The following is a 60,948-nucleotide window of genomic DNA, read 5'->3' as shown; positions in this document are numbered from 1 at the left end:
AATCACTCATAATCATTCCTTCTCCTGCATGTTTTGCACCATTTATAGAACAGGCAAAAAAATTCCACAAGTTCCAAAGTGCTAATAACTTGTGTCATCAAATAGGATATGGGTATTGTTTTAAAGAAACATTTCAGTTAACCAAATATTCCATCACAAACTTGTTCACCATCATGCACAAGTTTAAAAAACTATTTTATCTCCTCCCACTACTGAAATTAAAATTTTATGAAAAGTATCAATATATTGATTTAGTATAACAATTGACTCATTGTTAACTAATTCTAGTCCCTCCTCTAACCAGATTTCACTGTATGGACATCATGGGGAAATGTTAATTCAATTTTCCAATACATTTGATCATATCAGTATTATAGATTTTGTTAAAATCAAATTAATCCTACCAGTTACACAAGTATTAAACAAAATAACAGGCACATTATCATTAACTGATTGGCTCCCTTTCTAGCAGCAATTACTTCTCACTATTAAATTAATTTTCACTCGGATTCTTCATTTAATATAACCCAGGGTTCTCCTCATCTTTTGGTCATTCAATAACCCTTTTGCAGTCTGCATTGCCAGTCCATTGACTACTGCCCAAGCCTCAGAAAAGCCATACCATATCACGATAGCAATAATCTAGTTCTTCTGGTGCTACAAGGAACACCGCTCTTAACCCACTGAGTGGATTTATAGTTTCCTCTTCAATTAATCAGCCTTTACACAGCTGCTTTCCAGACTGAGTGATGGCTCTCCAAACTCAAGCCATCATCTATAAACCATACTGTTTATTAGGCATCCTCCAAAAATTGATCATAAGGAAGGACCCATTTAGCAATGAAGTTAGGTAACTCCTCAGAAGGAGCTAATGTAGAGCTCAAAGGTAACGTAGCCACTTGTTCATGTATTCAGTAGGTTCCCCCTTTTGCAAGTCCTCTATTTACATTTCAATTTAATAAAAGAAATATTCTGTTCATTTCTCTACCTACTAGAATGATTATCTAATATAATCTGGGACTTATGGATATTTCAGATCTCAAAATAATGTTATATCCTTCCATAAAAATCAAGGCAGTTTCAAATAAAGTCCAATAACAAGCAAGCAATCACCTTGTAAACAGTGTGCACTCTTTGGCTGTTTAAGGCAATTTTCCAGTTCACATGCCCACTGATGCACCTCTAGGTGGCAATTCCAGCATCCTTTACAGAAGGCATTCTTCAGAGAAGAGAAATTTTTCTCATGATTCTCTTTTTAGGAACAGAGAAGCAACACCCAGAAAAAGTTCCATAGTTTCTATCTTGTTGCATTGGCCAGAATTGTGTCACATGCCCACCTTTAAACTGATCATTGGAAAAGAGGAGAAAATCACCTTAATTGCCTTAGACTAATCCAGATCCACAACTCTGGCCTGGGAATGGACCACGCTTTACCCCAAACACCTGGCCACCTAAACCAGAAGAAATGGAGTTTTGTTACAAAGAAAGAAGCTGCAAAATAGCCACTCTGTGGTGCCTCCGCTGCACACTCCTCATATCTGTAATCAAACTCTCTGCCCCTCCCCCACCCTTCTCTCTTAGCTCTACCCTACTGGCATTTACACATGATCAAGTTTCTCCTATGCTGAAAAATATTCACCCTCAATCTCATATCCCATTCACTGACTAATTTAATTCTGATAACAACTCCATGAAATAATATTCTCTATTTTGCAGAAAAAGAAACTAAGCCATGGAGAAGATGAATAACTTAGCCAAGATCACACAGCTTGGCTATTATTTATTCAATAAATAATAGCCAACAGTATCACAGTTGTATAAAATGCAAACATTTCTCTCAATTTATTTCAGAAAAATATTTTCCAAGTATTTTCTATGCATAACACACTCATTGGACGATATTATATTCAGTCTCTCAGTGTTCTTCCCAACAAACCAAATCTATTTAAGGCTATTTTAGAGGTTCTACTAAGTGAAGTAACATCTACAGAATCTTGTAAATAGAAGAACCAAGTATCACACCCAGGCTTATGGCTTTGGTGCATTATTTCTCTAGGACCCTACCACATCTCATTCATGTAGAGGATGTCCTTGGTCCTAACATCTGCTCGGTCATCCTTCTATTCTACAGGCATCAGAAAATTCCCAGAAACAAAACTTCCAAGATAATGTCTAGGCATATCTCCCATATTGGAGCCAAAAGCAGGAAAGGAAGATTAAAAATGTTTTTCTCTCTGTGGCTGTCCTCCTGTCACTGCTACACGTGGGATCTGTCTGAGGAATGTGTCCTGCCAGCCACTGGTGGTAGAACCAGGGCCTCTAAATAACCCACCAGGGTCTAGATCAGCACCCCCACACCCATCATTCCTAGTACATGAGATACATCACAGAATCAGTGTCTAACTGCTACAACAGCATAATTGCTACAGTTCAGGCTTAGAATTAGATCCTTGTATTTAAATACAAGCTGTACTAAAAAAAAAAAAAAGTGGGAAATATCAGAAAGGGAGACAGAACATGGAAGACTCCTAACTCTGGGAAATGAACTAGGGGTGGTAGAAGGGGAGGAGAGCAGGAGGTGGGGGTGACTGGGTGGCGGGCACTTAAGTGGGCTTGATGGGATAAGCACTGGGTGTTATTCTGTATGTTGGCAAATTGAACACCAATAAAAAATAAATTTATTATAATAAAAAAATAAATAAATAAATAAATAAATAAAAGCTCTACCAAAGATTAGCTTTTCTGATATTGACCAAATAATGCTCACGTGAGCATCAACTTCTTCACGCATAAAATATAATTACTAATATCTTCTTTATGGGGTTTATGTGAGAATTATATGAAATACCATACTTGGCATAAATTTATTATTTGTCAGTTCTCATTGTGTCCACATTTCCTTTATTCCTACAACCTTTTCAAGGACTCCCAAATTCCCTGTCAGATTTTTAGTGATGACAAGGTCAAATATTCGTAGCAAGATTTTGGAATTATACTGACTTATGAATCAGTATTTGAAACTTTAAAACTTTCTTCTCTCCTTTCTGTATGTACCCAGATTCTAGCAACCATAAGAGTAAGAAGATAAGTTATATCTATATAGCTTGTTAAAATAGAAAAATTAGGGATTTTCTGCAAGCGCCATACTATATACTATTTTATATTATATATTATATTATATTATTATATTATATTATATTATATTATATTATTATATTATATTAGTTGGGGCAATTCTTGCCAGAGACCCAAACTGGTCATACCATGAGCTTTAATGTTCTGCACAGAAAATGGCAGGCAGCAGTGTGCCTTTGCTCAATGCCAGGCACAATTCCAGCACTTCACATGCATTATCTCGTAAAACCCCACAACAGTCCTATGATGGGTACCATTATCACCCACTTTTTTATAGATGTGGGAACTTGGGTAAAAAGAGGCTGAAGAACAAAGTCACACAGTTAGCAAATAGAAAATACAGCAAAACATTTTCTCTTCAGCATGATTCAGATTTTTATTAAGAGCACTTTCTCTAGCCTACATGTGTCCATCCTTGGGGCATTAGCAATAGAATAGCAGTTTTTCACTGGTTTAGATACTATCATGTGTTATCTTGCTCAATCCCCACCCCACTTCCAGACCTCTGTGAGATAGGTAGTATTAAGGCTATTTTATAGACTCTGACTGACTCATGCATCCATACCCTCATGACTAGAATATTCTGTGCCATGTGTCCCATACTCTAAGATCATTTTCTAGACACAGTCATAGAGGGGCTGCTAACCCAACCCAACTGGTTCTCTCCTATCCCTTTGGTCACAGATGCCATAGCAACAAGAGAGAAATCATGAATTGGTGTGGCTACCATCTTGATTGAAGTTGCTAATTCTAATCCTTTGGGAGCTGAGAGGACAGAGCCTCCTTAACTCCTTGCACTTGAGTAATACCTATTTAAATACTTCCCTGAAACCACACAGGAAAATATTGATAAAGATAGACCCAGCTGACCACATAAAAATAACCAGCCACACATCACAGAAGCTGTTTTGTTCTGAGTTTCCAATACAGTTGGATCCAGATTTCCAAGACCAAAGGAGGTATCTCTGACTGAGCACAGTCTTACTAAGAAAAAGGCTTAAAGAGCTAACTTCAGCTAACTTGCCTGCTACTCCAAGGCATCTTTCATTTGTTGCTGATAGTATGGTGCTTGCAATCCCTAATTTTTCTGTTTTAACAAAGTTTATTATCAAGGCTTTAGATCAAGTGGCTTTTATAATATTCCTCATCTAGTCACCAAAAAAATACTGGCAAATAGGCAGTAAGCTGGCTTGGAAAGAGATGTCCCCCCAATGGTTAGATTTTTTTTCCCCTCTATTTGGTATGAAGTCTAACACTTTGGAAGCTAGGTAAAGAAATTTATGATCTGAGCTGGGATGCTCATGCGTCACATTCAGAGGAAGGTATGACCCAAGGAAGCAAACCTAAACCTAGCCAATGAACTCAGAATTATTTAGGAAGTTTCTCTCTGCAATCATTTTCAAGTCACAAAGTGAATAAGAGAAATATTATACCTAACATAAAAATGAATGAACTTGCAAAGAAGCCATTAGGAATGGGTCAGTGATTGCTACCTCCATATCAAGTGTGCTCCAAATTAAGATACCTGTTCTGGAATGAATCTGTTACTTTTTTCTCAAATGCATTCACTCAGGTAGGTACAACCTGTAATTTTTTAATTAATATTCTGTTCTCCAGGTGATACTAGGGTCCTCCATTTTAAGGTGAGTTAGATTTAAATATCAGTATCTACTGTCACATATAAGGTCTATTAAGAAAAGCAGTCACTCAGGATATTACGAACCCAAAAAGAGACTAAGAAAATATTTCGTTTAGTAACTTGTTCCGCTGATTATAAAAGTAATCTATTCTCCTTGTAGAAAATTTAGATTAAAAAAAATTTAAAGAATATAAAAATTGCCTTTAACTTATAATTCAAGTAAGCACTATTAATCTTTGCAAGGTACTTTTTTCAGATACTTTTCTATGTATATATGTCATTTGGAACAATTTAGATCATAATATATAAACTGTTTCATATCTTGTAGTTTCCACTCAATATGATTTTGGAAGGATCTTTCCACACTATTAACTCTTCTTGTAAATAACTTCAATGTCCACCTGATATTTCATCACTATAATTGCTCAGTTATTCATCTCTATGCAGACATTTGGATTATGTTTAATTATTATTTAAAAAATACGAAATAAAAAAAAATAAAAAAAATATGAAATACTACCTGTATGCATAATTTTTGTCCATATTTTTTATCTAGAATAGATTCCCAAGCGTAAGGAGTTCTGGACATTACCATTTATAAAGCCCTTATTACATAGAGTCAAGTTTCTTTCCCGAATATTTTATATCAACACACAGCTGCCAGCACTGAGTAATATAACTGTCATAAATTTTTGCCAACTTGCCAGTTAAAAGCATCTCACTGTTTTTATATGGTACTTCTTTGATGACTTGTGAAATAGAGAATTTTTTAGGTGTCTATTGCTTTAACCTGAGATTGATATTTTTATTAGCTTTGCCCTTGTTTTCATAATGGTATAAGTAGACCTTTTTTGTAAAAAAAAAAAAAAAATTCTATAATAATGGTTACTTGTTATACTTGTTGTAAGTATTTTTCCAGTTGCTCTAGATCTTTATGTAACTGAATCCATTGTCCTGTATCTCATACCAGTACATTTTGCTTAACATACTCTTCCCCATTCAGAGATTATATATTTATTTCTTTGTGTTCTGTTTTTGAATGAATCTATATTTTATTTGAACGTTTAATACACCCTATTCTTTTTGTTCTCTCTTTTACCTCCGTTTTTTGGTGATGTCATGAAGATTTATTCTATTTTGAAAAATACCTATCCAGATGTTGAAAAATGTTTTATGAACTACACATAATATCCTTTTAAATATTCTTTAAAAATAAGGTCCTTTTGTAATATGATCACACTTGCTTCTTATTAAGCTTATTTAATCATCAGCTGTATTTGTGCATAGTTATTTGTACTTTTGAAATATTAAAAAAACTTTTGAATGGATTTATCAAATCTAGTATTTTTCTGATATACTGATTTCTGCATTCAATCTTTTTTCTGGATATAACTGGCTGTTTTCTAACTTCTTCAATACTTCATTTATTTTATCTTCATGTATGTTCTCCCTTAATATTATGCCAATCAAATATTTCAAGGATAAGAATAGTTATATGTGAAGTCTTTTCATTTTTATTTTTCTTTCAAGAATTTGGAGTGTGTAAGAAAGCTATGCTTTACCCTTGGGATAAAACTTTAGTCTATGTAGGAATGATTCTTCAATCCCCCTGTGCTATTTGTTACTTTTCCTATTTTATATGTGAGAAAGTTTAGACGCAGTAAGACTAAGTTCTGAACATATCATTGCATGACTGCTAAGCAGTGAAAACAGAATAAAGAAGCAGTCTGTCTGACTGTAAAGAACATCCAACAAATTATAATGCTCTTGCTTCCTTGTCTTTAAAGAATGTGTTTTCTAAATACATCCAGAGTTTCTCCTAGCCTTCCTTAAACTGAGTTTTTATATGCCAAATACCCTTGAAAACTACATAAAACAAATTCTCCCAACAGGGAATTCTAAAGTTTCTAATAAATCTGGAGAATTTTGCATTGAATCATGTTCTTTCATCCTCTTCAGGATATTCTCCCTTTTTCTTGTTTGATGATGTTCTTAGATAATTCTGTTTAAATGTGGTGTAAGCTCAGAGATCTAACTGCCAGATAATCTTAGTGGAGCCTCAAACATACACTCAGTTTTTTCTTAAATGTGACTCATTATTCTTAATTTCAAATTGGAGTTGCCTGATATTTTATAGTCACCCTGAAACAAGTCACAAGCAACAAGAATAACAAATTGCTGCTTAGCCTCAGCAGCACAGGTGACAAGAGAAAAGAAAAAAGCTTCTCATGAATTCAAGCCTCTGCTCCTCCTTACAGGTCCTCCTTTCATTCCAGTTTTCATATGGGAGAAAATACAATCTCAGTTGTTCAGAGAATATCCACCAGTGCGCAATTACAGGAAGGAGCGTACAATTGTAAAACTGTATTTGTGTCTATGGATGAGTGTATGTGAATGTGTGTGTGCATATGTCTACATGCCTGTATCTGTCAGAGGCTAAAGAGTCTATGTGTTCATTATATGACCAGTAATAAGGCCCAACTTTATTTATGTATGAATTTATCTGCTTGGGGTTTCCATAAGTTTCACAAAAAACAATCCTGACAGAAATCATTTGCTGGATCAAAATGTGCCTGCAACAATTGCAATCCCTGTGCTGTTTGCAGATAAATCAATTATCCAGATGCCAAAGTGGGTTCACAGAAAAAATGAACAACGTGACGGAATTCATCCTGCTTGGCCTGACACAGAACCCAGATGTGCAGAAACTCTTGTTTGCTGTGTTTATAGTCATCTACTTTCTCACTGTGGCAGGCAACTTACTCATTGTCGTGACAATCAGCACCAGCAGAGCCCTGGGCTCCCCCATGTATTTTTTTCTGTCTTTCCTGTCCTTCATAGATAGCTGCTGCTCTTCAACTATGGCTCCCAAAATGATATTTGACTTACTTGCTAAAAAGAAAACTATCTCCTTCAGTGGGTGCATGACTCAGCTCTTTGCAGAACATTTCTTTGGGGGAGTTGAGATTATCCTGCTCACAGTGATGGCCTATGACCGCTACGTGGCTATCTGCAAGCCCCTACACTACATGATCACAATGAACAGGCAAATGTGTGCCAACTTGGTGGCCATGGCCTGGGCTGGGGGATTTCTTCATGCTCTGATTCAAATTCTTTTTATAGTCTGGTTGCCCTTCTGTGGCCCCAATGTCATTGACCATTTCATCTGTGATCTTTTTCCTCTGCTAAAACTCTCCTGCACTGATACTCACATCTTTGGACTTTTTGTCGCCGCCAACAGTGGGCTGATGTGTCTGCTCATTTTTTCTATTCTTGTCACCTCCTATGTCCTCATCCTCTACTCTCTAAGAACTCACAGTACGGAAGGACAGCGTAAGGCTCTCTCTACCTGTGCCTCCCATGTTACGGTAGTTGTCCTATTCTTTGTACCCTGTATATTCGTGTACCTTAGGCCCATGGTCACCTTCCCCATCGACAAAGCAGTGGCTGTGTTTTATACTATGATAACACCCATGTTAAATCCTTTAATCTATACCCTCAGAAACTCAGAAGTGAAAAATGCCATGAGGAAGCTCTGGAGCCACAAAGTAATCTTGGGTAATAACAATTCATGTGACTAGAAAAGAAAAAAAAAAACACGTCATTCATATTTTAAGAACAAGTATGACTAACAGAAATATCAATGGTCTTCAGGTCAAAATATGTGAGTTTAAGTATATTTTGCTCCCCTTGCTTTCTGTAATCTTTTTTTATTTGAATTCAATTAGCCAACATATGGCACATTATTAGTTTCAGATGTAGAGTTCAATAATTCATCAGTTGTGTATAACGCCCATTGCTCATCATATCACATGCCCTCCTTAATGCCCATCCCCCAATTACCATATCCCCATCCACCTCCCCTTCATCGACCCTCACTTTATTTCCTATACTTAAGAGTCTCTCATTGTTTTTCTCCCTCTCTGATGACTTCCCATTCAGTTTTCCCTCCCTTCCCCTATAATCCTGTGCACTATTTCTTATATTCCACATATGAGTGAGACTATATGATAATTGTCTTTCTCTGATTGACTTATTTCACTCAGCATAGTACCCTCTAGTTCCAGCCACATCAATGTAAATGGTAGGTATTCATTTTTTCTGAGGGCTGAATAATATTACATCATCTTTATCCATCCATATGTCAAAGGACATCTTGGCTCCTTCCATAGTTTGGCTATTATGGACATTGCTGCTATGAACACTGGGATGCAGGTGTCCCATTATTTCACTACATCTGTATATTTGGGAAAAATACCCTTGTGTAATTGGTGGGTCCTAGGTAGCTTTATTCTTAACTTCTTGGAGAACCTCCATCCAGTTTTCCAGAGTGGCTGCACCAGCTTGCATTCCTACCAACAATGTAAGAGGGTTCCCTTTATCCATATCTTCATTAACATTTGCTGTTATTTTAGCCATTCTAACTACTGTAAAGTGGTATCCCATTGTGGGTTTGATTTGTATTCCCCTGATGACACATGATGTTGACCATTTCTGTAATCTTTGATGGTTCGTCTTTCATACCAGTAATTGATTAAATAATCATTTAAGAGACTAAAGTCTCTTCAAATTAGAAACCCCTCTGTATTTACAAATTGTTGCTCAAAAGGCATTGCTTATCAGCATAAAATATCACAATATATAGAAAATCTCTCAGCTTAAGAAACAATTCTCTGTAAAGCTTTGGGTATAGATTATATAACCAATAGGACAATTAAAATATTTAAGATAAAGACATAATGGTGGGACACCTGGGTGTCTCAGTGATTGAGCATCTGCCTTTGGCTCAGGTTGTGATTCCAGGGTCCTGGGATCAAGTCCCGCATCGGGCTCCCCACGGGAAGCCTGCCTTTGCCTATGTCTCTGCCTCTCTCTCTGTCTCTTATGAATAAATAAATAAAATCTTTTTTTTAAAAAAAAGCATAATTATTATGTGTTTTACTGAAAATTCATAGCTTTAATCCCAACTATGTAGTCAAAGTAGATTTATTATGCTGAGAAATAAAGATCAAACAAAAATGAATTTGTTTTGAAAAATGAGAGAGGATTCATCCCAAAATAAATGCTGCCTTGTTGCATGATTACAGGGGCACCATTTACAAGGTAATCTGGGCTCTTCCTAGAATAAATTATTTTCTCTGCTTAAAGACAAAATAATGATATGAAATTCTTCTAGATATAGCTATAGAACAATCTCACACATGATTCCCCAGAAAGATAATTTTCAGTCAAAGACACACTTCATCTTGATGAAGTCCCAGTGATTCATTTTTGCTGTTGTTTCTCTGGCCTTCATGGATGTTATCTTGCAAGAAGTTGCTGTGGCCAAGTTCAAACAGGGTGCTTCCGCACAGCAAAAGAAACACTCAACAAAACTAAAAGATAACCCACAGAATGGGAGAAGATATTTGTAAAAGACCCATCAGATAAAGGGCCAGTGTCCAAGATCTCTAAAGAACTTACTCAACTCTACAACAAAGAATCCAACAATACAATCATGAAATGGGCAAAAGACATGAACAGAAATGTCACAGAGGAAGACATAGACATGGCCAACAAGCACATGAGACAATGCTCCACATCACTGGCCATCAGGGAAACACAACTCAAAAGCACAATGAGATACCATCTCACACCAGTGAGAATGGTGAACATTAAGACAGGAAACAACAAATGTTGGAGACGATGTGGAGAAAGGGGAACCCTCCTGCACTGTTGGTGGGAATGTGAACTGGTGCAGCCACTCTGGAAAACTATGTGGAGCTTCCTCAAAGAGTTCAAAATAGAGCTGCCGTGCGACCCAGCAATTCCACTGCTGGGGATTTACCCCAAAGATACAGATGCAGTGAAACGCCGGGACACCTGCACCCCAATGATTATAGCAGCAATGTCCACAATAGCCACACTGTGGAAGGAGCCTTGGTGCCCATCAACAGATGAATGGATAAACAAGATGTGTTCTACCTATGTAATGGAGTGTTACTCAGCCAATAGAAATGACAAATACCCACTATTTGCTTCAACGTGGAGGGACCTAGAGGGTATTATGTTGAGTGAAATAAGTCAATGGAAGAAGGACAAACATTATTTGGGGAATATAAAAGTTAGTGAAAGGAAATAAAGGGAAAGGAGAGAAAATGAGTGAAAATATCAGTGAGGGTGACAAAACATGAGAGACACCTAACTCTGGGAAATGAACAAGGGGTAGTGGAAGAGGAAGTGGGTGGGGGGTTGGGGTGACTGGGTGACTGGAACTGAGGGGGGCACTTAGTGGGATGAGCACTGGGTGTTATGCTATATGACAGCAAACTGAATTCCAATAAAAAAAATCTTTAAAAAAAAAGACACACTTCACCTCTGAAATAGCTGTTATATACATTTCTGCTTCAACTAATAGGAACAAAAGTATCTGGTACAAAAGAGAGGGTTAATGATAATTGAGCAATCAAAACAAAAAGTATACAAATTTAAATTCGAATGCCAACCTTTAGACCAATTACAGACCAATGCAATGGGAAATAATCTGAGTTACAGACACAGTGCCATTCTAAGAGAAAGAACCCATATAAAAGGAGATCCAGATTTGACTGAGAACAAAAGTTCTACAAAACAAATAGAAAAAATCATGAAAGCATATCAGTACTAAACAATCAACAAAATACAAAAGAAGGCAGTAAGAAAGGAAAGTAAGGGACGGAAGAACTACAAGACACACAGAAAACAAAATAGCAAGAGTAAGTCCTTAAGTATGAATAATTACTTTATATGTAAATGAGTTAACTCCTCAATCAAAAGACACAGAATGACTAAATGGATTTTTTTTTAATATGACTATATGCTGTTTACAAGAGACTCACTTAAGATTTAAGGGCACACATTGTCTTCAAGTGAAGTGATGAAAAAAAGATATTTCATGCAGTGGCAACTGAAAGAGGGCAAGGACTATACTTAGGTCAGACAAAATAGACTCTAAAACAAAAACTGTCATAAATAAGGACTTTATATAACTATAAAAGTGTCAGTTTACCAGGAAGATGCATTATAAATATTTATGCACCCAGCATCAGAATACCTAAATATATCAAGCAAATATTAAAGGATCTAATGAGAGAAATAGACAACAACACAATAATAGTAAGAGATTTAAATACTCCACTTTCAATGATGGTTATAACATATACACAGAAAATCAGTAAGAACACAATGGACTTGAACAACAGTGTTGACCAAATGGACCTAACAGACATATATAGAACAGTCCACCCAATAGCAGTGGAATATATATTTGTCTCAAGTGCACATGGAAGATTATGCAAGATAGATCATATGCTAGGTCACAAAACAAGTCTTGAAAAACTTAAGATTAAAATCATGCAAAGTATCTTTTCTGAACACGATGAAGAGAAACTAGAAATCAAAAACAGAAGGAAAACTGAAAAATTCACAAATACATGGAAATTAAATAACACATTATTGTACTATCTATGGATCAAAGAAGAACCAAAAGGGGAATTAGAAACATTTCAAAATAGGGGATCCCTGGGTGGCTCAGCAGTTTGGTGCCCGCCTTGTCCCAGGGCATGATCCTGGAGTCCTGGGATCTAGTCCCACATCAGGCTTCCTGCATGGAGCCTGCTTCTCCCTCTGCCTGTGTTTCTGCCTTTCTCTCTGTGTGTGTCTCTTATGAATAAATAAATAAAATATTTTTAAAAAAGAAACATTTCAAGACAAACAAAAATTTTAAACTGTACACCAAAACCTATGGGATGCAATACTAGAAGAGAAATTTATAACAATTAATACCTACATTTAAAAAGGAGATCTCAAGTAACCTAAGAGTATACCTTAAGAAATCAGAAAAGAACTAACAAAAAAGAAAAAGAAAAGAACTAACTCCAAAGTTGCAGAGGAAGGAGTGAATGAGATTACAGCAGAAATAAATGAAATAGAGACTAGAAAAACAATATAAAAAATCAATGAAACTAAGAGTTTTTTTTTTAAAGTAAACAAAACTGACAAACTTTAGCTAGACTGAGAAAATATCAGAAATGAAAGACTCATGCCACAGAAATAAAAGGATTATAAGAAATTATTACAATTATATGGTAATAAATTGCATAACCTGGAAGAAATATATAAATATACAATTTACCAAATCTGAAGCATGAAGAAATAGAAAATCTGAAAAAACCAATAATGAGCAAGAAAATGGAATCCATACTGAGAAACCTCCCAAGAAAGAAAAAACCCACACCAGAGGCTTCACGGGTGAAAACTAAAAACAACATTTAAAGAATAAATGCCAATTCTCAAATACTTCTAAAAATCTGAAAAGGAAAAAACACTTCTAAACTTGCTTTATAAGGCCAGAATTACTGCTACCAAAAAAAGAATTAAAAAATTTAGAAATAAAATGAAATAAAAAGTTTAAAGATTTGTAAACTGAAAATGATAAAACATTTATGAAAGAAAGTAAAAACAAACAAGCAAAAAGGCCAAAAAATGGAAAGACATCCTGTGTTCATGAATTGTAAGAGTAAATGCTGTCAAAATACTCATACTATCCAAAGTGATCTAGAGTCAGTACAATCCCAATGAAAATCTGAATGGAATTTTTCACAGAAATGAAAAAACAATCCTGGGGCACCTGGGTGGCTCAGAAGTTGAGCATCCAACTCTTGGTTCCAGCTTATATCATGATCTCAGGATCATGAGATCAAACCCCAAGCCAGAGTCTGATCTCAATAGGGAGTCTGCTTGAGATCTGCTCTCCTTCTGCCCCTCCCTCCATTCACTCATGCCCTCACTCTTTCTAAAATAAATAATCTTAAAAAAGAAAAAAACAACCTTAAATTCATATGGAACTACAAATTACCCCAAATGGTCAAAGCAATCTTAAGAAAGAACAAAGCTAGAAGCATCACACTTTCTGATTTCAAACTATATTACAAAGCTATAGTAATTAAAACAGTATGGTACCAGCATAAAGATAGACATATAGACCAATGCAACAGAATAGAGAACCCACAAAAAAAACCATGCATATGCATATGGTCATCTATGTGTGACAAGAGTGGCAGGAATACACAATGGGAAAAGAATAATTTTTTCAACAAATGGTGCTGGGGAAAACTGGATATACACATGCAAAAGAACGAAATTGAACCCTTATCTTATACCTTCACAAAAATCAACTCAAAATGGACTTAAAATGTAAGGTCTGAAACTATAAAACTCTTAGAAGAAAACATAGCATAAAATCTTCATCACATGGGAATGGACTACAATTTCATGGATATGACACCAAAAGGACAGACAACAAAAGCAAAAACAGACAAACAGGACTACATCATAATGAAAATCTGTACAACAAAGGAATAATTAACAGAGTGAAAAGAAAACATATAAATGGGAAAAATATTTGCAAACATATATTTAATATGGGGTTAGCATCCAAAATGTACAAAGAACTCATACAACTCAATAGCAAATATAGTCCAATTTAAAAATAAGCAAAAGAGGGAAACTTGGGTGGCTCGGTGGTTGAGTGTCTGCCTTTGGCTCAGGTCATGATCCGAGTATCCTGGGGATTGAATCCCATATCAAGCGTTCACAAGGAGCCTGCTTCTCCCTCTGCCTATGTCTCTGCATGTCTCTCATGAATAAACAAAAATAAAATCTTTAAAAAAATAGACAAAAGATTCGAATAGGCATTAGCACAAAGAAAATATGCAAATAGCTAACAAGTAAATGAAAATGTGCTTAACATTACTAATTATCAGGGAAATACAAATCGAAACCACAATGATATGTCATTTCACATCTGTTAAAATGGCCATTATCGATAAGACAAGAGATAGTATTAGTAAGAATGTGGAGAAAGGGAACGCTTGTTCACTGATGGTATGAATGTAAATTTGTACAGTCACTATGGAAAACAGTATGGAGGTTCCTCAAAAAACTAAAAACACCATATGATCCAACAATCCCACTTCTGGGTATAATCCAAAAATACTGAAATCAGGATCTCAAAGAATTCCTTGCACTCCTATGTTCACTTCAGCATCATTCACAATAGCTAAGCTGTGGAAACAACCTAAATGTCCATCAACAGATGCATGACTTAAAAAAAGAAACATAGTATAAAGATATAGATATAGATGTAGATATAGATGATATAGATATAGATATACGGAATACTTTTCAGCCTTAAAAAGGAAGGAAACTCTCTCTTTGTAACAATATGGATGAAACTTGTAGGCATTATTCTAAGTAAAATAAGCCCATGATAGAAAAAACAGTGCATAATTCCACTAATATGAAATATCTAAAATAGTCCCACTCATAGAAGCAGAAATAAATGTTTTCCAGATTCTAGGGGAAGGGAGAAATGAGCAATGATTGTTTAAAGGATATGGATTTTTAGTGTGGAAAAATGAAAAAGTTCTAGAGATGGTTGTTGGAGATGTTTGCACAACAATGTGAATGTACTTAATGCCACTTAACTGTACACTTAAAGATAGTTAAAATGGAAAAAATTTATTATGTGTATTTTACCACAATTAAAAGAAAAACAAGGGAGAGGGACAGCCATAAGTGAGCAAAATTGTTAATTGTTGAGGACAGAGCTGAAGGCACTGTTTCTCATTCTGGTTCTGGAATTCAGGAGTGTATCAGTTTCATTAAAGGTAAAGGTTGGTTTTTTTAAAGATGAGTCTGTGCAGGATTTCAGCCAGCTCTTCAATCCCTCACAAGTGGAGAGAGAAAAGATTGTAGTGGAGCCTCCTTTCTATAGTGTTTCCATCCTTTACCTCTGAATGTCCATATATAATGTTTAGCTATGATTTTTCTCAATGGCTACCATGTGGAAGCATCGCTCTTTACTGTAGATCTCCATAATTTCTTTTGTGTGAGATAAAGAGAAAAGCTATATTCCCCTGAACACATCATGAGACCCTTCCATCTAGACACACGCCACCCAAAAGGAAGTTGATAGATATATGATTCATAAATTACCCAATCTTTGGTAGCTGAGAATTTTGCCATCTGAGTCTCCTTGTCAGCCGCTAAAAGTCACAGTTTCCCAGGGTAACATGGCACATAACCTTAAAAACTGGAATTTCTATTCTCAGGACAACTATATTAGTTAGAACAATCATATTTTCAGAGAGAAATCCATTCTCTGAACTCTGACCTATGCCTAAAACCATCCCCTATCCTGTACCAGGCTCGCCAATGTCAAAGTGATCAACAAAGCCCTATCATGAAGCTTTCCAAGTTATCTGACCAAAATCTCACCCTAAACTACAGCCAGAGATACCTGTTTAACCAAGGCACAACAGCATTTCTAAAATTGGCCTCCTAATGATGCTGCTGGGTGCCAAGTAGGAGAAAATGAAAGACTATCGCTTATGCTTCCAGCAAAGATTCCAACAGGACCAATTACTAATCCTCTGAGGACTTGAGAGGTCAATGCATTACCAAATCCCATACTTTGTGAAAGTCTATTTAAGTATTTCTCTTAAGTCAATGAAGAAAGAATTACTGGATATTTAAGTAAATGACAGAAGCAGAGCAGATAGATAGATGATAGATAGATAGATAGATAGATAGATAGATAGATAGATAGATGATAGATAAATAACAGATAGATATACCAACAAGCTTAAAATTTATATGGGAGACACTGCTTCCAAGCTTAGTGGTTTAAAAGCAGGAATAAAAATAATTTTCTCCCTACTGCTCATGAACTTGTTGGGAAATATAAATTTGGCAAGATTTGAAAAAAAATATTCAATCAAGTGGATCCAATGCACCTATACATTTTATAGTTCCATATACTAGCTTTTTATGACTTGAATATTTTTCTTTGTTCCCATTATTTTTACTTTAGATTAAATATAGTTCTGAGATCTGAAAAATATGTGTATTTTGATGATGTGCTTATACTTTCATAGAAGGCCAGGAAAGTGAGTAGAAATTAAATCCTAGAGCTATTGAAGTTTCCTAACATAAAAAGCTCATTTTTGTGGATAAGTTCAGACTAATAATGGGAACCAAAATAAACTAAAATGACCAAGACTGGAAGAGTTTTCCAAGACAGAATTCCAGTGTCCCACCTGTTAGTTCACAGAGTGTATTTTCAGCTGTGGAGCTATGCCCTCAGGAGAAGAAAATAACTGGGTGTGGTCTAAAAATAGTGGAATCCACAATCAACTAGATCCAGGTTGGTAATAACTAAACCTTTTCCCTCAAATTATAAGCAGATCAACTTAATTTAGCTATGTATTTTCACCATATAGATTTTATAGCTATGTTCTGTGAATTGAATGTAATGTTTTTCCCTAAAAATGAATTTGAACATGATGACATGAAAATACAAGTAGAAAATGTAATCTATAATGCTGCTACGCAAGATGCTGTTGAGAACCACTAATGTCACTTTTTTTAACATTGTAGTTAACATGTATGTAGAAGTGGATTGCTTGGCTAGGTTTCTATATGTGATGAGTTGAAATTGTTTCCCCTTTTAGTGAACTTCATGTTGCCACAGTGAAGTTAGAATTCATGAATTAAATCTATTAATAATGATTAAGCACATACTTGCCACCTATAGGAGCCATGGATAGAGAAGAAGCAACTAGAGACTGACCTTTCTGGAAAACAAAAGATATCTTTCCTTATCTTTATTGAACGTGAGAGGTCATGATGCTGACTTCTGTGCCCTGAAAGTTTTGAGGAAAAAATATGTGGTTGTGTTTTTTGGCAGGGATTGGGGAAGGAGAAATAAAGGGGGAGAAGGAATAAAATATCCCATGATCATTTGTAACATGTAACCACTATTTAAAATCCAAGCACAGATCATTCAAAAAAATATATTCTTGTATATGTTCAATTTTTTCACCAATTGACAATTAAAACTTCAAGTTCATCTTAACTGATTAAACTTATGTCAAAAGAAAAAATCGTATTTATCTTAGATAGTACTTCTGTCTCAACAGTAGGAAATTCAGGGAAACCTCATGATTCATTTAATTCCATTTGTAAAATTGACTAAGATTATTTATCTATTCTAGAGCATTATTCTATATGTGATGAAAGAACAATTGCACAGAAAATATTACTCAGCCATTAGAAACGACAAATACCCACCATTTGCTTCGATGTAGATGGAACTGAAGGGTATTATGCTGAGTGAAATAAGTCAATCTGAGAAGGACAAACATATGGTCTCATTCATTTAGGGAATATAAAAAATAGTGAAAGGGAATAAATGGGAAAGGAGAAAAAATGAGTGGGAAATATCAGAAAGGGAGACAGAACATGAGAGACTCCTAACTCTGGGAAACGAACAAGGGGTGGTAGAAAGGGAGGTGGGCGGGGGATGGGGATGACTGGGTGACTGGCACTGAGGGGGGCATTTGATGGGATGAGCACTGGGTGTTATTCTATATGTTGGCAAATTGAACACCAATAAAAAATAAATACATAAATAAATAAATAAATAAATAAATAAATAAATAAATAAATAAATAATAGATAGATAATTCATTGAAGAAATATTGAGGACTTTCAGGGATCTTTGTATCACTTACATGTCTGCATGTAAAGATGTGGGAAGAGTGAGTATGTAATAGCCATGTTTAGCCAGATACAACATCCAGGGCTGCCAATGAATGCAGCTCAGAGAGCTGTTATATAGTTCCTTGGCATTCTGAAGGGGAAACACTCCATTGGCAACTCTGTCTCTCTGTGTGTATGTGCATTCGTTTGACAGAAAGGAATCATGGATGGCACTTTCCTATCTGATATACAGTTGACTTTTTAAAGAATGTTGTGTCATATACCTATATTCATGCCAATGAGCAAATATAATTTCAAAATAATTGCCAGTGATGAAATCTGTCCCAAAAACAATGAGAGAAAGCCATCTGTAAGGTTTCAGAGCCAGAGTCTGGAAGTCAATCATAAGTCAAAATTCATAATAACACGTTGCTTTTATTCTAGAGTTTATGACATATTGTCACTATTTAATGTATGTGAATAAGAGAAATTTAACCTTTTGACTCTTTTTACAACTATCTCCAAAGCAGTAGAGGTGAATGGAAGGTGTGGTCATCAATCCCAGACACCAGGACCAAAGAAGTGACGGAAGATTTTCGTGTTGAATTAAAAATACTAGTCAAAAGTCATTATATGGTTTCACTCATACAGGGAATATAAGACATAGTGAAGGGATTATAGAGGAAAGGAAGGAAAGTGAGTGGGAAAAAGTAGAGAGGGTGACAAAACATGACAAATCCCTGGGAAACGAACAAGGGAAAGTGGAAGGGGAGGCGGGCAGGGCGATGGGGTGACCAGGTGATGGGTAGTGAGGAGGGCACTTGATGGGATGGGCACTGGGTGCTATACTATATGTTGACAAATCAAACTTCAATAAAAAAAATACATGTAAATAAATATATCATTGAAAAAAAAAAAGGAAATTCTATGATCTTTCCAGATGGACCATGTGCTCATAACCCAAGCTGACTCCATGGAAAGGATGAACAATGTAACAGAATTTGTTCTGCTGGGCCTGACCCAGAATCCAGAACTGCAGAAATTCTTATTTGCTGTGTTTTTAATCACCTACTTGATCACACTGGCAGGTAACCTACTCATCTCGGTCACCATCTTCATCAGCCCAGCTCTGGGTTCTCCCATGTACTTTTTTCTGTCCTATTTGTCCATTATAGATGGCTTCTATTCTTCTTCCATAGCACCTAAAATGATCTTTGACTTAATCTCTGAGCGGAACACCATATCCTTCAATGGCTGCATGACTCAGCTCTTTGCTGAACATTTCTTTGCTGGAGCTGAGATCATCTTATTAATTGCCATGGCTTATGACCGCTATGTAGCCATCTGTAAGCCATTGCATTACATGACCATTATGAGCCGACCTGTCTGTGGTTTCTTGGTAGGAATGGCTGGATTTTTAGGCTTTGTTCATGGAGGGATCCAGGTTTTGTTCATGATCCAGTTACCATTCTGTGGCCCCAATGTCATCGACCATTTTATGTGTGATTTAATACCTCTCCTGGAGCTAGCGTGTGCAGACACTCACACTATGGGGCCCCTGATTTCTGCCAACAGTGGATCACTTTGTTTGCTCATTTTTTCTATGCTGGTTGCTTCTTACATTGTCATCCTGCGCTCCCTGAGGACTCATAGCTCTGAAGGGCGTCGCAAAGCCCTGTCTACCTGTGCTTCTCATGTCACTGTTGTCATCTTATTCTTTGTACCTTGTTCATTCCTGTACCTGAGACCCACGACCTCCTTCCCTGCTGACAAAGCTGTGACTGTGTTTTGTACCCTAGTAACTCCTATGTTGAATCCTTTAATCTATACCCTCAGAAATTCAGAAGTAAAAAATGTCATGAAGAAACTCTGGGGACAAATAATGAAAACTGGTGATAAATAAATCTTATGGGATACCTGGGTTGCGCAGCGGTTTGGCGCCGGCCTTTGGCCCAGGGCGCGATCCTGGAGACCCAGGATCGAATCCCACGTCGGGCTCCCGGTGCATGGAATCTGCTTCTCCCTCTGCCTGTGTCTCTGCCTCTGTGTGTGTGTGTGTGTGTGTGTGACTATCATAAATAAATAAAAATTAAAAAAAAATAAATGAATATTATGATTAGAGTATTTACATAAAAAATCTAGTAGTAATTAACAGATATTTATTCCCTTTATTAGTTGACTAAACGTGGGGCAATCAATATCCTATCTGGGTCAGTATTCTTCAGGAATACTTATATTATGGGCAGGGTCAATGTACCCATTAAAAAGCACAGTAAGCACAGTGCCTAGAGCCTGCAATAACTTTCAGAGTCCTTGAAATGGTTTAATTTCTTTTAAAATATGAAGAAAAAATAAATATAAGCTAAACCCCACTTGGAGTATAGTCATCTTTATGCTAACACAGTCATAAAATATAATTTTTCATATTCTTTATGGAGGAAAAGGATTCATAAGGACGAAAGGAGCCAAGGGCCACAAAAGTCATAATGCTGTCCTGATTGTGGGTATGAAACAGATCAGCAGCAATATTATTGAACACACTTTATATCCAGCACCACAGCTAGAATTAAATGTTATTTTAAAAGAGGAAAAGCAATTATACATGCAAAAATGTATAGAATACCAGGGAGTCGTCGAGAAGTACTTTCATCCAAATACATTTTTTCTTAACTTCTTAAATTTGAAAAGATAGATGTTATAGATGTTCCTGCACAGAAACAATAAAAAAAAAACTTTTTATTTGTCACAGTCCTAAGAAGAGAACACTTGCATACAAAAGTATCTTTTAAAAATTACATCACCACCATTCCTTGTAGTATACAATTGTCTACAGAAAGAATTAGAGGCAGAATTGGCTGATGCAAAAGAAATACAATTGATCAAGTCTGCAGAGTTAAGGCAGAAAATATCTGTATGTTAAAGTCATGTTTTAGATGTGGACAAAGGAAGATTCTGAACAGCTGGGGCAGGAAATTACCAGTAGTGTCACAAAACTGAACAATTACCACAGATCTGGATTACAGAAAAGAATTCATAACATGTACATAATGAAATTCTAGGAAAGATTCAGAAATAGTCAGATGCTTTGAAGTTAGAGATTAAGAGCTTTGGACCAAATAGGCTTTTTCATCTTGTCTCTTACATAAATTAGCTTTGTGAATGTAAGCAAATTGCTTCATCTCTCTACAGACTTAACTTATAAAATTAAAATAGCATTACCCACTCTCTTAAGTTGTAAGAATTAGATGACTTAGATTGAAAAAATGAATCTGCTAAAAATTAGTGAAATTGCTCAGACATGGTTACAGCCTTCACAGATGTCAAGCACAGAAAGGGTGCCAGGGACTATAGCTGCTGACAAGAGGAGGCCAAGAACACTGCCACTGTCATTCATGAACCATGATCACAGAAGGACCAAACATCTGTGCCAGCCCCACTTCACTTCAAAATAAGTCACATGCTTATGAGTAAGGACAATATAGAGGAGAGTTATCTCAGCAAGGAAGCTAATGGAACCTGGGAGCAGATCTCTGGACACTAAAGCTAGCCCACCAACAACTCCCTATTCTGGGATAAAATGCCCTTAACACCGCTACAGTAACAAATGGGGAAGCTGGATAGAGCAAGTGTGAGATGTTTGAGCAGAACTTATTTCAAAAGCTCTCACTAATGATGGATCCCACTCTGGTGCTCTGGAAGGAGAAGGGAGAACCCAATGCCAGGGACCAACAACACATCTCTGTACAGAGCTTGTGATTCCTGAGGAAGAGCTCAGAAGCATGTCTTCAGAAAGTGATTTCACAACCAGGGATTTGACTATCATATGATGCTAACATTTCTCATGTTCTCAGGACTTCATATCAGGTTAGATCTCATTCCATATGAAGGCCTTTTAAAAATAAATGTTTTGCCATAATAAACAAACAGATAGTTAAGAGAGCAAAGTGCTGGATGCCAGTGGTAGTTGACAGAGGTGGTTGTGGGGGGAAGAGTGAAATAGGTAAAGGAGATTAAAAAGTGCAAGCTTTGTTATAAATAAATCAATCAAGGGGATGAAAAGCACAGCATAAGGAATATAATCATTAGTATTGTAATATTGTTGTATGGTGACAGATGGGTGACTACACTTATCTTGGTGATCACTGAATAATGTACAGAACTATCAGATCACTATGTTTTACACCTGAAACTTCCTAACGTTGTATGTCAATTACCCTTCAATAATAAATTCCAAAACACAGATGTTTTACCAGAATTTCCTGTGAATGACCACCTTGTAGATATACACAAGGAGCAGTATGTTTAAAATATCAAACTTATCCTTTTGGATGATCTGCCTGTAGTTCCCATCAAAGATGGGATGAATGGGATGATGATAAAATAAGAATGATGATGCTCATGATCCTGATGATGACAGCTTATGTTTCGAGCACCTTCTGTGAACTATGTCCTAACCTGCACTCTCATTTGTATGCTTTGGAGGCAGTAAATTTATGTCCTTATTTCTTTCCTAACTCAAGTCTCAAACTGTGGAACTTACCTCTGTTTAAAACATTTATTTGAACATAATGGGGAACCAGCCCATGGAATGGTGTGAAGTGAACATCAATAAAACAATGCTAGTATAAATCATGATAGCTTATTTTTATTTTTTATTTTAAATTCTTTAAATTGTTTTTATTTACTAGGTGCAAAGGGCTTTGTATTCACTTTTTTTGTTATAAGTTCTTTTTTTTTTTTTAGATGTATTTTATTTTTTTTTAATTAATTTTTATTGGTGTTCAATTTACCAACATACAGAAAAACACCCAGTGCTCATCCCGTCAAGTGTCCACCTCAGTGCCCATCACCCATTCCCCTCCAACACCCGCCCTCCTCCCCTTCCACCACCCCTAGTTCGTTTCCCCGAGTTAGGAGTCTTTATGTTCTGTCTCCCTTCCTGATATTTCCCAACATTTCTTTTCCCTTCCTTTATATTCCCTTTCACTATTATTCATATTATAAGTTCTTACTATGGCCCAATAACTGCAACAATCCTGATTTCCCCTATTTCATGAATTAAGAAACAATGGGTTGGAGAGGTTAATTATATATATAGCTCAAGATCAATTAGCTAAAATTTTCCTACATCATAATTCAAATCTAAGCCTGTCTGATCCAAAGTCTTCGTGCATTATCAAATCCATTTGTATCTGCTCAATACAACCGGAGAGCAAATTAAAATTTTTACATTTCTCTTCAATCTTTGAATTGAATTTTCTTCTTGGAACCCTTTGGGTCTTCATTGTTTGGACCAATTTGAAGGTGGATTTGCCTTCATAGATAGGCCAGGCTGAAAATATAGAAGTCTGCAAAGAACCAGTTAGTGACTAGGCAGTAATCCGTAACTCCATGAATGTTTTGATTCCCACATAACAGGAAATATTTTGAAACTATCTTCTCCTCCATTGGCAATAGTTTGTACATAAAGAAGTGACCTGTGGCTTATATAACACTGCTTTCCCATATAAATATCAAATATTTTTGACATGAATATGTGCTCTTCTGCTATCATCCATTAAAAAAGAAAGGAGGATAAAACTTCACTAAGGGAAGAAAGTTCAAGATAGATGAAAAGCTATTTTTTTTAAAGTAGCTTGCCAGTAGCCACATAACAGTAAGCTCTAGAGTAAAATTCTCAAATGCAGTTCTTCTGTTTTTGCACCTCAAGCTCATTTTCAACAGTACTTAAAATTTGGAAGCTAAACTATTTTTAGCCTTTCTTCCTCTGTTGCCCACTGGGCATGGAAGGGCACCAACATTAGATGCCATCAAGCTGTCAGATGCTGTGCTCTTCATGCACATTCACCTTTCACAAGGGCATATACTAAGAATTAAAATAGCCATTTTTGGACAAGGAAACCTATGATCAGGAAAGTTGAAGATGGCTTGTAAGCTGAACAGAGAAATCAGTTAGCCCCAGAGAGGACCTTTCAGGATAGCAGAGCCTTAACCAAGTTTATAGAACAAATCGAGGGAGGAGTAGTGGGACAAGAAAAAGGAGGAGGTGAGGGAGGAGGAGAGAAGCAAAAGACAACCAGGATAACAAGTTATCTACCAAAACACTGATAGGGACTATCTTTGGGTAATGGCTTATAGATGGATTTGCACATGCACAATTGTGTGTGTGGGCTCACACATGTGTGGATTGCCCACCTTTGTTTTCCTAGATTCTGAATTTTAAAATAAATGTGTATTTGGGGAGAAAGGTGTTTTACCCTAGACTCCAAAATGGAGACACTGCTACCTTTGTAAATAAAATTAGTAATAATTTTTAAATCATATAGAAAATTTCTGGTGATATTTACTCATGTGTTTATTCTAGCAAGTTGAAATTTTTCAAAAATAGGGAGCATTCATAAGTTAGTTGGGCTGTTGTTAACCATGATTCAGGCAACAAAACACAAGGGAGCATTAGGATCAGTCCATTATGCTAACTAATATCTTAACTTTACTAAAAGGTGCTTGTCAAATTTCAAAGAAGTAAGTATGCTTTTCTAGAAAGTCTCCTGAGATAAAATTGTGGGACATTGCGGCGATTGTGGGGGAAAAATTGTATTTTTTAATAACCTACATAGTGACTTCATATTTATTAGTTGATTGGAAAATTGGCTCAATGGTACTTTTATTATCCAACAATAGAAACGAATAGGTAGAGAACTGAAGGTCTCCATTACACCTAGTTTTATTAACTAGACTATTGGAATGTGACAAAATGAAAGATAGTATTGATTTTTCCTAGGAATTTTGAAAGTTTATTTTTGTTAGACATAGCATTTAGGAATAAAATAATAACTACTTCTGATGAGCTCCTGAATTTATTGGTTCTTGGAGACTAATTGTTGAATACTCATAGTAGACAGATTATTTTTATTTATTTTTTTTAAATTAATTTTTATTGGTGTTCAATTTACCAACATACAGAAAAACACCCAGTGCTCATCCCGTCAAGTGTCCACCTCAGTGCCCGTCACCCATTCCCCTCCAACACCCGCCCTCCAGATTATTTTTCATATTAATGCCTAGTTTGTTTTTTCTTAGTGTAAAAAGTAGATATGGTGCAACAGGATGAATTACAGATTGTTTTTGAAACAAAGCAGAAGTTTATTATAAATTATAGGAGCCTCCTAACTCTTAAAGAATGAAATCTGAGAAGGGATGGATCAGAGTTCTTTTTTTTTTTTACATTTTTTAAATTTAAATTCAATTTCCCAACATATAGTATAACACCCAGTGCTCATCCCATCAAGTGGATCAGAGTTCTTAAAAGCAGGAAAAGAATGGGGCTAATGTGGACATACATTTCAGATTCCAGAACACAGGCATCCCTTGGAATATGAAAAAGGACTAAAGAAAAATAAAAGGAAATGCCACTTTGCATCACTTGCCCAAAAACTAAGCCAATCTACTCTAAGCACAGCATATATCTCACACCTAGAACAGATAGAAAAGTGAAAGAAGGCAGCCTCTGTATAGAAGGTTAGGAAAAGGTTGAGGAACAAATCAAATAAAACCTGCTGTGAGTAAATATGCCAGAAACTGGATTCTGAATTTGACACAGATTTCCTAATTTAATTTTCACAATAACACTTTAGATATGCATTATATTTATTTTTATTTTAAAGACAGACACCAGAGGTCAATAGAACTTCTGTCACTTAGGGGCACCTGGGTGGCTCAGTGCCTTAAGCGTCCAACTCTTGCTTTAGATTCTCTCAATCTCCCTCTCATCTGCCCTTTCCCCTGCCCACACATGCACACACACATGCTCTCTAAAATAAAGAAATCTTCAAAAAAATTAGAAGAAGCAGAAGAAGGAGGAGGAGGAGAAGTAGTGGTGGTGGTGGTGGTAGTAATTTGGTTGCTTATTCAAGGTCATGCTACAGGTAAGTGTAGGAAATAAAACAGAAACTCAGATTCATCTGCCTCCAGAGCTAAAGTCTTATAGAATAGCACCTATGCCAGGGATGTCATACAGGGTGATGAGAAGGAATAGAAACTATGCCTAGATGGACACAGACTGCTGTACACAGCTAAGCATGAAGTGATGTGCCTTAAGTTGTGTTTTGCCTCACATTTTACAGCTCAATTATCACATAGACTTGAATGATACAACATGGGTTGCTATTGAAAGATATGGATGATGGATCAGAAAAAAACTAATTTTGAGTGCTAGCTTAGGCACTTCAAAGCCAGATAATCTGAATTAATCAATTAATCATATGAGGAGACAAAAATTTCCTCATTTCTAAAACAGGCATAATAATCATTTGTGCCCTATATATCTCATACAGCTGTTTTATCATCAAATTACACAATTATAGGAAAAACTAAACCATAAAAATCTACGAAGATGGACGCATAAATAAAATGGAATAAGGTGATATTCAATAATATAAACAAGTTTTGGTTTGTTCCACTTACAGAAATAAACCCATTTTTGTTTCGTGCTTTGCCACTCATATTACACCTGCAGTTTCTTACTGAGTGAAGAGCTTTCTCATGGCATTTTTTACCTCTTCATTTCTCAGGGTATAAATGAGTGGATTTAACATAGGTGTCAAAATACCATAAAAAACTGACACTATTTTGTCTATGGACAAAGTAGATGATGGCCGCATATAAATAAATATACAAGGCACAAAGAACAGGGCAACAACAGTGAAGTGGGCCCCACAGGTGGACAGGGCTTTACGTCTCGCCTCCGCACCATGGTACCTCAAGGAACGCAGGATGACAGCATAGGAGGCAGCCAGCATGAGGAAGTTCAACAGGCAGATCACACCACTGTTGGCGACCACCAGCACACCGATGACATACGTGTTGGTGCAGGCGAGTTCCAACAAGGGGTACAAGTCACAGACAAAGTGATTGATCACATTAGGCCCACAGAAGGGCAGCTGAAGAACCAGGAGGAGCTGGACCAGGGAATGCAGGAAGCCTCCTAACCAAGCCACCCCCACCAGCAGGGCACAGAGATGCCTGGTCATGATGGTCGTGTAGTGCAGGGGCTTGCAGATGGCCACGTAGCGGTCATAGGCCATGACTGTGAGCAGAATGATCTCAACACCTCCCAGAAAATGGGCTCCAAAGAGCTGAGCCAAACAGCCTTCAAAAGAGATGGCTCTCCCCTCACACAAGGAGTCAGCAATGAGTTTAGGAGCCATAGAGGAAGAATAACAGGTGTCAATAAAGGACAAGTTGGCCAGGAAATAATACATGGGGGAAGCCAGCATGGGACTGGAGGTGATAGTGACCACAGTGAGCATGTTGCCACACACCGTGGCCACATAGATGATCAAAAAAAACACAAAGAGGACCCGCTGTATCTCTGCATTCTGTGAGAGTCCCAGCATGAAAAATTCTGTGATATTATGTGGCATTTCCATAGAGTCCAAGAAGAAGGAGAATGCACACATGCTATTGCCTATAGTCAAGAGAAGAACATTATTTTAACAGAATCGTAGGAGGGAGAAAGTGTTGCAAGGTTTTCTTAGGGACACCCCCACTTCCCTTTGTCTCTCCTAAATTCTTTCTGTTCCACAATTTAATACCAATTCACTCTGTCAACTACTAAATGTGATCATATGTCTATTGTTTAAACTTTAGCAACACTGGGCAGTAGATATCTAAGTTATTACATGAAAATGTAATGAGGTAGATCACTGCTTTTATCCTCCTTTTACACAGCAAGAAAGTGAGACACATATTAGCAACCCACAGAAGTATAATCAGCTAGCTAGTAAGTGCCAGAGCTGGCACTTGCACCCAGGTGGTCTTGCTACAGATTCTGTGGGCTTCAGTGCACTAGAATGTCACTTAAACTTAACTCGGTTTGAATCCTTCCTCTGCCATTTGTTGGCCATTTAACCATGAACAACTTCTCAGAGCATCAATGCTCTTATCTATAAAATGAAACTAAAAGAACTGCTACACCGTGTGGTGCAAAGAGAAGTACATGAGAACAGGGCATGCCAGAGTGTCCGTATGGAGCCTAGATGTGATAAACATTGAATAAATGGCATCTCTGAAATCACCATCATCAACACCATAGGCAGCAAGCTCTTTATGTGGCAAAAGGACCCAAGGACCTAAGTGGAAGAATTCAAAACTAACTTAGTTATTTTTTAAATAGCTAATTATATTCAAAACTATAATGTTATAAAACAAAAAATGCCCTAATACTGATCCTCATATAGAACACAATACAGAAAAGCACAGAATTTAGCCAAATAATGAATTTATACACCAAAATTAGAAATGTTAAGCTGACTCATTTCTGTGACCTGTGGGAAAGAAATTATTTGTTAAAAGCTATTCCCCAAAAAAGAAGTCTCCTGTTTGAGTTATCTATGAGAAACAAAATTATTTTGTAGAAAGTAATGAGGCTTTTATAGTAAAATTATTCTACTGAAGTTTGGGGTTGCATTTTTCTTTCATTTAATTTTAAAAGCAGACTATAGAAAACTTACATTGACTGGATCTGAGGACCTCAGGTCTCCAGGTGTTGTGTTGTGCTTTGTTTTTACACCCTAACACATGGACAGGTGGATCTGGAAGAGTTCTTAAAGGATTATCCAAACCAGCGCCAAGCATATCCCAAATTTCACTGTTTCATGTGATTAAACTCCTGGATGAGATTAGAATTGTTTTATCCACTGGGATAAAGCATAGACTGGGAAGGTGCTACTGATTACCAAAACTCATCTGAGCTGAAGGTTTCTTAGACTAGTACAAGGTGAGAACCCAAAAGATGGTCATTTATTTACAAGCACTGGTAATTTGTTCTGTCATCTATTTCCCATTTATCTGCTTAAGAATCTGTTGGCATTTACAATCATGGCTTCCAATTGACTATTTTAAAGATGGTGGATCTCAGATTTATTTTTTTTAATTAATTTTTATTGGTGTTCAATTTACCAACATACAGAAAACCCAGTGCTCATCCCGTCAAGTGTCCACCTCAGTGCCCGTCACCCATTCCCCTCCAACACCCGCCCTCCTCCCCTTCCACCACCCCTAGTTCGTTTCCCCGAGTTAGGAGTCTTTATGTTCTGTCTCCCTTCCTGATATTTCCCAACATTTCTTTTCCCTTCCTTTATATTCCCTTTCACTATTATTCATATTCCCCAAATGAATGAGAACATACACTGTTTGTCCTTCTCCGACTGACTTACTTCACTCAGCATAATACCCTCCAGTTCCATCCACGTTGAAGCAAATGGTGGGTATTTGTTGTTTCTAATTGCTGAGTAATATTCCATTGTATACATAAACCACATCTTCTTTATCCATTCATCTTTCGATGGACACCGAGGTCAGATTTAGAGAGATTAGATGCACTGGTCCAAGGTCACATGGAAGATCCATGCCAGAGGTGCAGCTTGAACCCACGTTGTGCAGCACATCAGCCTGTCCCCTTTCCTTTTTTTTTTGTAACTCAAAAGTATTTATTCCTTCAAAACTATCTATATCTTTTTTTAAATTTATTTATGATAGTCACAGAGAGAGAGAGAGAGAGAGAGAGAAGAGAGACACAGGCAGAGGGAGAAGCAGGCTCCATGCGCCGGGAGCCTGACGTGGGTTTCGATCCCAGGTCTCCAGGATCGCACCCTGGGCCAAAGGCAGGCGCCAAACCACTGCGCCACCCAGGGATCCCCCCAAAACTATCTATATCTTAAAAAATAGTTTAGTTGAGCATGTCTTGAAAAACAACTATGTAGTTAGTAGTAATAGAATGATATGGTACAATAAGTGGCCAGTTCTTGGTTACCTCATTTACCATAGGAAAAAAATGGGCAAATATAAGTGGAGAAATATTAAGATCCACAACTATAGATGCTCCTTCAACATAAAGACGCACAGCTTCAACATAAAGTTAAAATACCTGCCAGGATACTTTCAACTTATTGAGAATAACACTTTCCACTAGCCTCGGTATTTAAGTATAACACTCTCCACTGTTACTCATTTTTCTGAATATAGGTCAAAGGCCTTAAAAAGGCATTATGAGTGAAAGAAAGCAGAACCAGATATGCTTCCAACCCAAACGGCAAGAATGCTAAACAGCAGCAGGGAGGTAAGTGAAATGACACAGTTGCATGCCACACGTTCAAAATACTGCAGCCAGGAAAAGAGAGACAAGAGTGGTATGGATGTGCAAGGCACAGACCCTGCCTCGGTGTGACACTCCCACATACACATCCCACTGAAGTACCTGACTCCACTTTCCCTGCCCCATCCACACCAATCTGGAGTGAGGCTCACTGAGAAGGGAAGTTATAATCCAGAGGGGAAAATTTCTAGAAATCCTGTGAGTGCAGAATGCCCTACTGACCCCCTGAGGATCTCTGTAAAAGCAGGATAACTACCAGGAGTCTTCACACTGTCTTTCCCATATGGGCCTGTTCCCTTTCCAATGCAACCATAACCTTCCATTATCTGCCTTCTCTTGAAGGAGGAGCTGACTTGCTAGCTCCGTTTTCTGCTAAGGATATTCACCAGCACAGTCTCAGAGAAAAGCTTTCTCCTTCCACTAGACAGGGCTTTTATAAGGGAGTTGGGAATGATAGCACAGGGACTATCAGTGCCATGTGCTTCTGCCTTTCCAAGGGAGACTAATTCTCTCACACAGGATCACTTGCGGAAGCAGTGCTGGAGCTTGTGCCTCCTTCACAGATCAGAACAAGGCTGGCACCATCATTTAATTAGTCCCCTGAATACTGTTTTGGTCTCACAAGGAAGGGACTCCTGTGCCTCTTAGAAGTGCCCAGTGTCCTTCTAGTGTCTTGAGAGAGAAACTATCAATCATCAAGAGAAAAGGAGAGTCGGGATATTTCAGGGACTCAAACTGGGGGGTGTTTTTAGAGAAACTGCTGACTGAAAAACAAAATCAGGAAGGATCAACGGCATTTATTGGACATCTTCTGTGTTTTAGGCACAGGTCTTTCATCTCCCCGCTTAAAGCAGAGAGAAGAGGATGGCTGTCCTTCATCCATGCCTTTGCTGTGTAGTGCACCAAAAGATCGAAATGACATGAATCAGAATTGTACTTCCACAATTTTAAACATTCAATAAGGATTTTTTCAGACCATACCTAATAAAAGATAGCACCTTTCTAAGTGTCAGGAATACCATAGTGAATGAGGCAAACATGGCCCTTGGCAGCATAGAATTTGTATTCTAAATGGAGTAGTAGTCTCCAAATAAATGGAATCAAATAAAATGGAATTGCTGGGTTCATTTTACACATTTTAAATGCTGACAGATATACACATATTTAATACTTATTGATGGAGGTAGCAAATTTTCCTCCATAAAATATGTAACCATTTGTCTTTCTAGCACTCTTGCCTTCTTGGTACATGCTAGCTATTCCCCAGGACTGAATGAATACACTAAGCCTCCTCCCAACCTGTTTAGTGAAAGCTTCTAGAAAGAGTCACAAAATAGGGATAATTTAATCCACTGAAATTCAAATTATCACTTGCATTAACATTGCCCAGCAAACCTACTCTGTTTCTACAATCAAAACATTTTCCCAGTTACCCTCAAGGACCATTTAAAACCTTCACTTTCTTCAAAATTCCCTTCCCCAACTTCCAATCACTACTATTTATTTATTTATTTACTTACTTACTTACTTACTTCCTTACTTACCTAATTACTTACTCTCATTGGGTGGGAGATACAATAGCTAATAAAAGCCCCTCAAACGTTGTTTGCCAGAGCCTTCTTATTTTAAATCATCTCCAGGACCCTAAAAGAATTGTAATCACTGATAGGATATATTTACGAGCTGAAAAAAATAATTTAGCACTATATGCTGAGATAATTATATGGTTTTTCTCCATTGGTCTATTAAGAGGAAAACCCATTATATTAATAAACGTTCTACTATGGCTTTCCAGGGACTAGGCCTTTTTCTGAAGATAGGATTTGAGTGTGATTGTATTCAGTGTGATGTCCCAGAATCTAGAACCTCATCTGGGATGTTGTTTTTTGTCAAGGAACCAGCTTGAGTTTATTTATGAGTTCTAGTATATTCTGTTTTTAATGTGTCTGTTGTTTGGGGAAATCATGTATGCTTATTGTACATTAAAAACAAACACATGTAAAAGTTCAAAGTAAAACAGAATCATACCATAAAGTACTGTTGCCCTTATAAGCCTCCTTACAAACACACATCCTTATCCAGACCTGAACAAGCAGATTATAAAATTTTACATCACCAGACCACATGATGTTTCATAACCTGATTTTTTAATTCCATATCATGTCATAAACGCTTTCTATGACAACAAATAATGATAAATGCCATCTTTATCATACAGATGAAGAAAATCTTCATACCATCGAACATAAAATTGTAGGGGAATGTGTAAGCTACTGGCATTAGATGTGAAACAGGGAAATTATGAGCTGCTAAAACTAAGAAAAATACCCAAAAGTATTGCACAGGAAATGCTATTACACCTACTGAGGTTTTTTTTTTTACTTTTTGTCTATGTTTTTCTTCCTGCCATGAAAGTTTAAATAAAAATTCCTTTCACTGTAGTATCAATAAAATGCAGCCCTCAAGCAGAATACCTGGGACAGCTGACTAGAGAACTCAATAAATTCAAGTTATAAGAAGACATAGACATGGAAAGTAAAGTCTCTCCACAGTAACAAGTGAGCGGGAGCAAGCATTTTAACATATGGATTAGAGAAAAATCAAAAGCCTCCTGGATGTTATACTGGACAGTGACTCTGGACTTTAAATCTGGGCAAGTGCATATCAGAGACTGACAATAAGAACATTGATAACCGGAAGCTTACAAGCAGGAAACAAAATGAAACATGCAGAGAAAGATCAGCAGATAGTAAAGCATTGTGCATTTTGTCAAGATCATACTTAAAGGCAGAAAGATGTGGATTTAAATTCTAGCTCAACCTTGGCTAAGTAAATCAGCCTCTGTGAATACATTTTCTTCATTTTTAAAAAGAAAACCATGTCAACTTTTTATAAGGATAATATAAGATCCTATTTATAAACTGATGTACCAAGTCAATCATTTCTGCATGTGTGATCACATAATGTTTAGACAATGTGGTACATAATATTTATATATTTGTTGCAGAATTTATGTTAATTTTAGTGTAAATCTATTCTGTGCACTTCCATGACTTGGGCTCAATAATTCCTCATTGTATTTGCTGTATTCTCAGAGCCCCAAGCTACAGATTCCCTCCGACATTATTGTCCCCAAACCAACTTGTCCCTCCAGAGACAGCATTGATGCTCAGAAAGCTGCTGCCTTCCCTCTTCCCTCAGAGTCAAAGGAAAAAACAATGACCCTCAGAGAAAAGACATCCAACTATTGGTATCCAGGTTGTGATTTCAAAACTATTAATGGCATGAAAGATTTGGACCACCATCTAAGAATCCACATGGCAGATGGAGAGAAAGTGTAGATTATGTAGTAAGGACAATTTCTATCTCAGGGCAACTTAAGACTGGTCAGCCCCATCCAGTGTTCTCCAGAGTTGGTCACTGCTCTGCGCCTTGTGGTCTTCTGTCCAGGACCCAGCGGTGTAGCAGCCTCTGTCTGGCACATGCCAGATAAAAGCAGTCTTGACCTTTTTGACTACTGGCAATCTTGTGAAGCTTATGGACACTTCCTAGCATATTTTTAAATGTAATAAGATCACATTAAGCTACAATTCAGTACAATTTCAAAAAAAATTGTAGACAGAATCAGGTAGAGGTGAGCCAACAGTAATTTCTCTGATCAATATTTCAATGTGCAAAGTTGGAGGACCAGGTTAGTAACATTTCTATAGGGGATTAACCCATCATTATTTCCCCAGGCTGATGAAGGCTCCATCTCAGACAAAGGCAAGGGAGAGAGAGATGGTGTTTCCATGTCCTGCAATTTAGTGTAAACTGTTAAGAAGAAACTGAACTTGTGTATACTAATCTGATTGGTCAGTAACATAGGACATGGATAGATTAGACATAATTTGAAATGTTCAAATCAGTTTTATTTTGAAATTTTCTGATAGTCTCGCAGCTCTCATCATAACAATATGAATTCTTACTGAGAATGACAGGGTTTTTTTTCCCCTACTATACCAGTATCCACAATTGCTCATTTTTTCCATAGATTTTTCATGGCATTTTTCACCTCTGCATTTCTCAGTGTATAAGTCAGGGGGTTGAACATGGTTGTCAAAATACAATAAAGCACAGCCACTATTTTGTCTATGGACAAAGTAGACGATGGCCGCATATAAATAAATATACAAGGCACAAACAGGGCAACAACATTGAAGTGGGCCCAACAGGTGGACAGGGCTTTATGTCTCGCCTCCGCACCACGGCAACTCAAGGAACGCAGGATGACAGCATAGGAGGCAGCCAGCATGAGGAAGTTCAACAGGCAGATCACACCACTGTTGGCGACCACCAGCACGACGATGACATACATGTTGGTACATGCAAGTTCCTGCAAGGGGTACAAGTCACAGACAAAGTGATTGATCACATTAGGCCCACAGAAGGGCAGCTGAAGGACCAGGAGGAGCTGGACCAGGAGGAGCTGGACCAGGGAATGCAGGAAGCCTCCCAACCAAGCCACCCCCACCAGCAGGGCACAGAGATGCCTGGTCATGATGGTCGTGTAGTGCAGGGGCTTGCAGATGGCCACGTAGCGGTCATAGGCCATGACCGTGAGCAGAATGATTTCCGTTCCTCCCAATAAATGGGCAACAAAGAATTGAACCAGGCAGCCCTCAAAAGAGATGGCCCTCCCCTCATACAAGGAGTCAGCAATGAGTTTGGGGGTCATACACGAGGAATAGCAAGTATCAATGAATGACAAGCATGAGAGGAAAAAGTACATAGGGGAGCCCAGGGTGGGACTGAAGATAATGGTGATCATGATAAGTAGGTTGCCTCCAACAGAGACAAGGTAGATAATCAAAAAGAACACAAATAAAACTCTCTGCACCTCGGAGTTTTGTGAGAGTCCCAGCATGAAAAATTCCATGATGTTTCGTGAACTATCCATGAATCGTGAGCTACAGCAAGGACTTGGGTTAAGAGATTCACCCAGAAAAATCTGTTACTCCTTCTTTCAAGAAACTTCAAATTGAGGGAAAGCAGTGTTTGTGGAATAGCATTATTCCAAATCCTGAATCCCAAAGCAAGAACCTGCTAATAATATAAATAATTTTCTGCATTCCTAATTAATAATTTAACCAAGTACAAAGTTAAATAACAGACATAATAACTCCCAAAATATTGCCTCTCTTGCATTTTAACTAGCACGAATAAATTCTGTTTTCTGATTGAAAAAATCTTCATGGAGTTTTTTTTTTTTTACTAAAAACTGCAATACAGGGCAGCCCAGGTGGCGCAGCGGTTTAGTGCCACCTGCAGCCCAGGGTGTAATCCTGAGACCACGGATCAAGTCCCACATCAGGCTTCTTGCATGGAGCCTGCTTCTCCCTCTGCCTGTGTCTCTGCCTCTCTCTCTCTCTCTCTCTCTCTCTCTCTGTGTGTGTGTGTGTGTGTCTCATGAATAAATAAAATCTTTTTAAAAATGCAATACAAGTAAATTTTAGTTCATTAAAAATAACCATTTATGGGAAAATAATTTCCCTAAATATTTGTTGTAGTAGTTTTTTTAGAACCACACAACCAGCTCCTAATTGCACTTCTCACTGCACATGGGCATCTCCTCAAAAACTGATTTACTCATCTCAACCCCAACTCAACTTGCTCTTCCTTCTATATTTCCTCCATCACCCACCACAAACATAGGAGTAAGTCATCCTTGACTTCTCCCTTTACTAATCCATTTCATAATCTCAAAATTTGTCATCATACGTTACCAGACCTTGTTTCTTAACTTTCAACCATCCATCCATCCATTCATTGATTCCACAAACATTTTGAGCACCCACCATGCCCCAACCATAGTTCTCAGCACTAGACTTAGATCAATTAGCAAAATAATCTGATGGTTGCTCCAACAACACCATAACTAGTCTCTCCTGCCTCATATCTCACCCAGACACCTGTTCAGTCATCCACACTGCACCAGTAATATGTATAAAATTCAATCATTCAATCATGTCATCATCCAGTTTAAAATCCGCTAAAGGCTCTTCTTTACATTTAAGATAAAATCTAAGCATTTTGGCCTCATCACAAGTCCCTGGATCTTAGTGATCCACCCATGTTATCCTTCCCTGTCCACTATCATGTGCTTTAGCCATATTAAACTACCCTAAATTCCCTGATCAAGTCATACTGACTAACATCTCATTGCCACCCACTTGCTATCCCCCCAACATTTCCCAATTCTACTCCCACACATCCTCCAAATAATAGGCTCAGATATCATCTCCACAAGGAAGATGGTCTCTTCTCCCACCCTAGGCTAGATTTTAAGGACTTGCACTGTATTCCTACAGCACCCAGATTGCAGCTCTATCCTAGCTCTTTGCACTCACTATGTTGTACTAGCACCTGTCCACCTTCCAACCTTATGCTTAAGAGTATCTTGAAAGAGGATCCTTTGTGCTTAATAGCTATATCACCAGACCTAAACAGTGGTCAATGACTATTTGTTGAAAGAATAAAAAAATAAACCAAAAAAATAGGAAGTTTACAATACTTGGATCTAAGGAGGTGACTAAGTTCTTATCAGAATTAATTACTTTCTAACATGGTACATTGATAGAAAGAACGATAGAAAGAACAATATTCCTTTTTTTAATAAATTAATTTTTTATTGGTGTTCAATTTACCAACATACAGAATAACACCCAGTGCTCATCCCGTCAAGTGTCCCCCTCAGTGCCCGTCACCCACTCACCCCCACTCCCCGCCCTCCTCCCCTTCCACCACCCCTAGGTCGTTTCCCAGAGTTAGGAGTGCCTAAAGAACAATATTCCTAAAAAGTCACCAGGTCCATCCTTCTGCATCATCTGGTCCTCTTTTCCCTGCTTTGAATGATGCATGTTGTTCAATGCCTGCATAAGATTAAAGAAAGTTCCCGCAGGGAGGAAATAATGTTTCATAGTCTCTTCCCTGGTTTGGAAAACTCTCACAATCCTTAAGTTATCATAGTTCAAAAACCAAATAAGGGATTTTATCCATTTATGGACTACAGGGGACCTCTTAAAATATCACTTCCCATATTCTTTGTCAATAAGCCTTTAAGGATAATTTTATTTGTATGGTAAGCTGGTACAAACATCTTTGGATTTCAAATACTAACATTTTGACCTAGAGATATTAAACAGCCGACCCAAGTCACAGAAGTGAGGTTGTGGGGTACTGCACACAGACCCCATGTCTCCTGACTCCCAGTCTGTCTCTCTCTTCCACACTATCACATCCCTCACAACGCAGAGTACTGTCATGGAACAGACAAAAGGAGCAGGAGGAAAGACAAAGTTGCTGACTCTGGTTTCTGCTAAGGCTGTGTACCAGCAGATCCTCTTAGGAAAAGTGGTGGAAAACTAATTACAAACCTAACTCATGGCAAGTAGACAGAGTTTAAAAAATAAAGAGAAAAAAAGTTAGTACTACCATTCAAAAAGAAAAACTTGCCAAGTTTTTCATGTATTTTTCTCCCATTTCTTCTTCCATCTATGATTTTTAATCACTTTTCATTGACACTTTTGAAATCACACCATATGTTTCATATATAATCCTGATGAATAAAATTTAAATATTTCCCATGTCATTATAAGGCATTGTTTTTAATGATTGCCTATCATTCTGCCTATTATTCTGTCAAGTAGGAGTACTACTAATAATAAGTCATTTTTTTTCTAATACCACAAAAAACCTCATCATGCATTAAGTTATCATTGGGCCTCTAGGATAATTGCTCAGATGTACAGACTAAACAGAGGGATATATATATATATATACATATACATATATATATATCCCTCTGTTTACATATATATATATATATATATACATATATACATATATACATATGTCTACATATATATATATATATATAAAGAATTTTGAGATCTCTCACCAAAAAAGGCAGTACCCAATTTACAATTAACACCAAAATGGAGATAACCTCGTTCACCCCAGCTAGTAATAGATATCAGGTTTATTTTTCACTAACTTTCAACTCACCTTTTTAAATTTGTATTTTTCTAACCACTGGTAATGCTGAACTTCCTATGTTTTACTATACAATATATTTCTCCCATTCAGAAACTATTAAAGATACAAAGAGTAATTTAGGGGGAACTGAGAAGTAACCTATAGATGATCAGTGTTTCTCAGTCTCAGCCTTTTAGATGCCAGCTCTTGAGAGTTCTTGTCAAAGCAATTGTTGGAACTGGTAGAGAAAATTTCATGCCCATACAATTGATCTCTCTGAATATATAACTCAGTGTTTTATTATGTACCATACTATTTCATCATTACAATGAGACAGAAAACTAGGTTTTATTTTCTCCTTCACAGATGATAAAATTAAATATCAATGAATTTTCTTCCTTTATATACTTATCCCAGGGCAGTAAATGGTAGAACAGAATTTGACCAGGCTCCTCCATCTGACATCAATCCCACATGCTGTTCACTGCACTGTTCTCCAACTGAGAGTTTCTAGCTTCTTTCTCTCCTAAGCTTTCTCTCCAATAGGAGTCAGGAAGTTTGGGCTCTTGTGCTGACTCTTCCTTGAGGTAACTGTGAGACTTTTGGAAATTGACTTCATCTTCCTGAGCCATAGTACTCATGCTTGCCAAGTGAGGAATGCTGGCGGTGAGAGTGCTATCAGATATAACTGGTGGATCCTGGAAGCAAATAGAAGTTTCTCCTTGCATCTGTGAACAGATGCTCTCACTTTACAACCTCCCCATAATTTGAGACACTTCCTAGAACAGGTTTTTAACCTCTTTATGCTTCATTTCTTCTTCCATGGGCTATCTAGAAAGATAAAATCCATTTTCACTTTTTTTCCCACTTATCCTCACAGAAATGGGCTTCGGGGACCTCTCTGGTCCAGATCTTCTCTTAAGGCCCTGGCCACCTACCTACTGATTCTGGCCTGTGCATCTCCAAGATTAGTTATCTCAGCAGTTGTAAGTCTGGAAGGATTCTAAACATTCTGCATGCACCCCGAAAGATGAGCTACTATCACATGAAGAGACTATCACATTCAAATTATTTGTGAGCCAAATAAGAGTTCATCCCCAGGTCCCTCGGTCCACAGTAGGTTTAAAGGTCCATCCATCCATTCATTCAATCAACAGATACCATATCATGATCAGGTATATTGAGCTGGTGGCTGAGGAAGCAGGCAATGAAGTCAGCTTGGTCCTCATTCTTATGGAGCAAACAGTTTTCAGAGGTGATAGAAATTTGCCCAAGGAATTATATGAGTTTGAAGAGGAGTCCTACCCTATCTTGGATGTGATTTAAGTTTTCCAAATGCTAACCTCATTCTCTCAGCACCACATACCATCAGTCTCACACCGCACAGATATACTGAATGCTCGCCTGGGTCCCTTGCTGCCACCACCTCATGGTCCCTGGCTGTTATACTCAGGTCTCCTCACCATCTGCCCCAGCCTGTCCCACCTCTGATCTCTCTCTGCTCCACCACTTTTGCCATCCCATCTGAGCCCTCCTGACCTGGGATCCCCTTTATTTCAAGTTCTGCAATGCCCTTTTGCATATCTAAGCTCCAACCCTGACATCCAAGTTGTGGGTTTGAGCTTGTAAATCTCAATGTACTGACCAGTGTGGATGCTTCCAATCCTCAACCACAATTGTGAGATTCATCAGCAGAGAAAGTCAAGTGATTATCACAAGAATTACTTTTACACAATGCTGCAGAGTCTCAGAAGAAGGTTCGGGGCAATTGACAGGTAAATCCATTGGTCTTCACAGAGAAAATGTAGCTGAAAATATTTTTATTTTTTTAATAATAAATTTATTTTTATTGGTGTTCAATTTGCCAAAATATAGAATAACTCCCAGTGCTCATCCCATCAAGTGCCCCCCTCAGTGCTCGTCACCCATTCACCCCCACCCCCCGCCCTCCTCCCCTTCCTCCACCCCTAGTTTTTTTCCCAGAGTTAGGAGTCTTTATGTTCTGTCTCCCTTTCTGATATTTCCTATCCATTTCTTCTCCCTTCCCTTATATTCCCTTTCACTATTATTTATATTCCCTAAATGAATGAGACCATATAATGTTTGTCCTTCTCTGATTGACTTTTTCACTCAGTATAATACCGTCCAGTTCCATCCACGTTGAAGCAAATGGGGGGTATTTGTCATTTCTAATGGCTGAGTAATATTCCATTATATACATAAACCACATCTTCTTTATCCATTCATCTTTTGATGGACACCGAGGATCCTTCCACAGTTTGGCTACTGTGGACTTTGCTGCTATAAACATCGGGGGTACAGGTGTCCTGGCGTTTCATTGCATCTGTATCTTTGGGGTAAATCCCCAGCAGTGCAATTGCTGGGTCGTAGGGCAGGTCTATTTTTAACTCTTTGAGGAACCTCCACACAGTTTTCCAGAGTGGCTGCACCAGTTCCCATTCCCACCAACAGTGTAAGAGGGTTCCCCTTTCTCCGCATCCTCTCCAACATTTGTGGTTTCCTGCCTTGTTAATTTTCCCCATTCTCACTGGTGTGAGGTAGTATCTCATTGTGGTTTTGATTTGTATGAAAATATATTTTAGATTAAAAAGAAGCTGAGTCTTTCTAGGAAAGAGCTTGAGAACACTCTGTATTATCTGTCTTCTTATATTCTTATGAAATTAAAAAAAAAAAGGCTGGCAGAGGACAGGTGAAGAAATCACGTAAAAGAAGTTTATCTCAATTCCAAATGGGTAGAGGACTCACTACATGAGATTGGGATCTTCCAGGTCTGGGTTTGAGGGCATGTTCTGACTACTAGTGGATCCTGAGAGTCTGAAACAGCCATCAAACGAAGGAGGTCTCAGCTCCTCCAATCAGCCACTTTGAGCCTCAGTTTCTTCATTTGTAAAAGAGTGATGGCAATACTCAGTCTACCTGACTCTGGAGGGTGTTGAGATCAGATCAGTGAATAAGCAGACTATAGACGCTATAAATTTCTAAGAAAAAAATGTAAGTTCTTGATTGTTATTATTTGTATTTTTTTCCCAATTCAAACCCTAATACCAAGTATAAGATAGGATTTTGGAAACTTTAAGTCAAAATTCAGAAAAGAGGATGGAATTAGGATAATTATCAAGAATCAAATCGGTCTTATTGCATTGAAAACAATAGAAAATTTGAATTTAACAGAAAAGGTATCAACACTGAGAGACAACTTACTTGTATAGCCAAGTCAAAATGCTTGAATAATGTACAATTCATTGTTTTGCTTGGACATTTTCTTTAGAAAAAGTCAGGTGGATTGAAAATTCCTGAAATACCAGGTGAAATTTCAGATTCCACCTATAAGAGCAGATCCTAGCATGCCACGTTTTGCAACCACCATAGCACTGAACTCACCTAAAGTTGGTCCTGAGTCCCTGTTTGCTCTCTGTGGTAAGAGGGCGTGGAGGGTGACAAGAAGCAATGGCTGCTCCATCTCCTAGGTGACCCCAGCTCTAATATCCTTAGGTCAGACCTCTTGGATGAAATCACTAATATGACCCAACCAGATTGGGAATCCTATTGCCTTTCTTGCCCTAAAAACTGGAACAAGTTAAAAGTGACTTTCTTAAGTGTCTGAGCTGAAGAGTCAGCTCCTGAAAGGGACCAACTCCCTCCTCTCAGCCAGGTGGAAGAAGCTGGCACCAGACCAGGAATTTAAACACCCTGGTCCTGTGAGACCCTGTCTCAGAGGCTAACAAGTCTCCTGATATGGCTCAGGGCCAAGGAAATACAGAGAATTGGACAAAGTTTATCACAAATGCTGAACCTATGGCCCCAGATTTTCCAACCTCCAAAGGACATACTTTTTTTACTTTTAATTGCAGTTCAAGTTGCCAACATATAGCATAACACCCAGTGCTCATCCTGTCAAGTGCTCCCCTCACTGCCCATCACCCAGTCACCCCAACCCCCTGCCCACTTCCCCTTCCACTACCCCTTGTTAATTTCCCAGAGTTAGGTGTCTCTCATGTTCTGTCACCCTCACTGATATTTTCACTCACTCTCTCTCCTTTCCCTTTATTCCTTTTCACTAATTTTATATTCCCCAAATGAATGAGACCATATAATGTTTGTACTTTTCCAATTGTCTTATTTCACTCAGCATAATACCCTCCAGGTCCATCCACATCAAAGCAAATGGTGGGTATTTGTCATTTCTAGTGGCTGATTAATATTCCATTGTACACATAGACCACATCTTTATCCATTAATCTTTTTATGGACACCAAGGCTCCTTCTACAGTTTGCCTACTGTGGACATTGCTGCTATAAACATCAGGGTACAGGTGTCCCTTCGTTGCCACTGATTTCTAGGCATTGATTTTGTATCTTGCCACACTGCCAAATTGCTGTATGAATTCTAGCAATCTTGGGATTGAGTCTTTTGGGTTTTCTAAGTACAGTATCATGTCATCATATGGTTCTTGTTTTTTCTCTTGTTGATATGATCTATCACATTGATTGCCTTACGATTGTTGAACTAGCCTTGCATCCCGGGGATAAATCCCACTTGGTCATGGTGAATAATCTTCTTAATGTCCTGTTGGATCCTATTGGCTAGTATCTTGTTGAGAATTTTTGCATCTGTGTTCATCAGGGATATTGGTCTATAATTCTCCTTTTTGGTGGGGTCTTTGTCGGGTTTTAGAATTAAGGTGATGCTAGCCTCATAGAATGAGTTTGGAAGTACTCCATCTCTTTCTATCTTTCCGAACAGCTTTAGTAGAATAGATAGGGTTTCTTCTTTAAAAGTTTGATAGAATTCTCCTGGGAAGCCATCTGGCCCTGGACTTTTGTGTCTTGGGAGTTTTTTGGTGACTGCTTCAATTTCCTTCCTGGTTATCACCCTGTTCAGGTTTCTATTTCTTCCTGTTTCACTTTTGGTAATTTGTGGTTTTCCAGAAATGTGCCCATTTCTTCTAGATTGCCTAATTTATTGGCGTATAGCTGCTCATAATAAGTTTTTAGAATCGTTTGTATATCCTTGGTATTGGCTCTCTCCTTTATCATTCATGATTTTATTAATTTGTATCTTTTCTCTTTTGTTTTAATAAGGCTGGCTAATGGTTTATCTATCTTATTAATTCTTTCAAAGAACCAACTCCTGGTTTTGTTGATCTGTTCCACAGTTCTTCTGGTCTCTATCTCATTGAGTTCCGCTCGAATCTTTATTAATTGTCCCCTTCTGCTGGGTGAAGTTTTCATTTGCTGTTCGTTCTCCAGCTCCTTTAGGTGCTAGGTTAGCTTTTGTATTTGAGTTCTTTCCAATTTTTTTTTATTAATTTTTATTGGTGTTCAATTTACCAACATACAGAAAAACACCCAGTGCTCATCCCGTCAAGTGTCCACCTCAGTGCCCGTCACCCATTCCCCTCCAACACCCGCCCTCCTCCCCCCTTCCACCACCCCTAGTTCGTTTCCCCGAGTTAGGAGTCTTTATGTTCTGTCTCCCTTCCTGATATTTCCCAACATTTCTTCTCCCTTCCTTTATATTCCCTTTCACTATTATTTACATTCCCCAAATGAATGAGAACATACACTGCTTGTCCTTCTCCGATTGACTTATTTCACTCAGCATAATACCCTCCAGTTCCATCCACGTTGAAGCAAATGGTGGGTATTTGTCGTTTCTAATCGCTGAGTAATATTCCATTGTATACATAAACCACATCTTCTTTATCCATTCATCTTTCGATGGACACCGAGGCTCCTTCCACAGTTTGGCTATTGTGGCCATTGCTGATAGAAACATCGGGGTGCAGGTGTCCCGACGTTTCGTTGCATCTGAATCTTTGGGGTAAATCCCCAACAGTGCAATTGCTGGGTCGTAGGGCAGGTCTATTTTTAACTCTTTGAGGAACCTCCACACAGTTTTCCAGAGTGGCTGCACCAGTTCACATTCCCACCAACGGTGTAAGAGGGTTCCCTTTTCTCCGCATCCTCTCCAACATTTGTTGTTTCCTGCCTTGTTAATTTTCCCCATTCTCACTGGTGTGAGGTGGTATCTCATTGTGGTTTGGATTTGTATTTCCCTGATGGCAAGTGATGCAGAGCATTTTCTCATGTGCATGTTGGCCATGTCCATGTCTTCCTCTGTGAGATTTCTCTTCATGTCTTTTGCCCATTTCATGATTGGATTGTTTGTTTCTTTGGTGTTGAGTTTAATAAGTTCTTTATAGATTTTGGAAACTAGCCCTTTATCTGATATGTCGTTTGCAAATATCCTCTCCCATTCTGTAGGTTGTCTTTTAGTTTTTTTGACTGTATCCTTTGCTGTGCAAAAGCTTCTTATCTTGATGAAGTCCCAATAGTTCATTTTTGCTTTTGTTTCTTTTGCCTTTGTGGATGTATCTTGCAAGAAGTTACTGTGGCCGAGTTCAAAAAGGGTGTTGCCTGTGTTCTCCTCTAGGATTTTGATGGACTCTTGTCTCACATTTAGATCTCTCATCCATTTTGAGTTTATCTTTGTGTATGGTGAAAGAGAGTGGTCCAGTTTCATTCTTCTGCATGTGGATGTCCAATTTTCCCAACACCATTTATTGAAGAGACTGTCTTTCTTCCAATGGATAGTCTTTCCTCCTTTATCGAATATTAGATGACCATACATTTCAGGGTCCACTTCTGGGTTCTCTATTCTGTTCCATTGATCTATGTGTCTATTTTTGTGCCAGTACCACACTGTCTTGATGACCACAGCTTTGTAGTACAACCTGAAATCTGGCATTGTGATGCCCCCAGCTATGGTTTTCTTTTTTAAAATTCCCCTGGCTATTCGGGGTCTTTTCTGATTCCACACAAATCTTAAAATAATTTGTTCTAACTCTCTGAAGAAAGTCCATGGTATTTTGATAGGGATTGCATTAAACGTGTAAATTGCCCTGGGTAACATTGACATTTTCACAATATTAATTCTGCCAATCCATGAGCATGGAATATTTTTCCATCTCTTTGTGTCTTCCTCAATTTCTTTCAGAAGTGTTCTATAGTTTTTAGGGTATAGATCCTTCACCTCTTTGGTTAGGTTTATTCCTAGGTATCTTATGCTTTTGGGTGCAATTGTAAATGGGATTGACTCCTTAATTTCTCTTTCTTCAGTCTCCTTGTTAGTGTATAGAAATGCCATTGATTTCTGGGCATTGATTTTGTATCCTGCCACGCTACCAAATTGCTGTATGAGTTCTAGCAATCTTGGGGTGGAGGCTTTTGGGTTTTCTATGTAGAGTATCATGTCATCGGCGAAGAGGGAGAGTTTGACTTCTTCTTTGCCAATTTGAATGCCTTTAATGTCTTTTTGTTGTCTGATTGCTGAGGCGAGGACTTCCAGAACTATGTTGAACAGCAGTGGTGAGAGTGGACATCCCTGTCTTGTTCCTGATCTTAGGGGAAAGGCTCCCAGTGCTTCCCCATTGAGAATGATATTTGCTGTGGGCTTTTCGTAAATGGCTTTTAAGATGTCGAGGAAAGTTCCCTCTATCCCAACACTCTGAAGTGTTTTGATCAGGAATGGATGCTGTATTTTGTCAAATGCTTTCTCTGCATCCAATGAGAGGATCATATGGTTCTTGGTTTTTCTCTTGCTGATATGATGAATCACATTGATGGTTTTACGAGTGTTGAACCAGCCTTGTGTCCCAGGGATAAATCCTACTTGGTCATGGTGAATAATTTTCTTAATGTGTTGTTGGATCCTATTGGCTAGTATCTTGTTGAGAATTTTTGCATCCATGTTCATCAGGGATATTGGTCTGTAATTCTCCTTTTTGGTGGGGTCTTTGTCTGGTTTCGGAATTAAGGTGATGCTGGCCTCATAGAACGAATTTGGAAGTACTCCATCTCTTTCTATCTTTCCAAACAGCTTTAGTAGAATAGGTATGATTTCTTCTTTAAACGTTTGATAGAATTCCCCTGGGAAGCCATCTGGCCCTGGACTCTTGTGTCTCGGGAGGTTTTTGATGACTGCTTCAATTTCCTCCCTGGTTATTGGCCTGTTCAGGTTTTCTATTTCTTCCTGCTCCAGTTTTGGTAGTTTGTGGCTTTCCAGGAATGCATCCATTTCTTCTAGATTTCCTAATTTATTGGCATACAGCTGTTCATAATATGTTTTTAGAATCGTTTGTATTTCCTTGGTGTTGGTAGTGATCTCTCCTTTCTCATTCATGATTTTATTAATTTGAGTCTTCTCTCTCTTCTTTTAATAAGGTTCGCTAATGGTTTATCTATCTTATTAATTCTTTCAAAGAACCAACTCCTGGTTCTGTTGATCTGTTCCACAGTTCTTTTGGTCTCGATATCGTTTAGTTCTGCTCGAATTTTAATTAACTGTCTTCTTCTGCTGGGGGTGGGGTCCATTTGTTGCTTTTTCTCTAGTTCCTTTATGTGTAAGGTGAGCTTTTGAATTTGAGTTCTTTCCAGTTTTTGAATGGATGCTTGTATTGCGATGTATTTCCCCCTCAGGACTGCTTTTGCTGCGTCCCAAAGATTTTGAACGGTTGTATCTTCATTCTCATTAGTTTCCATGAATCTTCTCAATTCTTCCTTAATTTCCTGGTTGACCTTTTCATCTTTTAGCAGGATGGTCCTTAACCTCCATGTGTTTGTGGTCCTTCCAAACTTCTTGTTGTGATTAAGTTCTAATTTCAAGGCATTATGGTCTGAGAATATACAGGGGACAATCCCGATCTTTTGGTATCGGTTCAGACCCGATTTGTGACCCAGTATGTGGTCTATTCTGGAGAAAGTTCCATGTGCACTTGAGAAGAATGTGTATTCAGTTGAGTTTGGATGTAAAGTTCTGTAGATATCTGTGAAATCCATCTGGTCCAGTGTATCATTTAAAGCTCTCGTTTCTTTGGATATGTTGTGCTTAGAAGACCTATCTAGTACAGAAAGAGCTAGATTGAAATCACCAAGTATAAGTGTATTATTATCAAAGTATTTCTTCAGTTTGGTTATTAATTGGTTTAAATATTTGGCAGCTCCCACATTTGGGGCATATATATTGAGAATTGTTAAGTCTTCTTGTTGGATAGATCCTTTGAGTATGAGATCGTGTCCCTCTTCATCTCTCACTAAAGTCTTCAGGGTAAATTTTAATTTATCTGATATAAGGATGGCTACCCCTGCTTTCTTTTGAGGACCATTTGAATGGTAAATGGTTCTCCAACCTTTTATTTTCAGGTTGTAGGTGTCCTGTCTAAAATGAGTCTCTTGTAGACAGCAAATAGTTGGGTCCTGCTTTTTAATCCAGTCTGAAACCCTGCGCCTTTTGATGGGGTCATTAAGCCCATTCACGTTCAGAGTTACTATTGATAGATATGAGTTTAGTGTCATCATATCTATTCAGTCCTTGTTTTTGTGGATTGTTCCACTGAACTTCTTCTTAAAGGGGAGTTTTAAGAGTCCCCCTTAAAATTTCTTGCAGAGCTGGTTTGGAGGTTACATATTCTTTCAGTTCCTGCCTGTCTTGGAAGCTCTTTATCTCTCCTTCCATTTTGAATGAAAGCCTTGCTGGATAGAGTATTCTTGGTTGCATGTTCTTCTCATTTAGGACCCTGAATATATCCTGCCAGCCCTTTCTGGCCTGCCAGGTCTCTGTGGAGAGGTCTGCTGTTACCCTAATATTCCTCCCCATAAAACTCAGGGACTTTTTTTCTCTTGCTGCTTTAAGGATCTTCTCCTTATCTTTGGAATTTGCAAGCTTCACTATTAAATGTCGAGGTGTTGATCGGGTTTTGTTGATTTTAGGGGGGGATCTCTCTATTTCCTGGATCTGAATGCCTCTTTCCCTTCCCAGATTCGGAAAGTTTTCAGCTAGGATTTGTTCAAATACATATTCTGGCCCTCTGTCCCTTTCGGCGCCCTCGGGAACCCCAATTAAACGTAGGTTTTTCTTCCTCAGGCTGTCATTTATTTCCCTTAATCTATCCTCATGGTCTTTTAATTGCCTGTCTCTTTTTTCCTCAGTTTCCCTCTTTGCCATCAGCTTGTCTTCTATGTCACTCACTCGTTCTTCCACCTCGTCAAGCCTCGTCGTTAGGACTTCTAGCTTGGATTGTATCTCATTTAATTGATTTTTAATTTCTGCCTGATTGGATCTCAATTCTGCAGTCATGAAGTCTCTTGAGTCCTTTATGGTTTTTTCTAGAGCCACCAGTAGCTGTATAATAGTGCTTCTGAATTGGCTTTCTGACATTGAATTGTAATCCATATTTTGTAACTCTGTGGGAGAGAGGGCTGTTTCTGATTCTTTTTTTGAGGTGAGGTTTTCCTTCTAGTCATTTTGCTCAGTGCAGAGTGGCCAAAAACAAGTTGTATTGGGAAAAGGAGAAAAAGAGAGAGAAGGAAAGAAAAGAGAAAAAGAAAAAAGAGAAAGAAGAAAAAAAAGGGGGGGGGGGAAGAGAAGAAAAAGAAAGAAAGGAGAAAAAAGAAAAAAAAGGGGGGGGTGGGGACGCAATCAGAAATCAAGAAGAAAGAGAGAAAAGGAAAAAAAAGCACAAAACAAAACAAAACAAAACAAAAACAAACAAACAAAAAAAAACACGGGGGAGTATCTTCCGATTTTGTGTTCTTTAAGTCCCTTGACTTCCCTTGGAACTTGTCCCTCTAGCTGGTCTTCTGGGGGAGGGGCCTGCTGTGCTGATTCTCAGGTGTTAGCACTTGGGGGAGCTGCTCTGCCCCTGCCTGGTGCAGGGCTCAGTGGGGGTTGTTCACCCCGTGAGGCCCCGGGAGGAAGCCACAGTGGCGGGGGCAGCTCTGGGACCCTGAAGTCAGCCCCCGCAGTAGCTCCGGGGCTCTCCGTCTGCAGGGCCTGGAGGCTCCCAGGCGGGGCCGCTGATCTGCTCAGTTCCAGGCAGGAGCGTCCTCGCTGTCCTGGGCCCTCCCGGCCTCTGCCTGTCCCGGGGGGAGGCCGGATCCTGGGCTGTGTCCCGGCGCCCTGTGCTCCGGGGCCTGCGCTGTTGGATTCGCGCTCCCGGCGGTGCAGCCCCCTCCGCGGAGCCGCCGCCCGAGCCCCTCCGAGCTGTTTCCGGAGCCGCGCCGCCCCCTCCGTGGGGCTTCTTCCTCCGCCCGAGTGGCCGCCGCCGAGCTGCTCCCGGAGCCGCGCAGCCCCCTCCGCGGAGCTGCCGCCCGAGCCCCTCCGAGCTGTTCCCGGAGCCGCGCCGCCCCCTCCGCGGAGCTTCTTCCTCCGCCCGAGCCGCCGCCGCTGAGCTGTTCCCGGAGCCCCGCAGCCCCCTCCGCGGAGCCGCCGCCCGAGCCCCTCCGAGCTGTTCCCGGAGCCGCGCCGCCCCCTCCGCGGAGCTTCTTCCTCCGCCCGAGCCGCCGCCGCTGAGCTGTTCCCGGAGCCCCGCAGCCCCCTCCGCGGAGCCGCCGCCCGAGCCCCTCCGAGCTGCTCCGGGTCCCGCCGAGCGCTGCAGCCCTTAGGGAGCTCGGCGCACTCTCCGGGGCGCAGTTCCTCTGTTACTGTCCCAGGGAGCCCGAGGGCATCCCCGCCTTTCTGGGGATCCTGCTCCAATTCCCCGGGAGGCCTTTCCGCCCGGGAAGGTCGGTGCAGCTCCTGCTCCTCCGGGACGGGGCTCTCCTGTCCTGGGGACACTCGCCCCGGCCTCAGCCCGGCTCTTCGCGGGGCCCCTCCCCCTTGGAGGCCTTTTGTGTCTTTATTTCTTTTTCCCCGTCTTCCTACCTTGATAGAAGCGCGAACTCTTCTCACTGTAGCGTTCCAGCTGGTCTCTCTTTAAATCTCAGGCCGAATTCGTAGATTTTCAGGATGATTTGAAGGTTTTCTAGGTAATTTGTTGAGGACAAGTGACTTGGAGACCCTACTCTGCCGCCATCTTGCCCCTCCTCCCTGAGTTCTTTCCAATTTTTGGATGGATGCTTGTATTGAGATGTGTTTTCCTCTCAGAACTGCTTTTGCTGTATCCCAAAGATTTTGAATGGTTGTATCTCCGTTCTCATTAGTTTCCGTGAATCTTTTTAATTCTTCTCTAAAATCCTGTTTGACTCTTTCATCTTTTAGCAGGATGGCCAAGGACATACTTTATGTAACTATCCAAATAAAATAGCTTACAACACTATCTTGGGTGCCAAGAGGAAGTCACTCCCCTCAAGGTTTCTCTTCCAGGTTTTTCCCTTTGGGAAAATTATTAAACCTTAAACCTCCCATGCCTCAGTTTCTCCATCTGTAAAATGATGCTAAAAATAGTATCTAGTAGGGTATCTAATGTACAGCATGGTGACCATGATTAACAATATTGTATATTTTAAAGTTGTTAAGAAAGTAAATTCGTAAATGTCATCACAAACAAAACAAAATGGTAGGTCTGTGAGGGCATGGAGATGTTTACTAATATTATTGTAGTAATCATTTCTCAACATATACATATATCAAATTATCACGATGTACGACGCCCTAAGCTTCAATATGTTATGTGTCAATAATCTCTCAGGGAAGCTAGAGAAAAAAGAATGCCTACCTCAAAAGGTCAATATAAGGATAAAATGAGATCATTGATATAAAATGCTTAAAACAATGCCTGGCACATGGTACGTAACCATTTGCTCTTTAGGTATTGCTATCACTACTCCTATTTTATTTTTGTTTTTTTAAAATAATAAATTTATTTTTTATTGGTGTTCAATTTGCCAACATACAGAATAATACCCAGTGCTCATTGTTGTTGTCGTCATCAGGGTTACTACTCCCTAACCACATGCATCGAACCATCTCACCACTTCTGTGCCACTCCAGTGTCCCTTCTTTCTCTCCAGCATATGGACACTTGACTGAATGGTAGAAACTGAGGATATCATAAAGGAAGCATAGTCATAAAAATATCCTAAATGGGGGAATCCCCGGGTCGCTCAGGGGTTTGGGGCTTGCCTTCTTCCGCCCAGAGCGGGATCCTGGAGACCCAGGATCGAGGCCCGCATCCGGCTCCTTGCATGGGGCCTGCTTCTCTCTCTCTCTCTCTTTCTCTCTCTCTCTCTCTCTCTCTCTCTCTCCTTTCCTCTCCTCTCCCTCTGTCTCTCATGAATGAATAAATAAAATATTTTTTTTAAAAAATATCCTAAATGTGAGTATCAGGCACATTGCTCCCAGGAGCCACCAACCACACCATCTGCCAGGGAGTCTCTGGACCTCCTTGCCTCCATCTCCTGGCATCCTGCTTCAACTCTGGTCCTATCCCACCTGCCAGGTCTTCTCTCCTCCACCTTATCCAGAGCCCCAGATGTCCATCTTCAGTCCCTTGGAGAAAGCAATCTCAGTGAGTATCACTATGATTTTTCTGCCCCTGAGAGTCACCTTTTTCTTTTTTTACTTTATGTTAGTAAGTAAAGCAGCTTAGTCTTTCTTTGCCTGAATTTGTCCTCTCAGAGACTCAGGACTTGCTTTATAAAACTTTATAAAAAGTAGACAGATGTATCAAGCAGGTGACACCATGCACTAGCATGCTGCAGTTTGGAGTTAAACGTCACAGACCGTTGTTTGAGGGTTGCAATACTGAAAACACCATGAAGGAATGAAGACCATGGATGGATGCTCTGGGGAATGTCATTAGGGTAGGCAAAGGGAAAATTTTAGAAGATTTTTGGATTGACACTTTATAAAACTCAATTGGTTAGGAAAATTATTTCTTCAATGTTGCGCGTGCTGCGGCAACACAATCAGGGTCCTGAGGATAAGGGGATGAGGAAAATAAAAGAAAAGTAAAGAAATGGGGACAGGAGGGACACAGTGGATGATGTCCAAGCAGTGCCAGCTTTATTCAAGGTTCTACAACATTTTATAGCATGAGCAAAACAAAGCTAAGAAGGTGTCTGTTTTCAGCATGTTTGTGAAACCCTCCAAAGTTCCCCTTTCTCAGCATGTAAGACAGACCCACTGGTGCCAGAAGACCTTGGTAAATAGATAAGCTTGTTGCTCCAGATGTGCATACTTCAAAGGAATATTAGGTATGGTAAACAGACCAGCAAGGATAGCACAGACCCTTATTTACATTTATGACCAGGTCAGAATAAGTTGTATCTATTGTGTTATGTGGGTGATCACGTACAAGCGAGCCCTGAGAACCTTTGCTCAAGTCCTTTCTCAAGCGTCAACCAACTATTCACCCTTTAGGCTCCCGAGGCTTTTGAGTGAATGAGGGACGCAAGTCCGGGCCTGGTTTGGTTCAGTTACTCCAGCTAGTTTGTGGTCGCCCACACTTCAGAAGTCTAAGATGAATTCTTCCATTGTCCGTAGTGTGTTCAAAGACTCAGGTGTCATTTTTTAAAGTGTCAATCCAAAAATCTTCTAAAATTTTCCCTTTGCCTACCCTAATGACATTCCCCAGAGCATCCATCCATGGTCTTCATCCCTTCATGGTGTTTTCAGTATTGCAACCCTCAAACAATGGTCTGTGACGTTTAACTCCAAACTGCAGCATGCTAGTGCATGGTGTCACCTGCTTGATACATCTGTCTACTTCCTCCTCCCTCTGGTCATTTTTCACCCAGAGGGTGCATAAGAGAACTGTAAAAATTGAACTCTAGGCAACCTATTAAATTTTTCTTGCAATTGTGGAATATAAAATCTGGTACGAATGATGAAAAGTTTATATAGATCTAACCTCTCATTTTCACAGAGAATAGCAGCTCAGAGAAGTCAGGTAAAGGGTGGAGGAATGGTGGAAATCAAGAGCTAGAATCTAGCTCAGAAAATCTACAGCCTTGTCAAAGCTACTTCACCTCTCTGGCCTTCAGTCCATCTGTCCATCCTTCCATTGAAGAAGAACCACCAACTTTGAGCTAGACATTATGCACAGTGGAATTTAGGATTTAGGAAGATTAAACAGAAAACACACACACATCTCCTTACCTCATGGCATAGTCAAGCTAGTAGATATAATAACTCATTCTGGGGATGTAATTTAGGATCAGAAAGCTTTCTCAGTAACCCAATAACATAAGCCAGGGGCAGCCTGCAGTTGAAGACTATTAATAGGAAGATAAGTGCTTGCTTTTATATATACATTCAATTTTACAGAGGATTTTCTCATCTATTAACATCTTTGTTCATCAGAATGTCTTGTAGAAGGCAGAGAAGATGTGATTAGCAGAATTTTACATTCATTTATTCTGTAATGCAGAACTGTTGAACTAACTACTCATCCAGCTTAGGAGTCTCAAGTTTACTAAGTTCAGAAACACCCTCTAGTGAAGTTGTGATGCTCTTCTACCTCGAACCCATTAACTGTACAGAATATATCCTCTGGGCTCCAGGTGGCTGAGGGTTTTGTGGGGAAGGTATCCGTAGGGTTCGAAGGATGGTAATCCCTGTGATACTGAGATACAGCACGGCAAGGTCTCTACTCACAACAGGTCCTGGTCCCATCCATAGTGATCCTCAGAATGATTCATTCATCCAGCCCTACCTCTTCCATTCTTCATTTTCTTGAATAAATTCATTAGTAACCTTACCTATTAGTTCTCTATTAATTAGCAGGGGTTAGAAATGTTGTAATAATACAAAACAGCCCAAAATCTCAGTAATGTAATCCTAAGAAAAGTCTCTCATTCACACCAAATCCAGTGCAGATTGGCCTAATCAGGCAGGTCTCACGTGCAGCTCTCCACCAAGCTGTGAATCCCTGATATAGGCCAATTCCCATTTTGTGATGCCTCCAGTCTCCTGGGGCTTCGGGACCATCTGCTGGGTCATCTACACTCAGCTAGCCAATGAACAAAGAGAGATTAAGGACACCGGGGACATTTCATGAACCACGCCTAAACTGGGATATATCACTTCTACCCATTATTGACAAGACCTCACATGGATGTAAGGTGGCTAGGAAATGTAATTTGTATGCCCAGGAAGAAAAAATAAGATGATCTGACAAACACGTTGCATTGTCTGAACCATACCTTCTCATTGGCAGGCTGCTCTCCTTCCCCTTCTCCCTTCAAGGTTTATTTATTAGTCTACTCAAGAAGCTGCAGACTCTTGGTAGATCTTCACGATCAAATCAAAACCAGAGTCAGAATCATTATCACACAAAAGAAAATTTTAACTTCCATACTGCCATTTCTATTCATAAATATTTATCAAGAACCTACCAACGTTTAGTACAGTAAAAATTCCGTGCTCTGGATCCAGGCTCCACTATTTATAGTTCTATGATCTTGAGCCAGTTACTCAACCTCTCTGGGCCTCAGTGTATGCATCGGTAACAAAGAGGTAATAACTGAGAATTAGAGAATTCTCATGATTACAAGAGTGATGTCACTGAAAATACAGTGGGGAACTCTAGGGCTTCATACCCCTAACACCAGGAACAGCTAATGAGGTGGCAAAAGCTGTTTTTGCAGGACCCTGGGGTTTATTATATATAATTTATATATATGTTTATATTTATTATATATAATTATAATACACACACACACACACACGATGGGAAAAGGGGAAAAGCTTGGGGAGGGAGGAATGAGGCTGCTATTTTTCTGTAATACGGAGCTCTGAAGTTTTAACTGCCTGCCTACCATATGCCATACACCAGAATTGGGACAGCCAAGGGAAGAGCAACCCCCCACTCCTGTTTCAGATTTCTGGGTCATTAAGGAAATATGTATTAAATCACAATGACATTACCACTTCCTACCCACTAGGATGGCTATGATCAAAAACTCAGAAAGTAACACGTTTGCAAGAATTTGGAGATATTGTATATTACTGATAAAAATGAAAAATGGTACCACTGCTGTGGAAACACTTTGGTGGGTTTTTTTAAAGTTAAACATAGCCAAAAGCACAAACAACAAAAGCCAAAATCAACAAATGGGACTACATCAAACTCAAAAGATTCTGCACAGCAAAAACAAAATGAAGACAACCTATAAAATGGAAAAAAATTTTTGCAGACCCCATATCAGATAAAGGGATAATATCCAAAATATATACTTAGTCAACTCAACAACAACAAAAAAAAATTTTAAAAATAGGTATACAAATTAAACAGGCATTTTTCCAAAAAGGACATCAAAATGGCCAAGAGACAAAGATGCTCTACATCACTAATGATCAAGGAAATGCAAATCGAAATCACAATGTTAGAATGGCTCACACCAATTAAAATGGCTTACCTCACACCTGTTAAAAGGGCACTCTCATCAGGAAGAGACAACAGGTGCTGGTGAGGATGTGCTGAAAAGGGAACCCTTATACATATTGTTGGTAAGAATGTAAGTTGGTCCAACCATTATGGAAAACAATATGGAGGTATCTCAAAAAATTAAAAATCAATTTACCATGCAATCTGATAATGCTACTTCTGTATATACGCCGAAAGGAAATGAAGCCAGGATTACAATGAGCTATCTGTACTTCCAATGTTTATCATAGCATTATTCACAATAGTGAAGACATGGAAACAACTCAAATGCCCATCAATGGATAAATGGGTTTAAAAAAATGTGGTACACATACACAATAAAATGTTATTAATCCATGAGAAGGAAAGACATCCTGCCATTTGTGACAAATTGGAAAGAATTTGAGCATGTTAAGCAAATAAATGAGAGAAAGTACTGTATTATATCACTTGTATGTGGTATCTAAAAAAGTTAAACACCTGTAATAAACAGTTAGTGAGGGCAGCCCGGGTGGCTCAGTGGTTTAGTGCCGCCTTCAGCCCAGGGCATGATCCTGGAGACCCAGGATCGAGTCCCACGTCGGGCTCCCTGCATGGAGCCTGCTTCTCCCTCTGCCTGTGTCTCTGCCTCTGTGTGTGTGTGTGTGTCTCATGAATAAATAAATAAAATCTTTAAAAAACAATTAGTGAAATGGTGGTCTTCAGGGGATGGAGGGAGTTGGGAGCAAAGAGTTACTTTGCTTAAGGGTACAAACTTGTAACAAGTACTAAAAAAGCCATAGAGATCTAATGCACAGTATAATGAATATAGACAATATTATATTATAATTATATAATGTGATAAATATCTGTACATCAGTAATTATATTACAATATATAAATGTATCAACAACATGCTGAACACCTTAAACTTATACAATGTTACAAGTAAATTTATTCAATTAAAAAATGTTTTAAGTTAAATATAGAATTACCAAATGACCCAACAATTCCACTCCCAGATATATATCCAAAAGAATTGAAAACAGGTATTTAAACAAGTACTTGTACACAAATGTTCATAGAGCACTGCTCACAATAGCCAAAAGATAGAAACATCCCAAATGTCCATCAGCTGGTGATTGAATAATCAAAATGCAGTCTACTTATACAAGGGGTATTATTCATCCATAGAAAGAAATGAAGTAATGATACATGCTACAGTGTGAATGAATCTTGAAAACATTATACTAAGTGGAAGAAGCCAAATGTAGTTACAAAAGATTCCTTTTACATCAGATATCCCAAACAAGTAAAGCCAGAGACAAAAGGTGGATTAGTGGTTTCCAGAGCTTGAAGTGAGGAAGCATAGTTACTGCTAAAGAGTATAGGTTTCCTTCTGGGGTGGTGAATTATCTTGAGTCTAAATAAAGGTGATGGTTGCACAACAATTTGTTTTTTGTGGGTTTTTTTTAAGATTTTATTTACTTATTCATGAGAGACACAGAGCGAGAGAGGCAGAGACACAGGCAGAGGGAGAAGCAGGCTCCATGCAGGGAGCCTGACGTGGGACTCGATCCCAGATCTCCAGGATCACACCCTACACTGTAGATGGGGTTAAACTACTGTGCCACTGGGGCTGCCCAGCAATTTGAATATACTAAATGTCACTCTACTGTACACTTTTCAATGATCAATTTTATATTATACAAATTTTATCTTAAAATACATGTAAAAAAAACATAGAATACTGCCTTACATATAGTATACACTCCATAAATATTAGCAATTATTACTAGGTGACAGACACTATGGTAGGCACTGAGGATACTATGGTTGACAAGACTAAAAGGATCCCTGCCCTCAAGGAGCTTAGTCTGGTGGAGGAAAGACTTAATAAGCAAAGAAATATTTATACACCACAATAGTGTGAGGGAGAAAAAAATGGTGGCATAATAGAGTAGTAATCTAACTTCTTAATCTACCTCTATTACTAAAGATTTCTGATTTATACATATATATTTATAAATCACCTACACATGCTGTTTAACAGTTATTTGATATATATCTTAAATACATCAAAAAATTTAAAGAATTATTAGTTGAAATTAAATATTTTAAAACATGTTGCTAACTTTAATAGTTTTATACTTTATACTATAAGGCAAAATGTACATTTTGGATGAGATTTATCAACATCCAGAAGGGACTTTGTGTGTGTGCATTTGCATTATTGGTATTATTTTTCAGTCCAGGAATTATTGACAAGCAACTTTTTTAACATATGGCCATTTCAAGATGGTTAAGCTAGAAAATACAACGTAATTCACTAAATGAGATTCACATAAACTGTAGCTCACTAAAATATGCCCAAATTTAGTAAAGAAATGAGTTCATCATTAACTTTTCCCACAGTGTAGAACTCCCATTCTTCTTTGAGAAGTCTCAAATACTTTACATCGTATGTTCTAGCATGCAGATCACCTAAGGGCTCGCTGTCAACCTATAAATTAAACATGGCACCATAGAAGCATTACAGGGGACTAAGATCTCCAAGCAGATTAGTACTGGTATCTCAAGCAGAAGGCAAGATCCCCAGTATGCTCCTCCCACTACTGAAATGAAAATATGAATATATTTCATTACTTCTAAAGCCGTGATGAAATGGACAATATATGCACATATATAATCTTTTACTAAAACTACTCAAATACATATATAAAGCCTTGATATTCTCAAACCTACTAAAATTATTGAATCAGTAATCTAAAATAGTCCCCTCAAATTTTTTAAATAAGAAAAATAAAATATTCCCAGAAAGGAATTTTTTTCTGCCATGCTAGATGTAAGTAATCTCTCATTGTGGCTTTGTACTTAATTTTTCACTAATGAGTTTACAAATCTCATAAAATTGTTGATTTGGGCATTATTTTAAAGAACAATAACAATAACATTCAACTTCCATAAGAATGACAAGCTAAAAATAGAAAGAACTTTCTTAATTTGAGAAAATATGTCTAACCAAATCTATATCAAGCATCATTTATAGTGGGTAAAGTTAGAAATACTTCCTTTAAAATTAGGAATGATAATCTTAATATCACTGATTATATCTGACACTGTGCTAGAATTCCTACCCAGAGATGGTAAAAAAAGAAGAGGAAGATAGAACACCTACAGCATCCCCAGAAGGTCTACTAGAAAACACAAAAGTGTTTCCAGAAAAATCATTAGCAGTAATAAGAGTTTAGTAAAATAGATAGCTATACAATTAAAAACAAAAAAATCATAACACCTCTATATAATACAAGTTAGAAGATGCAATACTTTTATTTTTTAAGATTTGATTCATTTACTTATTTGAGAGAGTGAGTGAGCAAGCACAAACTGGGGAAGGAACAAAGGGAGAGGTTCAAGTAGACTCCACACTAAGCATGGAGCCTGAAATGGCGCTCAATATGATGACCTGAGCCAAAAATCAAGAGTCCAATGCTTAACCAACTGAGCCAGCCATGCATCCCAATGTTGCAATTCTTTTTTTTTTTTTTTTTTTTTTTTTTTTAGTAAAAGTAAACCAATGTTGCAATTCTTAAGAACACTATGGACAAAAAAAAAAAAAAAAGAAAAAAAAAAGAACACTATGGACAGGAGCAACAAAACCATAAGTTTCCTAGAATAAATTTAATCATAGAATCTGTGTGCAGAAATACATCAATTTGACTTAAAACATTAAACATCAAAAGAAAAAAATTAAAGAACAAATGCATATTATAACTTTGTCTTAATTATCTAAAACTCATTTCTACTTGATTATTTAGAAGCAGTACCCAAATTTTCCTTATGCATTTTCTTTGCAGATTAAACTGGGCTTAGGCCAAAAAATTGTTAAGGAAATAGGTCCTACAAGATCTAATTGAGGAGAATTTTTTCCTTTTATTTTTATTGTGCCTATATAAGATGATGGGTATTAACTAAACCTATTGTGATAATTACTTCAAAATGTATGTAAATCAAACCATCGTGCTATATACCTTAAACTTATACAGTGATGTATGTCAGTTATTTCTCAATAAAACTGGTAAGAAATTAAAAAAAAAAAAGAACACCAAAATAAATAAAAGCATAGTAAAGAATGTCAAGGTCTGTCCATATCCCTATGCATTGCTGTCTATCTTTTTTTTTTTTTTTAATGTGCTTTCACTGCCAACAGCTAGCACATGCTGCCTTGGGGCTACTAGAGTCCATTTTCCTTATATTATTAGACAAAAATGCCTGGAAATTTATGCTCCAACCCAACCCCAGAGAAACCCTCAGCTAATGTCTAAATAGTCTAGGAGTGTCAAAACTCCATTCACTTGCTTCTTTTTTTTAAGATTTTATTTATTTTTATTTATGGGAGAGAGAGAGAGAGAGAGAGAGAGGCTCCATGCATGGAGCCCGACATTGGACTTGATCCCAGGTCTCCAGAATCACGCCCTGGGCTGAAGGCAGCGTTAAACCGCTAAGCCCCTGGGGCTGCCCCATTCACTTGCTTCTTTATATATATATATATATATATATATATATATATATATATATATATAAATTTATTTTTTATTGGTGTTCAATTTGCCAACATATAGAATAACACCTAGTGCTCATCCCATCAAGTGCCCACCTCAGTGCCCATCACCCAGTCATCCCCACCCCCCCACCTCCCCTCCACCACCCCTAGTTCGTTTCCTAGAGTTAGGAGTCTCTCATGTTCTGTCTCCCTTTCTGATATTTCCCACTTATTTTTTCTCCTTCTCCTTTTATTCCCTTTCACTATTTTTTATATTCCCCAAATGAATGAGACCAAATAATGTTCATCCTTCTCCGATTGACTTATTTCACTCAGCATAATACCCTCCAGTTCCATCCACGTTGAGGCAAATGGTGGGTATTTGTCATTTCTAATGGCTGAGTAACTTGCTTCTAATCAAACTCCAGGCACAATTTACACTCCAGAGTTCTGCAAAATCAGTCTAAAGTGACCCTCTGCTGGAGTTAATCTGAAACTGCATTCTTGTTTATGTTTCCTTCCTCTATCTTGCTTCCTCTACTCCCTTTACAGTTTCCCTGGGAACAACTGTTTAATAAATCATTAATTAGTCCCAGACACTATTCCTTTAGATTTTCAGAGGACTTTGTTTTGTTTAACACATAACCAACACAGAGGTATCCCATACTTGTGAGAATAAGTTCTTCTCAAAGTGACATAGAAATACTACACTGTTCCAAAAAACTTCCCAGTAACTTTTTGTGGAATT

The 60,948-nt window shown here is 38.4% G+C and overlaps 4 protein-coding genes across 4 annotated transcripts; 2 read left to right on the top strand and 2 right to left on the bottom strand.

Moving 5' to 3' along the window:
- Nucleotides 1-7,407: 7,407 nt before the first annotated feature.
- Nucleotides 7,408-8,361, top strand: LOC112912184 (olfactory receptor 4C5). Its single transcript, XM_025988919.2, has one exon. The coding sequence runs from the start codon at nt 7,423-7,425 to the stop codon at nt 8,353-8,355; it is 933 nt and encodes a 310-aa protein (XP_025844704.1). The 5' UTR covers nt 7,408-7,422; the 3' UTR covers nt 8,356-8,361.
- Nucleotides 8,362-19,237: 10,876 nt separating this feature from the next.
- LOC112912191 (olfactory receptor 4C45-like) lies at nt 19,238-20,259 on the top strand. Its single transcript, XM_025988927.2, has one exon. It carries the CDS (start codon nt 19,278-19,280, stop codon nt 20,238-20,240), a length of 963 nt encoding a protein of 320 aa, XP_025844712.2. The 5' UTR covers nt 19,238-19,277; the 3' UTR covers nt 20,241-20,259.
- Nucleotides 20,260-26,856: 6,597 nt separating this feature from the next.
- LOC112912204 (olfactory receptor 4C3) lies at nt 26,857-27,765 on the bottom strand. The gene has a single exon (XM_025988940.2). It carries the CDS (start codon nt 27,763-27,765, stop codon nt 26,857-26,859), a length of 909 nt encoding a protein of 302 aa, XP_025844725.2.
- A 6,744-nt stretch (nt 27,766-34,509) lies between these two features.
- LOC112912194 (olfactory receptor 4C3D-like) lies at nt 34,510-35,430 on the bottom strand. The gene has a single exon (XM_025988930.2). The coding sequence runs from the start codon at nt 35,428-35,430 to the stop codon at nt 34,510-34,512; it is 921 nt and encodes a 306-aa protein (XP_025844715.2).
- Nucleotides 35,431-60,948: the final 25,518 nt, after the last annotated feature.

The sequence above is a fragment of the Vulpes vulpes genome, chromosome 5 (genome assembly GCF_048418805.1).
Source record: "Vulpes vulpes isolate BD-2025 chromosome 5, VulVul3, whole genome shotgun sequence".
NCBI lineage: Eukaryota > Metazoa > Chordata > Mammalia > Carnivora > Canidae > Vulpes > Vulpes vulpes.
Note: the sequence above shows the minus strand (reverse complement) of the source record. Positions and strands in the feature narration are given on the sequence as shown.

Bases quoted from the DNA above. Each gene is read 5' to 3' on its own strand.
- LOC112912184 (XM_025988919.2), top strand. From the start codon at position 7,423: ATGAACAACGTGACGGAATTCATCCTGCTTGGCCTGACACAGAACCCA.
- LOC112912191 (XM_025988927.2), top strand. From the start codon at position 19,278: ATGGACCATGTGCTCATAACCCAAGCTGACTCCATGGAAAGGATGAAC.
- LOC112912204 (XM_025988940.2), bottom strand. From the start codon at position 27,765: ATGGAAATGCCACATAATATCACAGAATTTTTCATGCTGGGACTCTCA.
- LOC112912194 (XM_025988930.2), bottom strand. From the start codon at position 35,430: ATGGATAGTTCACGAAACATCATGGAATTTTTCATGCTGGGACTCTCA.